At 33.5% G+C, this 60,948-nt stretch overlaps 3 protein-coding genes, 1 long non-coding RNA gene and 1 pseudogene across 5 annotated transcripts; 4 read left to right on the top strand and 1 right to left on the bottom strand.

The window, feature by feature from the left end:
• The first annotated feature begins 15,845 nt into the window (after positions 1 to 15,845).
• On the top strand, positions 15,846 to 22,606 carry LOC144564393 (double-strand break repair protein MRE11-like). Its single transcript, XM_078313991.1, has 20 exons — positions 15,846 to 15,902; positions 16,193 to 16,328; positions 16,453 to 16,610; positions 17,018 to 17,108; positions 17,393 to 17,512; positions 17,590 to 17,658; positions 18,047 to 18,138; positions 18,601 to 18,703; positions 18,869 to 18,976; positions 19,444 to 19,506; positions 19,632 to 19,703; positions 20,000 to 20,077; positions 20,175 to 20,237; positions 20,328 to 20,391; positions 20,480 to 20,562; positions 20,944 to 21,057; positions 21,909 to 21,986; positions 22,112 to 22,183; positions 22,473 to 22,542; positions 22,590 to 22,606. Coding segments are annotated over exons 1-20 (1,653 nt in total). The 5' UTR covers positions 15,846 to 15,900.
• Positions 22,607 to 23,423: 817 nt separating this feature from the next.
• LOC144564392 (uncharacterized) lies at positions 23,424 to 24,254 on the top strand (the record flags this gene model as incomplete). Its single annotated transcript, XM_078313990.1, has 3 exons — positions 23,424 to 23,543; positions 23,644 to 23,856; positions 24,042 to 24,254. Coding segments are annotated over 3 exons (369 nt in total), but the record flags the coding sequence as incomplete, so codon positions are not given.
• Positions 24,255 to 29,266: 5,012 nt separating this feature from the next.
• On the top strand, positions 29,267 to 32,696 carry LOC144564389 (uncharacterized; annotated as a pseudogene). The gene is made up of 2 exons (XR_013514619.1): positions 29,267 to 31,860; positions 32,233 to 32,696. The product of XR_013514619.1 is annotated as an uncharacterized LOC144564389 (transcript).
• Positions 32,697 to 39,892: 7,196 nt separating this feature from the next.
• Positions 39,893 to 40,831, bottom strand: LOC144564388 (ethylene-responsive transcription factor ESR2-like). Its single transcript, XM_078313989.1, has one exon. The coding sequence runs from the start codon at positions 40,829 to 40,831 to the stop codon at positions 39,893 to 39,895; it is 939 nt and encodes a 312-aa protein (XP_078170115.1).
• An 11,587-nt stretch (positions 40,832 to 52,418) lies between these two features.
• On the top strand, positions 52,419 to 53,267 carry LOC144564858 (uncharacterized). Its single transcript, XR_013514761.1, has 2 exons — positions 52,419 to 52,616; positions 52,855 to 53,267. It is a non-coding gene; the product is annotated as an uncharacterized LOC144564858 (long non-coding RNA).
• Positions 53,268 to 60,948: the final 7,681 nt, after the last annotated feature.

Below are 60,948 nucleotides of genomic sequence, written 5' to 3'. Positions count from 1 at the left end.
AATTTTTCCAAATTATCCGGATTATTCACGAATTTTTTCCATAACTTTTTTTTTTTTTTGCTTCCTTGTAGGACTAAGATCTCTAATTTTGATAATTCTGAATCATTTCTGAATTACACCCGAATTATTTTCGAATCACGAATTTTTGACCTCGCCGAACTGAACCCAAATAATTCATTTGTCACTATGCTCTAAATCTATTAAACCAATAGCTTCATATTAAGCTCCAAAGACTCTTTGGCAAAGAGAAAGGAACACAAAACTAAAATGCATTACTGTTTGGTACTCCCATCAAGAAGTATAGAAATATAGGTAGTATAATTGCATCCATTTAAAAAAAAAAAAGATTATATAGACAGAAATTTACATAATAATATTAACAATTAAAAAAACACTTATTAACATTCTTTTTTTCAAAAACTATAACCTTGATGTGCACTCATTTTATTGAGATCATAAATTTAGGTTCATACATAAAATTAGTTGATAGATTTCCAACCGAGCACAATCACACATTCATTAAACATGCTATATAATAACCCTCTTCCAAATTGAAACGGATGGCCCAGATTAACTCAAAAACAGTGCCTCGGGATAGCGCAGGCCAGTATTATTTGTGCGAAAAATCATAAATCCAATTCCCAAAAGAAAAAAAAACAAAATATAATAAGAGAATTATGCTTGGCCAAAAAATCCGGCCTAAAAAATATTGATCCAGATTATTTGTTGCAGTCTTTCTAATAAATCAAATTGTATTGTATTTCATCTATTTTCAAATAAATATATTCAATATTTCTAATATTTCAATACCAAAAAAAAAATTAGATTTGCAAAAAAAAAATTAGATTTGCAAAAAAAAAAAAAAAAAAAGCCAAAACCGATTATGATCTCAGATTAGAGTAGCGTGGGTTTGAGTTTAGAAAAAACACCAAGTATACCAGAGAACGGATAAAACTCTCTGTATCATGTTGAGCGGCTTGAGCCAGAGACACCGACTAACGAATTCACCGTTTTTTTTTAAGTACCATATCAATAAATCGGAATTAAATAAATACCACCGAATTTCATAAATTTAAGATTCCGCCACGTTCGCGAAATGAATTTGCGCACCGACCCGTTCCCTGACATGTTCACAAAACTATTCTGCGAACCGATCCGTTCCTGACTGACCCGCTTCAGAGACCCGTTCTCAAAATGAATTTGCGGACGGATCCGTTCACAAAATGGTTATGCGCACCGACCCGTTCGCACGATGGATATGCGGACTGACCCGTTCCCGATAATTTTTGTTTTTTTTTAATTCTGTTTTTTAATTTATGTTTTTAATTTATGTTTTTAAAATTTTGTTTTTTAATTCCTGTTTTTCAAATTCTGTTTTTTAATTTCTGTTTTTTAGTTTCTGTTTTTTAAATTCTGTTTTTTAGTTTCTATTTTTATTTCTATTTTTTAAATTTTGTTTTTTAATTTCTGTTTTTTAAATATATAAGAGGATACAAATTTATGAAATCCGGTGGTATTTATTTAATTATCTCAAATACTGACTTAATTATCATATAAAAAAATTAGAACTAACAAAAACCCACTCTCACGTTATTTGAAATACTAGATATAAAAAAGTATTTTATTTTTCACGTGTGGACCTTTTTTAAAAGTTTGACTTGACAACTTGAAGTATTATTATTTTTTAAATTTATTTTTTACCTGCAACTGAAAAACTATACACATATAGTAACGAATTAACGATTATTCTTATGCCAAGGCAATAATGGTCGCTTAAAGTGCACTTTTCTCATAACCCCTATAATTTAAAAATATTATCCAACTTATACAATATTCTTTTCATTGGCAATCATAAGTAAGATGTTAGTCCTGGTTAATAACATATTTTGGTCGGAGTAGCATTTGTTGATATTTAATAAAAATAATAAAATATTCAAAATATTCAAAATTTATCCTTCTTCAAGAATGAAATGAACAAAAAATTATGAAAAATAGTAGAAGAAGAGGACAACTTATTTAAAAATACCCAGGAAATTTGAGTACATTTGATATTTTTTATTTTATGTTGGATATTAATAAAAATGTCGGCTATATATTTTGCTGAGTACGTGTATTGTAAATACTGTTCTCTCTAGAGTCTAGATTCAGTTGACTGACTAATAACGTTGCTTCAAATTTTTGCTTGACAGGCCCCGAGGAATTATGGTTCTATTAAAAGGAGATAATTTTGTGCATAGCCTCATTTCACATCAATACCATTTTTGAGAAGAAATTGGAGATGTGCACTTGTGGTCAGATTAATTTTAATCTGGCCAGTTTTGTCAAGTTTATAACTTGGTAATAGCTAGCTAGCAAATTTTGTGGCTTCTGTTCCTGGAATGAAAATGAATTCTACATGTAGTTTCGTGAGATGTGCTTCCTTGCAATTGATCAAAGCCTCTCCTCTCCTCTCCTGTCAACTAATTTTGAAATGCGGTGGTTCACTAATCTGTGTTTTCATTATACCAAAATCTATCTTTAGCTTTTATATTAGCTTTTGCTTTATATATATTGATGCTCTAGGGTTTTTCTAGGAATGTAAGTTTGATCTATGTACTTTTGGCCTACGGGCATGAACTACGCAAAAAAAAACAAAAAAACAAAAAATGAAATGCGGTGGTTGATATGCAATTTGATTCTGTGATATAATTAATAATTATATGTGGAGTTTAGGTTCGAACATGATTCAGTTTGCTTCCACAAAACCGGTCTGGCTGGTATAATTATAATTAAAGGGCGTTAAATTATGGTTCGTGCGTGCGTTGTAATATATACGATCAGTTGCAGATGCAAAAATTTAAAAATAAACCTCACATAATCAAACATGAAATAAGGATACACATGGTCAGATATGCTTCATAAAATCTAACAGAGAAATCCATACAATTTGAGTATTTATTCTACCAGGTATACAATAAAATCCATAAAATTGAAGAGTAACCAAGGTCCAAATCACAGAGCACTTGCATGAAGCAAATCACAGAGCACTTGCATGAAGCAAATCACTGGCAGTGGCATTCTAATCGGTCTCCAACAGGAAATATATTTTTTCAGATCTCCATTCTTATGCTGGCAAAAATGAATCGAACTTGTAACATTAATTTTAAGAAAGTTTCAAACGTGATACGGGTGATATGTTCGGTACAAATTATTCTGGCCAGTGCCGATTCATACCGATATCTTTATTTTCTTTTTGCCACTGGTTTAACAAATTATTTTTAGCTATTTATTTAAGCGATGCAATAATGAAGGAAAAAGTAATCCTAGAAGATCACAAAAAACAAAAAGAAATTCGAAGGTGTCTATTTTTTTTTTTCTAAAGATGGTAAAAAAAAATGGTGATGTAGCTGGTACGAAGTGCTCAGATCGATTTATACCGATTGTGTCCCGTTTCAAAAAAATTCACAAATGATATTACGAGTTAACTCGTTTTTTGGAAGTTAATATTTCATTGCTGGAAGCTAAAGGAAGTTCAAAATCATCTCATTTCATAAAGTTACTGGATGACATCAGCCCATCATCTCAATCTTTGCGATTCTGTAATTTATGAGCTTAAAGATTGCAATCTGCTTACGTCTTTCTTATTCAGAGTGGAAAATGATACATCACTACTTCGTGCACACACCTTCTACTAGATTGCAAGTAGTGAGAAGAAATAAAGGGATGTATAGAGAAGAGAGAGAGAGAATTGTGAAAATGTATTTCATCATCAGAACTTAGTACAGAGTATGCTGTGTATATACAACCTGTACAATTATCTAACTAATTCTGTTGCAATTGTCTAACCTATACATTGTAACTATCTGCTTATATACAATAGTCTTGTTCCTGCCTGTTATAACTTCGCTATTAAGAAACCTTGTAATCACATGAGACGTATAAAATAGTGCAAGAAAAAAAATCTTGTAATCACATGAGATGTATAAAATAATGACAAAGAAAAATGTTCAGATTTTATGAACTTCCATAAACGGCACACACTTCATTAATGAATTTAAATGGTTTATAAAGTGCAATCACGTGAGGTTTATAACTGTTCAAGTCAAAACATGTTTTACAGAAGAAGCCGAGTCATGATTTTGATTCAGTGAAATAATATGCATGGAATGTCAAAATTTTTTAAAAATAACATATCCAAAATACTATCAAAAAATACTTATGCATGCTAATAAGTTCGCAATAAATATATTTATCTTTTTAATTGTTCAACACTATTTCTTTATATCATATACTCTATTACATTAATCTTTCGTCATTTTTTTAGAAACTTCTTCATTAACCAACATATATAAGAGTCAGTTTATAAGTAGTTTCTTTTTCTTTTTTTTGAAAAAGTGGGTTTTTCCCACCGATTTCATTAGAAATCAAATTGTCTTACTATAACCAGTTCCAAAAAACTGGAACTAGCACAGCTACAAAAACGAAAACAAACCAGGACACAAACTGAAAGCAGTATCACAAAGCCTCAGTTGAACCAAACCATACCGTACTGGTACACATAACAAACCAGCCAAAAATCAATCACTAAAAGACCAAACAGATACTAAGCATGCAAAACCAAAACTCCAACAGATAATAAGCAAGCTAAACAACCATCAGCTACCATTAGCTCAATCGCCTAATTGGGATCTCTGACCCAAGCATAGGGGTTATATCTTCTATCGAATCCATCTCGATGGTATCCACCTCGATGGTATCCTCCTCTAATGAAACCACCTCTTCCACTAATGGGAATATGTCCTGACAGGGATTGTCATTAGTATTTAATGGCAAAATTAAAGATAGAAGTAATAAAGAATCATCTTACAATGTTTTACACCAAAAGGTAGCTAAAGAGATAATTTTAGAACCCACCACATGCAAAGATGGAGTAGAACCATTTTGAAAACAGATTTTATTTCGCTCAATCCATATACACCATTATAAGTAGTTTCTTGATTAATCCACAATAAATTTGGTTTGGTCTTCTTCCGACTTTTACTGGACAATTCATTCAGGCTGTGCTCCAGGGAGGGATAGAAACTCCTTCATTAAAAGGAAAGGAACGGGAACGAAAGACAAAAGGAGAGGAACGCATACTGCCCATGTCGTTCACCTGTTCTTGAAAAAATAAAATCAAAAAGGAAAATGACGGAAGACGCTACTAAAAAAAAAAAAAAGTTTCTAAACTGAGCTTTACACTAAATAAAAGTTTCTAACCAAAATAAAAATCAATCAGATTTATCTGATCAATTTAAAACTAATCTAAAAAAATTTCGAAATATAAATTATGAAACTACGTATATTAAAAATGTAGGAATTTAGAAAATAAAATAATTGAGTTCGTATGGATAAATAAATAATTGAATTCTAATTAAGAGTATGATTATACGAAATTATTTGTACAAATAAATTATAGGATTTATAAGACTCGTTCATTTAGGAATTTTAGAATGTATATAATTATATAAATCGATATTCAAATTATTCGGATTCTAAATTGAATTTAACTGCAAAATTTTACGAAACTTGGATCCTAATTTACAAAAGAAACTTAATAATTAAAAGAAAATGAATTAATATTATGTACATATGCATCAAAAATTAAAGAGAATGATTTATAAAATATCATTTTTGATTCCCGTCGGAACAAACTCATATCATATACATCCATGTTTGAACATTTGTTTCTTTTGGAAAATCTCAACCGTTCAAGCCTTGCAAACACATATCTCAAAGCCATTATACTACGTTAAATATTGGAGGGGATTTAGCATTCAACTAAATTGGAATTTTAGTTCGGGTCCGCCATGCCTTCCTCATTTCTTTTTCTCTTCTCCTGTCCGCACGAAAAGAGACAGTGCCTCCATTTCTCCCTCTCTCGCTACTGCCTAGCCCCACTTTCCCACTCCTTTCGCTGACAGACCGACCCTACATATGACATTGATTCTCCTTAATGGAGAAGATAGCGCCATAGCGGCCAGAAATCCCGCCTATTTTGAGTTGGTCGCTGTATCCCTATGCACCGGACCCACGTACTCCGAACCTAGCTAGTCACTTCAGGATGATAGCTTGTAATGACCTGAGGTGAGAGACGTTGAGACAGAGTGAGAGACACTGGTCAACCACCCCACGTTCCCACCTCAGGTGACCTCGTGCTTTCAGTTCACATTTCCTTCCAAATTTGTACAACCCAAAAGAAAATCCAGTCTGATCCAAAATGTATACTGACCCTAGAAAAACACATGCATAACCCAATGTAGTTGTCAGGATGATAGCTTGTAATGACCTGAAGGTCATGAACTATGCACATAATTGACTAGATACCACAAGCTGATAGCTGGACTTAATTTAAATGAGTAAACCAAGATTCTAAATTGATTGGATCGGAATTTGACTGAAACACAAAATGATCCATTCAAATAGGTGAAATCCATAATTGACCTGAGCCCAGAAAAATGAGCTGGCAAACCCTCTTGAGCAAATGGCTATACATTGCCTCATACTTTGGATTGATGTATCTTCTGTATTTAACTGTTCTCTCTAGAGTCTAGATTCAGTTGACTGACTAATAACGTTGCTTCAAATTTTTGCTTGACAGGCCCCGAGGAATTATGGTTCTATTAAAAGGAGATAATTTTGTGCATAGCCTCATTTCACATCAATACCATTTTTGAGAAGAAATTGGAGATGTGCACTTGTGGTCAGATTAATTTTAATCTGGCCAGTTTTGTCAAGTTTATAACTTGGTAATAGCTAGCTAGCAAATTTTGTGGCTTCTGTTCCTGGAATGAAAATGAATTCTACATGTAGTTTCGTGAGATGTGCTTCCTTGCAATTGAAAGCCTCTCCTCTCCTCTCCTGTCAACTAATTTTAAAATGCGGTGGTTCACTAATCTGTGTTTTCATTATACCAAAATCTTTAGCTTTTATATTAGCTTTTGATTTATATATATTGATGCTCTAGGTTTTTCTAGGAATGTAAGTTTGATCTATGTACTTTTGGCCTACGGGCATGAACTACGCAAAAAAAAAAAAAAAATGAAATGCGCTGGTTGATATGCAATTTGATTCTGTGATATAATTAATAATTATATGTGGAGTTTAGGTTCGAACATGATTCAGTTCGTCTGGCTGGTATAATTATAATTAAAGGGCGTTAAATTATGGTTCGTGCGTGCGTCAACGAACTCTTGAGGGGTTTAACGATTGATTGGCTGGTACTCTGGTAGCAATTCACTGTGTCAATTTTCAAGTAAATATCATATCATAATTAAGGTGAAGATAGCTATTTTGAATGAAAATATCATACTCATTAACCCAAAATAATAATAGGAGGTTATATTTTATTATTTCTTTTGAATGAAAAAAAAGTTAAAGAGTGACTTGATATAACAAATAAATTAAGACAAATTAGTGGATGAAATTTACCCTTATTTCTTGATGAAATATGCTTATTCTTGATGAAATAAGTATATTAGTATTTTTTTGCGAGAATATTGAATATTATAGTGATTTTATGGATAAATTAGTTATTTTGAAAGTTTACATGGATATATCTTTTTCCAAAATTAAATTATATGTGTGAATGTGGGTTGAATTTGTATCCTCTGAGATAATCTCAACTTTTGCGTGACCAACGTGTCCGGTGCCTATTCGGGGGTCATGTAGGAGTCAGTATTATGTGTGCTTTGAGATTGGTGCAGAACGTATTTAAACAGTTGGGATTTTCCATAAAGTCACGCAAAGTTTGAGATATCTCAGAGGATACGAACTCGTAAGAACTAAGAAGTACGTTTGAAGGAGTCTGCATCGTCTGCATTAACTCAAAAGAGCATCTTTTGAGTTAATAGATATAGACCGTCCGATTGTAAACGAAGTTCATCCGGCTCCGGCCTAAAATATAGGGGTCTTTAATATTAGTGCGGAATTAATACACACTAATCTTAAAGCTAATCGGACGGTCCAGATGAATTAACTCAAAAGATTCATTTTTTAGTTAATGCAAGGATACGAATTCCTTTTGGGTGTTCATTTTCATTTTTAGACCGAACCAAACTAGTTTGGGTTAAACGGTTAGGTTTGATTTGATTGATTTTTCAAAACCGAATTATAACTTCAGTTCGGTTTGTTTTGAAAATTTTAAAAATCGAAATAATCAAACCGACTAAACTTTTATATATATTTTTTTTTGAAAAATAGTGATATGATCACTGATTCCGAACTTTTATATATTATAATATATATATATAGTTTAAGACACAATTAGACGAGGACAATTCCAATATTATAAAATGGTCCCAAAGTCTCTCTTCTTAATTAATACTTTAAAAATTTAATATTCAAAAGACGAATCGGAATACTCCAATCTCATATCTCACTAACAATGCTTCCGTGATGCGTTGGTTTATATTTTATATTGTTTAAGTTTGTTAATTTCAGAATGAAATTAAGTTCATTGCAATATATTAATTTTTGGTGCGTTCATCTTTTTATGTTTTTATTTTGTAAAAACAAACTCCAAAATTTGTGAAATTTTAAATGGACACGTTGCTTGTGAAAACAAGACAATAAAATATTCAGAATTGTCATCTGATTTTTTTTATTTCGAGATATTAATGCACTATTACAGATTATGTCACTTTATGAAGTAAAAAAATGACTATAAATCCTACTATTTTTTTACCACGGAGCTCAAGTCACTAACATAATATGTAACACAAAAAAAAAAAAAAAACCCCAAATCAGTTACAATATATCTCGGTCTTTTATATTGCCATGTACATATACCTTTGGCTCTTTAAACTGCATAAAAAATAAAATAAAAAATTATTCACGATAGTACCTCTCTGATAGAATATTAGAAAACTAAGAAAGCTCGAGAAATATATATGAAAGAATGACGCCTAAACATCAAGGACAAATACAAGTTAACTTCCATACCAAAAAAAACAAGTGGAAATTTTAGTTTCAAGCGGATGCCAGAAAAACCCGAAACAGCAAACAGGCATTGGTACCCATCAATTACTGAGTGCTCACTGTTAGAAGCGTCAAAAAAATAGAAAATATCAAGCAGCATTAAACACATTAAGGGTAGCGAAAAAATTAAAAAGGTCACTGAGAAAAAGAGGGAGGAAGTACTTCAATAGGTAATTAAGTGAAATTTCTGCTTTTATATTCTTTCTTCACAATTCCTTCAAACAACGAATCCAAACCGTTCAAACCGATATCATGTATGAGTAAGCTTGTCCAGAATTTGCTCTAATCATGTTCAGTGGTACTTTATTCTAATCATGTCTGATATTATTCTAATCATGTTCAGTGATACTTTACATATTCAATAATATTATTATTGATATTTGATAATAACTTGTGCGTACGTAGCAAAATAAATGAATAATATATACACGAAAATAGAAAATTGAAATTGACTGAAATTGAGGTTGTATATTTGGAACTTTGGAATCAGCTGCATGTTTCGATCATTTTCAAAATTAATTTCTATGGTTTTCAAAATTGACTGACTAAAAAAAGGAAGTACGTAATATCATTTTAGAGTTTTCTAAATTATTCTAGACTATTTTGGATATTCCTAAATTATTCTACCCCATTTTGGAATTTTATAAATTAATCGGGCAATATTCTAAACTATTTTGGAATTTTATAAATTATTCTAAACCATTTTAGAATATTCTAAAAAATTCTAAATTATTTGGATAATATTCTAAACTCGGACTAAAATGAACTAATTAATTATATTATAAATTTAAAAAAAAAAAAAAAAAAACCTGAATTGAAGAGTTGATCGATCAGACAGTCAGAGCTCCGTAAGGGATCCGAAAAGGAAAGAGGTTCCTAAAATAATTCTAAATCATTTTATAAATTTCTAAATTATTATAGACCATTTTGAAAATTTGTAAATTATTCTACACCATTTTGATTTTTTTTTAATTAATAGGACAATATTCTAAACTATTTTGAAAATTTCTAAATTAATCAGACAATATCTAAACCATTTCCTAAATTATTCTAAACTATTTTTTAATTTTGTAAATTAATAAGGCAATATTCTAAACCATTTTGGATTTTTCTAAATTAATCGGATCCATTTTGAAAATTTAGAAATCATTCTAGATTTATAAACTATTTTTAGTCTAAACAATATATACTTAACCTATTTTTAGTTTTGATTGGTACAATTTAACAAATAACAACATATAAATAATTACAAATTTAAATAATTTAAAATGAAATAAAATTATAAAACTTACTGTTTGTGAGACTGAGTGAAAGCGAGTGAGAGACTGAGTGAAAGCAACACTGAGATCCATAGTTTCTATAAATGAAATCAGTACGAGTTCGGAAAAAAAATTTCCGGTTTCTAATCAAAATACTGGAAAAAAAATTCTGGAATAAAACCAGAAAACTTTATTTCGATTTTTTGATTAGAAACCGGAAATATTTTTTCCGGACTAAGGCTTAAAACACGAATTTTTTTTTTTATTCCGATTTATTATTCAATTTCAATTTTTTTTTTTTGCTCACGCCGTATAGATGTAATGGAGCCTAGTGATGTTGGGATTGATGCATTGAGTGATGACGAGGGATTAGCAGATGCCGAGTCAAGACTCAAGACCGATCGACCAGTCGGAATGGGCTCATTTTATAGGAAGAACTGTCAAGCAGATAACATACATACATACATATACATAAATGCGAAGATTTCTCGGTAGGTCATATCACTTTTGCCTTCCAAGTAAGAGAGTGCAATATTTTGAATTTGTAAGTGGTGATATGTACCCTCTTAATTAACTTGCTCGATTCCTTTGATGATAATATTTTGGTCCTAATGTTTGTTTCATGTTTTTGGTTTCTTCCTGGTTTGTTTTATTCTTAGTTTTTTAACTATAGTATTTCTTATTATGAGATTAATTACAATTGCTTTTATCATTTCCTCTTTTCTCAATTTGAGCTCTTAAGTATGCAATTGGCAGCAGTAGAAAAAATCACCTTACCTTTTTGTGTCCGATATTTTTTTTTTTGATGGTTAGCGACAAACAGTCGCCAACGATATATTAATTAAGAAAAAGTTTTATTTACACAATTTTGGGCTAAGTTAAAGCAACCTAGCCTGATAAAAGAGAAAGGAAAAGAAAGATGTAAAATTAGTTCGAAAATGTGGTCGCCAGAAGGATGCAGTATGTCCCTGCTGGCTCCATGACCGCAAATGAACTAAGCAAAGCGCGACCAAGAAATGACATCCAGAGTTGTATCATTTATCAATTGTCTCACGTGGCGCCTCTTGTTTGTGAAGTACCGCCTATTCCTTTCTCTCCACAGGGCCCAAGCACCCGCCGCCCAGGCCACACTCCACATTCGTCTTTCTCTCGGGGGTTGGTTAATTTGTCCTTTTTTCCAGGCATCTGCTATGTCCTGACCTCCTCTATGTGGTAAGTTGAAGTACGCACATAGCCCTCTCCAAAAATTCACCGCATAAACACATTCCCATAACATGTGATTCCTAGTTTCCACCAACGTATTTCCGCAAAGATGACATCCTGGCTGGATGGTGCATCCTCTGACAAGAAGGATTTCTTGTGTAAGGATCTTTTCCTGTAACATTAACCATATGAAAATCTTAACCTTCATTGGAATTCGCAGTTTCCATAGCTGGTTATGATTTTCATCCACTATACCCGTGTCCGATATTTTTAGTGTTAGATTTTTAGGAAATGAGAAATTATACTAGTACAGTATCTAGTCAGATCCGTGACTCGGTATTTAATTGGTGTGTGTTGTTAACATGCATCTTTATTAATACTTACGTAGTGTTCATTTTGTGCAAGTTCTACCAGATCCTCTTTGCATAATTTTGTTGTTGTTGTTGTTTTTTTTTTTTTTTTTTTTTTTCGCACATAGAATGGAGGAAATCTGGCCATGCTAGTAGACAGGTTTCTACATGAGGTGGCGTTCAAACTATGGTGGGCACCCAAATATGGCGCTCAACGATTGACCTAACAATATTGTAGAGAGAATGAGAGATTTGGTTTTACATATTTCATGTACTTTGACTAGGTTGAAAATAAATGTGTAGTTTAGCCTTGAATGACGAGTCTATTCTCTCTTGGAAACTGCATTTGCAGAGCTGATTTCGTTTCGTCTTTTCTTTGTACTGTTTTAATTTGTTTTGGTTTCCTTTTTTTATTCTTATATACTCTGGTTTGAAGCCAAAAATAATATAGATCACATCTCAGGCTCATTTTCATATATAAGCTTTACTTTTTGTTATTAAGAAGTTAAAAATGATAAATACATACAAAATGAATATATACAATTCATCTTCTTATATTTATTTAATTCAGTCAAAGTTCGGTCAACCGAATAATTTGGCGTTCGGTTCGACATCACCCCAAAAAAAAATTATTCAGGTATATTGTCACTAGTAGAAAGTAGAAAGAAAGTAATGAGAAAACCCATTACAGAGTTTTATACACATATGTAATAGACAATAGAGATTCTTTTGTTACCGTACTAAGAGTGTTCCTAAGTTTATTAAATTTATTTGTGAACTCAACTCTCAAATCTATTAGATTGATTTCAAATAACGAATTTAAAAGACCGTTAAAATCCTTGTACCTTATGACTGATGCATTTATATATAAAAATTTTAAAATTTGAAACTAAAATTCAAATTAATTTATAAATCTTATAATTTTAACTATTTAATTTTATAATAAATTAATTAAAATTTTAAAATTTTCATATGTTGACGCACCACTTGTAGAGTAGAAGAATTTGAATTATTTAAATTTATCATTTAAAGTTAATTTAAATAAATTTTAAATTTAAGTTCAAAAAAATAAAAATAAACTTAGAAAGACTCCTAATTTTTCAGATAGACCAGATCTATCAGGAAAATTTTTTTTTGGAAAAACTCACACATTGAGTGACACTAAAGAAACCTCCCTGTATCCCATTCCCACCAACTTTGTGGCTTTTACGATTCTCAACTTCATCTTTTCAATATTACCCCTATTAAAATTACTTATTGCATCCAAAATTCTAGACTGGAGAGAAAAAATAATATACTAGGAGAATGATTTTTTTTATCAAACGGATAAATATTTTCATATAACAAATTTGTATAATAGATACAGAAGTTTTTGGATATTAACCTTAATTGATTATATATATCTGAGATAATGCACTTGAATTTTAAAGCAGAATAAAGAATTTGATTTTTTGAACATATTAAGTGTTTCTAGATCTATAAAATAATATGGTTGATATAAGGATGATGCTATCTATTTTATAAAGAATATATAAAAACAAAAATGAGGAGGGATCGGATTACACCCTTTTTTTGGTGACACCGGTTACACCCTATATTTACAAAGTCCAAACAGTCGATCCAAACCGTTCAACTTGTTGGATATGTTAAAATGTGCATGCAGATCAAATTTTACATTTTTTTGAATTTTTTTACTATTTATTAAGATGGGTACAAAAATTCAACGGTCTGAATATAGCGATTTTGTTAAATACTTAATAAATAGTAAAAAAAATAAAAAAAATGTAAAATTTGATCTGCAAACACATTTTAACATATCTAACTAGTTGAACGGTTTGGATCGACTGTTTGGACTTTGAAAACTTTAAAAATGAAAAGTGTAATTCGGTGTCACAAAAAAAAGATGTAATCGGATCCCTCCTCATTATTAATATACTTAGTATTATTTTAACTGTTAATTTCTATAGCAATTATCGAAATATGTTTAAAGTGACCAAAATTATAGTAATTGATTATAAAATTATTATACCAACACGAAATACAAATTTTAATTTATTGGCCTAAAACCGCAATCCTTTCCGGTCAAATACAAAGTTTATTTTACCTGAAATTATTATAAAAAAATAAATTAGAAGATATAGTCTAGAGGTGCTATCGGGTCGGGTCGGGTCCGGGTACTATTATATTTGGACCCGTACCCTAAAAGTGTTCGGGTCCAAATTTCGATCCATATACTTATTTATTTCAAATCGGGTTGGGTCCGGATCCGGATACCTATCTACCCATAGATATTTCGGGTCCAGTCTTTCGGTTCCGGGTATATAGATACCCGTAACTTGTTTGTGGATTACCGGGTCCGGTTCGGATACGGGGCGGTTCCGAATCCAGAGCGGGTATAGGTCACAACTCCAAAGCATTCAAGAAATTATTTACATTTAAATATAATTATAATTTCTTAAACATCTCATATAATAAATCATTACAATATAAATTAAAAACTACTGCAAAATAAAAATTATACTATTGATCATGTTCATAAATAATAAAATATATCATGCTACATAACAAAATAAATTTGACATTCATGTGTCATGTGTCACATGTGTATAATATAGCACAAAAATTAAATGACGTAATTAAAGGGCTAGTTAAGGCTGTAATTAAAGGGTAGTGCAAAACAGTAGCATAAATTTTGTTAAGTTTAATCAAACTATAGCTCAGCTGAAATATATTATCTAACACAAAAACTTGATGCAAACTTATTAATATATATTTTATCGGATATTTATACGGGTATCAGGTTGGGTTCGGTTATGGGTCGGATAATTAAATGATACCCATATTCTACCCATTACAGTATCGGTTCCACTTCGGATCCGGGTCGGATATTAAATTATTAATTTTGTACTCATACCCATAATTTAATCGGTTATATTTTTTAAACCATACCCTATCCAAATTAATCGGATCCGGGTCGGATCCGGTTCAGTTCCGGATCGGATCCGGATAATCGGGTAAAATTTTATAAGTTTTTGAGTTTATTTGATATCAAGTCAAGCGGTCAAATGTTTGAGTTTTTAAGCTAATTTTAATACATTTATTTTTTAATTTTTTTCGCCGCTTAATTTGAAACTAAAATAACTTGAAAATATAAAAAGTTTGCATGTAAATGCATCACTCATAAAATAAATTAATTTAAACGGTTTAAATATTAGTCATACTCTAAAATTACTGGGCAACATATCACGAGATTGACCCCAAACCTTGAGCTACATATAAAATTATTGGGTAACATATCACGAGACCTTAAGCTACTTGCTTAATGGTCTGCAAGTCTTATCTCGTTGATCGGAAAAAAATATAAAGGAAACAACGGAAAAGACTGATTTGAAGGATAGACCTCGGAAATAATTAATAGGGGTCAATGGGCTGACATCAATCAGGCAGTTCAAGGGGATGTGACATGTCAGCTGCGTAAACATCCCTTAGGTCCGTAGGCGTGGATGGATCCGGTTCAACAACCTTTTTATAAACTGTGTCAGGCGTGAATGAAATGGGCATTTGCCGCACGACTGTAAGGTCCTATAAAAAAATTATAAAAAAATGAACTCTGTTTTCTACTTTATTTAAATTCTTAGAGCTGCTGTTTTGTTCCTGTTTACTTTTCTTCAGCGGAATTGAAGCTTTGAACTGAAGAAATCCATGTTTTCCTTGGTGTAAAGATATATTCACCTGAACAAAAAAAATCTGAAAAAAAGGAACTTATAAAATCTGTGTTGAAAGTTTTATGTTTGCACATTTGACTAGGCAGCCTAGACCTTTGATCAGAGACTCAGACTAAGGCGGTGAAGGAAGAATCAGCGCAACTCAGACGGACGGACGGACGGACGGTGAGTCTCTTTCTTCCGCTCAAAACGCGGCCAGTCGGGGATTACAGAGACAAAATATTGAAACAATGGTGACATTAGCTTGCTTGATATGGTAGATGTTCCAAATTTCAAGCAAGATACATTGCAAACAATTTTGACACGGCCGGCTGGGTTCCTCGCTCCTCGCTCCAAGTGTAAATTGTTACATATCTGAATTCATTCATGTAAGTTTTACCTTCTCCGATGAGATGACTAAATTGTGACTCACAAGTCACAAGTATTTAAGAGTGTATAATACATTTTCATTTGAAAACTAATCAGCAGTGGGTGTATAATATTGTTCCCAAATGCTTAATCAATCGTCTTCTTCATCCAATTTTACTTTACTTTATGTGGTTGCATTGTGACACCCAGCCACACAAGTATTCAGGCTTTCTGACAGTTGCTTTGCTTGCGTCTATTTTTCTCACTTCATACAATTTTTTCACTTTCTATTTCTTCTTGACTTGTAAAGGGAAGAAGACAATGACACATTAAGAGTATTGGTTGCAACTGATTGTCATCTCGGTTACATGGAGAAGGATGAAATCCGAAGGTTCGACTCCTTTCTTGCTTTCGAGGAGATTTGCTCAATAGCTGAGCGCAAGCAGGTTTCAATCTCTCTCTTCTTTCACATGTCTACCATTAGATTCTTCAGTGGAGAATAAGAGAAAAAAAGCCCCAAATATGCACTATTTCATGCCCACTTATTGAGATGTGCTGAGCTAATGGCAGGTTGATTTATTACTTCTTGGGGGAGATCTCTTCCATGAGAATAAACCATCAAGGTCGACACTAGTGAAATGCATAGAGATATTGAGGCGCTACTGCTTGAATGACCGCCCCATACAGTTCCAGGTCGTCAGTGACCAGACCGTCAGTTTTCAAAACACGTACGTCTAATCAAAGTTTTATTTCTTCAATGAAATGCCACTAATTTTGGGAGCTACCCAGGGGTCTTTGGAAACTGTTATGCAGGTTTTGAAGGGGGTAAATAAAAAGGAGTTTCCTTGTTTTTTTTATTTTTTTATTGTGCGTGTCGCGGTTCCTTGTTTTATATTTCTTTACCTGTCCCTAAGCTTACTCAGGGTTAAACACCTAGTACTAGCCAAATAAATAATTTTATTATACTTGCCTAAATTTCATTGCTTTTATACTTGGTAAAAACTATGCTCCAAGAAAGAGCCAAGAAAAACTGGCCACAACAGCTCCCCAAGCTGATATTAGATGGTTGATGCAAGCAAGTCTGAATTCCTTGGTTATTTTATATATCTAGCTCATGCCATTGCAATTTTGTCAGGTTTGGTCATGTTAACTATGAAGATCCCCACTTCAATGTTGGCTTGCCGGTTTTCACTATCCATGGGAATCATGATGATCCTGCTGGAGTGGTACCTTTTTTCTTTTAATTTTGTGGTGATAACCCTGTACCATTCCTGTGTGTAACTGAAGGTATCAGATCATGATCTGGTCAAACTCTGACCTAATATCAATTTCACTTTTTTGAACTTCTTTGTATTTTGTTATTGTTTGCCTTTTTTGTCTAATACTGTAATGACTACTGCATGAGTAATAAATATCTTTTTTCTTTTTGTTTAATAAGGCCTGAATATTGGCATTTTTAATTGTAACTATGCCTAACATTAATAAATAATTTTTATATGGATTTTTGTAGGATAACCTTTCAGCAATAGATATTTTATCAGCATGCAATCTGGTGAATTACTTTGGCAAGATGGTTCTTGGTGGCTCTGGAGTAGGCCAAATAACAGTTTATCCTATACTAATTAAAAAGGTTGGATTTTTTGGTCGAATAACAGGGCACAAGGTTACCATTTAGCTTCTGTTTAACATATGCGTTCGCCTTTTCAGGGAATGACTTCAGTAGCATTATATGGCCTCGGAAATATTAGAGATGAGCGCTTGAATAGAATGTTTCAGGTTTGGTTGCATGTGCCAGATAGTAAACTTTGAATTTTTCCTTAGGAGAAAGCTTAGAATTTCTCAATTAGAAAAGAGATTGCATAAAGCATATTTATCCTTATAATTTTTGGAAGTAGGATAGTACAACAACAACAACAACCAAGCCTTTGATCCCAAACAAGTTGGGGTAAGCTAGAAATGAGACCCAATTGTAGTCTCGGATTGGGTTCATATCCATAAAGAGGTTGTTTTTTGACCGCTGGCTCGCCACGCCTTATTGCCACCTTCCTCCTTTATTCTGGCTTGGGACAGGCTGTGCAGAAACTACATAGTAGTAGTTGAAATTATTTTCTTATGCATGATATATTATAACATAAATCTTGTGTTTGCATTTTATGTATTTCAGACACCACATTCAGTGCAATGGATGCGACCCGAAAACCAAGATGGAGTTTCCATTTCTGACTGGTTCAACATTTTGGTTCTTCATCAGAACAGGTTATCTCTTAGCTTTAATCATTACAAAAAATACCTTGGTGTTTCTGGAAATTACCTCGAAACCTGGGCAAATTCACTTCTGAACTGAAAAGATTCCAATGGTTTAATTTCCAGTAGTTATGTTTGGATGCTTTTGGAATAAATTATATCGTCGAGAATAAATCAACTGAATAGTGACAGAAGTGCGCCTTGTATTTACTGCTTATGGAGGAATTCCTGTTCAGTTCGATCTTGGGCTATACTTCTTATTTCATTTTATCCATTGATCAGAAAACCCGCTATTATTAAATTCTTTTTGTATTCGCTGTCTTGTTTTGCGTAGAATCGTTGAACTTAAAAAAACTGGCTAAGGGGTACGTCGTATTTTGCATTGAAGGCAATTTTTGTCATTATTAAATTAAACAGAATGTTATTTTATTTAAAAGCACCTTGTAATGTCACTTACATTACAGTCCTTTACAGGATAAAGGCGAACCCGAAGAATGCAATCGATGAGCATTTCTTACCACGTTTCCTGGACTTTATAGTTTGGGGGCATGAGCATGAATGCCTTGTTGATCCACAAGTAAGAAATTTTTTTGTTATCTTTGTGCCATTTTTTTTTGAGAGAGATTGAGGTCTAGCCGTCCAAATTCCAATGTCAATAAGGCCCCGTCATCCGGGTTTACTTTTATGCCTTTCAAATTTAAATTTTAATTCATTGCATTTACACTGGGATTCTACCTTGCAGGAAGTAACTGGCATGGCATTTCACATTACTCAACCAGGCTCTTCAGTGGCAACATCATTGATTGATGGAGAAGCAAAACCCAAGCATGTTCTACTTTTAGAAATCAAGGTTTATGCTGTACAAGTTATTTGTTTATTCCTTACAAATAAAACACAAGTTTTCTCAAATTTACAAGTAACACCCAGCATTTTTTTATTTTGCAAATAAGAACTGGCTGGTTATTGGAAAGCTGAACCACGGATAAGTCAAGAAAAAAAAGGTGACTGAACCGTCCCTTCATATAAATGGGATGAATTGCTGCGAAGCTCATTTAGACAATATTTTTACAAAAATCTAGATTCTTTGTAACCGATTAGGATTTAGGAAATGAGAGGAGATTGTCGATGTTTAGAGTATAGCTTTTTGGCGATGTGAATCTAGAACCCAGGTGCGATCCAAGATAGAACAGCTGCATATATAATAAATGTTGGGTGTTATTTGCACAAATCAATAAAATGTTTATATTAAAAATTTGAAAGAGATGTTCTTATCTTTCACTAGATTTAATTTTGTCCATTCCTTGTTAAAATAAATAGGGTACTAAGTACAGGCCGACAAAGATACCACTCAAATATGTCAGACCTTTTGAGTATGCCAAGGTATGGAACATGCTGGATTTTTTCTGACATTTACTTGAAGCCTTTTCACTATACCCTTTTAATTTTTTCTTAAATTTCATTTATTTATTTACCTATTTGTATGTTAAACTTATACTTACCTTTAGGTTGTGCTGAAAGATGAAGCTGATGTTGATTTCAATGATCAGGCCTCTGTGCTTGAATATTTGGATAAAATTGTAAGTTCATTCCCATATATTTCTCCTAAAATGAAACTAAGAATGACATGTGTCAATATTCTAATTTATTGTATGTGTAGTAGTGTAGCACCGATCAATGGCTCAGATTTGAATTTTGTGTTCAGAATCAGTCATACTCTGTCACGTCCTCATACTTTACAGCCATCAGTACCAAACAGAAATTTGGCCATTTTGTCACTTTTTTTATAGTCTAGTTCTTGTATTAGATCTTTGGACTTCAGATACCAGAAGTGATAAACTTTCTCACATTTGGTTGATTGATGAACATTAAATAGGTGAGAGATCTAATTGAAAAGGGTAGCAGGTCTATACCGAGTAGATCGGAGCTCAAACTCCCTTTAGTTAGAATAAAGGTAATATTTTTTTCTTAAATAATTTCTTAGTAAATATTTTAAAGAAATTAAATCAGTTTATACTTAATAGTAACTATTTTCCGTGTTATAATTTGAGGTTGACTACTCAGGATTTTCAACAATAAACCCTCAGAGGTTTGGCCAGAAGTATGTAGGGAAGGTAGTTTGTCTATAATTTATCAATCAACTAGGCTTATTTTTGCAGTGTGCTTATTAGACAGTGCGTACCCACTTACCATTTGACATATAGGTTGCCAATCCACAAGACATTCTCATCTTTTCTAAGGCTGCAAAGAAGCGCCAATCTGTTCAAGGTACTTGGTTCATTGTACTGTACCACAGGGCACGGTTGCATACCAGTTATTGTTTTGATTGTTAAAAGACTCATTGATTCATATGCAGACCCCATGGATGAATCAGAGAGATTTCAGCCAGAGGAATTAAATCAGCAAAATATTGAGGCTCTTATTGCAGAGAGCAATTTGGTATTCTAACTCAATCTCTTCTATTCAACTTTCAGTGAACTTTATAAACCTTATCTTACTTTAGAACTTCTACGAAATAAAATTCATGGCTTAGCGATCTTTACATCTTCAAATTGATAATGCCAATATTTGTACTAAAGTGGTCCAGTGATTATCGTTTGGTCATATAGGATTTTGGTTTGGTTATGGTTTAGCACTTAATGAAGAACCAAAAATTAAGTTATGATTAACTTCTTAAGCAACTGTCGAATCCCATTCACTGGCGTGCTGTACTGATATGAACAGAAAGTATAGTTATCCTAAGTACTTGTTAATGAGATACGTTATCAGGTCCTCCTTTAGCAAAAGAGCCTTAACAATATTATGCAATAAATTTGACAGAAAATGGAGATACTGCCAGTTAATGACTTGGATATTGCACTGCAAGATTTTGTGAACAAGGATGACATGACTGCATTTTCTGCTTGTCTTAAACGAAACCTTGAGGAAACAAGAGTGAGTTGTGTTTTGTCTTTTTAGAATCTCGTGGATCATAATTATGTCCTGTGCTCTCATTTGCTGTCCCGGGCGCACCTTGGAGGGGGGGAGGAGGAATTGTTAGTTCAGTGATATGGTAGCAATGTTCAGGGGACCTCCTGAGCTGACCTGACTAATCAATTTGTTGTTTTGCCCCAGTCTTTTTTAAATGTTATTTAATATTAAATATAAAAGGTCAACCTCCCAAGTAATCCAATTTTTGCCATTCAAAAATATGGAAGGACCATGAATATATAAAACCCACAAGTCAAGCACTAATATTTGCAACATTTTACATTTGAAGGAGGCTGATTTCCTTTTCTTTTCTTTTTTTCTCGAGGGTTGGAGAGGGGTGTTGGTTGCTGGGGTTAAGATTAGTTTTTAAGATTGAACCTGTGTTGCTTTCTTATTGAGCTGGTTCCCTGAGGGTAATTCCCCTGCAGACCATAATTTTAATTTTACTTATTTGTGTTTACAATAAGAGTTCAACCTCTTCAGAACATCATTATTTTTTTGTCCAAATATAGGACCATTAATACATAAAATCTATGAGGCAAGCACCATTATGACAGCTTTGCAAATTCGTAGTGCAATCTATGAGGTTGTCGATTGGTTCCAGTTCTGGCTAACATTTGTCTTTCCATAATAAATAACAACCGTTACAGCTCTAACTTAACCAGGCCAGATTAATTACCAGCTGGTGGATACTAACATCTGCTAGTTCACCATTAAACTGTGTTCTCTGGTTCCTCACCGCTGGATTTGTCTTGAGCTTTAAACATGGGGGTTTAGTATGATCTTTATAATTCATTTATGTGTCTTATATGCAGAAAAAGCTAAATTCTGAAGCTAATACTTCAAGCATTGAAGAAGAAGAAATCATTGTCAAAGTGAGCGAATGGATGCAGGTACTAAGCCCTTATCTTGTCAAGTTGTCATGCTGTCTAGCTTTTAATTTGCGGGCATGTTTACATCAAAGTTTTGTTCATTTCCATTTTTATTTTGTTGCTTTGTTTTTCTAATCGTGTTTCAGGAACGAGCAAAGGAAAGGGCACTAAGACCCAAGGATAGTATAGGAATCTCTTCGAGTTCACAGATTATACCTGTTAGTAATTTTATTACTTCCCTCTTCCATTCTGTCATAATTACCTCTTAAGATTTGCTTTATATTATTTAAAACCAATTAAGTCAATAAAAAAAATTATATAACTCTCACGTGAAATTCATCACTATATGATGATTAGATTGTCAAATCTACTTGTTGGTGCTGTATAAGTTAGGAAAGTCCCCTGTTCTGTCTTTGACTGCAGCTTTACCCCTACCTGTTCAACCAAAATCTGCTCGATTCTTGCTATAAGTTCCCTATAATAAGGAGCTAAAATGTCCTTTTATAGGGTAATGACAAAGGCAAAACAGGGGTGGCTGCAAGTACCACCAATGCATTTAGCGATGATGAATTTGGTGGTGAGAGCTTTCCAATGCCGGCCTCCAATTTTGGCAGAGGAAGGGAGAGATCTGGAACCCGTAGGGGTTCAATGGATGGTGCAGACTCGGTTCCTTCAAGAAGAGGGAGAGGAAGAGGGCGTGGAGGGAAAGTGGGATCGAGCGGCTACAAGCAGTTGACTCTTGATTCTCTCATACCATACCAATCTGCAAGGTTCTTTATCTGTTTTTTTTTTGTTTATTCTTTTTTTAATTATTTAAAAGCTTTCTATACCTATCTGGCAGAATCCAAAATACCATGGGGACTTGTGCAAGCGTTAGAGCCTGACTAGGTCCATTTTTTCTCCTTAAAATGTCAAAAATCAAAGGCAACCTCACATGGAACACCAATCGACCAGTTTAACAGGACTAGCAGTAAATGATCCAAATTTGTACAACCCAAAAGAAAATCCAGTCTGATCCAAAACCCAAACCAAAATGTATACTGACCCTAGAAAAACACATGCATAGCCCAATGTAGTTGTCAGGATGATAGCTTGTAATGACCTGAAGGTCATGAACTATGCACATAATTGACTAGATACCACAAGCTGATAGCTGGACTTAATTTAAATGAGTAAACCAAGATTCTAAATTGACTGGATCGGAATTTGACTGAAACACAAAATGATCCATTCAAATAGGTGAAATCCATAATTGACCTGAGCCCAGAAAATGAGCTGGCAAACCCTCATCGGAATTCGGAACCCCCACCACACCATCACCCACTTGCTTCATCTTGTGAAAAAAATGTGATATACTATTTCAGAAGGTTCATTAAAAATGTTTCCCAAAAAGAAAAGAGAAGAGTAAGAAATTTTAGAGATTGGATACAAATAAGGTGCAAATGCTGTTATTGTAATTTAAGCAGGGCAGTATCAGTCTCAGCCACAGCAGCAGTGAGAACCATAGTAAAAGAAGAGGTGAACTCTTCCTTGAGTGAAGAAGAGACTTATGAAGCTACTCAAATTGTCGAAAATTCCGTATGCTCTCCCTTACTTTGATTCAAATTTATACCTAGTCATTTACCAGTCTCTGTACCTGTTGTACACCTAGCCAACCGTTTTATTCCCCTCATTCTAGGAGCCCGAAGAAAGTGTACAAGGGAAAGGTCGCAAAAGAGGTGCAACTAGTGGTACGGGCAGAGGCTCTACACCTGCAAAGATGGGTAGAAAGGCAGAAAGCTCTTTCGCCCATAATTGGCTCATGCACCCAGACCAAGATGAAGATGATGATGATGATGATGTCAGTGCATCAAATCGGATGAAGAAGGCTCCACCTCAACCTCAACCTCGTGTAAGTCCATTCTTTTTTCCTATTTTTTGTTTAGTTTATATTGGGTCTTAGAAAATAATCTTGAGCAAATGGCTATACATTGCCTCATACTTTGGGTTGATGTATCTTCTGTATTTAACTGTTCTCTCTAGAGTCTAGATTCAGTTGACTGACTAATAACGTTGCTTCAAATTTTTGCTTGACAGGCCCCGAGGAATTATGGTTCTATTAAAAGGAGATAATTTTGTGCATAGCCTCATTTCACATCAATACCATTTTTGAGAAGAAATTGGAGATGTGCACTTGTGGTCAGATTAATTTTAATCTGGCCAGTTTTGTCAAGTTTATAACTTGGTAATAGCTAGCTAGCAAATTTTGTGGCTTCTGTTCCTGGAATGAAAATGAATTCTACATGTAGTTTCGTGAGATGTGCTTCCTTGCAATTGAAAGCCTCTCCTCTCCTCTCCTGTCAACTAATTTTAAAATGCGGTGGTTCACTAATCTGTGTTTTCATTATACCAAAATCTTTAGCTTTTATATTAGCTTTTGATTTATATATATTGATGCTCTAGGTTTTTCTAGGAATGTAAGTTTGATCTATGTACTTTTGGCCTACGGGCATGAACTACGCAAAAAAAAAAGAAAAATGAAATGCGCTGGTTGATATGCAATTTGATTCTGTGATATAATTAATAATTATATGTGGAGTTTAGGTTCGAACATGATTCAGTTCGTCTGGCTGGTATAATTATAATTAAAGGGCGTTAAATTATGGTTCGTGCGTGCGTCAACGAACTCTTGAGGGGTTTAACGATTGATTGGCTGGTACTCTGGTAGCAATTCACTGTGTCAATTTTCAAGTAAATATCATATCATAATTAAGGTGAAGATAGCTATTTTGAATGAAAATATCATACTCATTAACCCAAAATAATAATAGGAGGTTATATTTTATTATTTCTTTTGAATGAAAAAAAAGTTAAAGAGTGACTTGATATAACAAATAAATTAAGACAAATTAGTGGATGAAATTTACCCTTATTTCTTGATGAAATATGCTTATTCTTGATGAAATAAGTATATTAGTATTTTTTTGCGAGAATATTGAATATTATAGTGATTTTATGGATAAATTAGTTATTTTGAAAGTTTACATGGATATATCTTTTTCCAAAATTAAATTATATGTGTGAATGTGGGTTGAATTTGTATCCTCTGAGATAATCTCAACTTTTGCGTGACCAACGTGTCCGGTGCCTATTCGGGGGTCATGTAGGAGTCAGTATTATGTGTGCTTTGAGATTGGTGCAGAACGTATTTAAACAGTTGGGATTTTCCATAAAGTCACGCAAAGTTTGAGATATCTCAGAGGATACGAACTCGTAAGAACTAAGAAGTACGTTTGAAGGAGTCTGCATCGTCTGCATTAACTCAAAAGAGCATCTTTTGAGTTAATAGATATAGACCGTCCGATTGTAAACGAAGTTCATCCGGCTCCGGCCTAAAATATAGGGGTCTTTAATATTAGTGCGGAATTAATACACACTAATCTTAAAGCTAATCGGACGGTCCAGATGAATTAACTCAAAAGATTCATTTTTTAGTTAATGCAAGGATACGAATTCCTTTTGGGTGTTCATTTTCATTTTTAGACCGAACCAAACTAGTTTGGGTTAAACGGTTAGGTTTGATTTGATTGATTTTTCAAAACCGAATTATAACTTCAGTTCGGTTTGTTTTGAAAATTTTAAAAATCGAAATAATCAAACCGACTAAACTTTTATATATATTTTTTTTTGAAAAATAGTGATATGATCACTGATTCCGAACTTTTATATATTATAATATATATATATAGTTTAAGACACAATTAGACGAGGACAATTCCAATATTATAAAATGGTCCCAAAGTCTCTCTTCTTAATTAATACTTTAAAAATTTAATATTCAAAAGACGAATCGGAATACTCCAATCTCATATCTCACTAACAATGCTTCCGTGATGCGTTGGTTTATATTTTATATTGTTTAAGTTTGTTAATTTCAGAATGAAATTAAGTTCATTGCAATATATTAATTTTTGGTGCGTTCATCTTTTTATGTTTTTATTTTGTAAAAACAAACTCCAAAATTTGTGAAATTTTAAATGGACACGTTGCTTGTGAAAACAAGACAATAAAATATTCAGAATTGTCATCTGATTTTTTTTATTTCGAGATATTAATGCACTATTACAGATTATGTCACTTTATGAAGTAAAAAAATGACTATAAATCCTACTATTTTTTTACCACGGAGCTCAAGTCACTAACATAATATGTAACACAAAAAAAAAAAAAAAACCCCAAATCAGTTACAATATATCTCGGTCTTTTATATTGCCATGTACATATACCTTTGGCTCTTTAAACTGCATAAAAAATAAAATAAAAAATTATTCACGATAGTACCTCTCTGATAGAATATTAGAAAACTAAGAAAGCTCGAGAAATATATATGAAAGAATGACGCCTAAACATCAAGGACAAATACAAGTTAACTTCCATACCAAAAAAAACAAGTGGAAATTTTAGTTTCAAGCGGATGCCAGAAAAACCCGAAACAGCAAACAGGCATTGGTACCCATCAATTACTGAGTGCTCACTGTTAGAAGCGTCAAAAAAATAGAAAATATCAAGCAGCATTAAACACATTAAGGGTAGCGAAAAAATTAAAAAGGTCACTGAGAAAAAGAGGGAGGAAGTACTTCAATAGGTAATTAAGTGAAATTTCTGCTTTTATATTCTTTCTTCACAATTCCTTCAAACAACGAATCCAAACCGTTCAAACCGATATCATGTATGAGTAAGCTTGTCCAGAATTTGCTCTAATCATGTTCAGTGGTACTTTATTCTAATCATGTCTGATATTATTCTAATCATGTTCAGTGATACTTTACATATTCAATAATATTATTATTGATATTTGATAATAACTTGTGCGTACGTAGCAAAATAAATGAATAATATATACACGAAAATAGAAAATTGAAATTGACTGAAATTGAGGTATCTCAAAGGATTTTCCATAAAGTCACGCAAAGTTTGAGATATCTCAAAGGATACGAACTCGTAAGAACTAAGAAGTACGTTTGAAGGAGTCTGCATCTTCTGCATTAATTCAAAAGAGCATCTCTTGAGTTAATAGATATAGACCGTCCGATTGTAAACAGAGTTTGTACCTATCTAAAAAACGGTGATTTTGTATCTATCTAAAAATAGTAAAAAAATTCCAAAAAATATAAAATTTGGTCTCTAAGCACATTTTAATATGTAGAACAAGATGAACGGTTCAGATCGACTGTTTGAACTTTGTAAACGGAGATATAAACATGGGGCATGGTTGGGGCACAAACCAATGGTGAATTTTAACCCTACTCTCTCTCTCTCTCTCTCTCTCTCTATATATATATATATATATAATATGAGGAGGGTTCAAATGCACCCAAATGCACCCAAATGCACCCAAATGCACCCTATCTTTCAAATCCATTTTCTCCGTTTTCAAAGTCCAAATAGTCAATCCGAACTAGGGCTGTAAACGAGCTGGGCTTTAGCTCAGCTCGTTTATTTTGGCCCGAGCCTGGACCGAGCGAGCTGGACCTAGGTCACCCGAGCCAAAACCTCTGGCTCAGCTTGTGACAAGCCAGCCCGAGCTAGCTCGCGAGCTGACGAGCTGGCTCGTTGGGCTTTATTGGACTGTTATTATACAAATTCAAAAATAAAAAAAAATAAGAAATCACATTCAAAAAATTTAAGAAATTGTCCAGCAGGCACATCTTTAAGCAACTAAAGCCATATCCTTTCTTCCCAAACCGAAAATACATCAATTTTGCATAATTGCGCCTTTAAAAATGGGACTGGACTTGAAATTATACGGGACTAAACCCTCAATTCACTGTAGCTTAACGAGCCGAGCTGGCCCGGTCCGAGCTGACCCCTGGCTCAGCTCGTTTATTTTGGCCCGAGCCTGAGCCGAGCTGGCTCGTTAACAGCTCGGTCCACTACCGAGCGAGCTAGAGGTGAGCCACGAGCCGCGAGCTTTTTTGACAGCCCTAATCCGAACCGTTAGATGCGATCTATATATTAAGATGTGCTTGGAGACCAAATTTTATATTTTTTTGAATTTTTTTACTAGTTATTAAACCACTTTGAAAATCGCTGATCCAATGGTCCAGAAAATGTAAAATCAGCGATTTTCAATGTGGCTTAATAAATAGTAAAAAAAATTCCAAAAAATGTAAAATTTGGTCTCCAAGCACATCTTAATATATAGATCGCATCTAACGGTTCAGATTGACTATTCAGAGTTTGAAAACAGAGAAAAAAAATTTGAAAGATAGGGTGCATTTGAGTGCACAAAAATTTGGGTGCATTTGAACCCTCCTCTCTCTGTATATATATATATATATATATATATATATATATATTTTAATTTAAAAAAATGGGAGTTGTTATTATGAGAAGCACAATTGCATAATTTTTTTTGTTCTTTGTACCACATTACCACCTTTACCTTATAAAAGCTTTTTATATATTTGCCTATATTTTTGTGATTCGTGCAATGTTAAGTAAGAAATCTAAGGATAGCAAATATTTTATCTTTTAATATTAAATGGAATATTTTATTCATTTTTATTTTCTTCTTTGATTTTGGAAAGATCAATTTCTAAGATATGCGACTAAGATTTATGTTGATGACTTAATACATTTGATGAATTGTTTTCAAAAAAAGAAAAAGAAAAAAGAAGAAGAGTAAACAAAGATTTGAAAAAAATGGATCTTGTTTTTTCAATAGCAAGCTTTAACAAAGTTTTTATTTTCTTATATCAGCTTCTTAACGTCTAAATTTTAGAAGGTTATAATATTTTTTTTCTTGTTGATTTGACTGTTAAAATCGATCGATTCGATTCAATTTCAATGGTTTGCGTGTGTTTGCTGTATTTATTTTGTAGATTTTATTATTATTTATTATTTTGTTTTATTTTGGTATGTGTTTTTATTTTTATTTTTTCATTCTGATTTTTCCACCTCTCATATATAGCATAACGTGTGAACCAAATCGAAATTAAAATGAACTTTATTTAATTTTGTTTTTCTTTTAATGCTCATAAATAAAATATGACATATGTATATGCTCATAAAATATAACACGAGAAGACTAACTTTAATAATAGTATGCCTCATTGAGAATTGGTGTGTCTCCTCGTGTCTTATCAGATGAGAGACGTTGAGACAGAGTGAGAGACACTGGTAAACCACCCCACGTTCCCACCTCAGGTGACCTCGTGCTTTCACTTCATATTCCCTTCCCTCATACTCAAACAAAATAATTACTACCAGACTATTCCAGTATCACCAGAAACAATAAAGAAATCCCTTTCGAGCTCTCGCCATGAAAAATTGGCTCATCTCATTCTTCCTCTTTTCTCATGTCTATCTCTCCTCCTGTGTCAACCAAGAAGGTTTATCTCTGTTGGAGGCTAAGCGTGGCCTTGTCGACACAACAAACTCTCTCGTAGACTGGAAAGAAGGAGACCCGACACCGTGCAATTGGACCGGTGTCTCCTGCACTGGTCCCACCGTCACCTCTGTCGACCTGACATTCCTCAACCAATGGGGACCCTTCCCTTCGTCTCTGTGCAACCTCCCCAACCTCACCTTCTCTCTCTATCTTTAAACTACATAAACTCCTCTCTCAATGGGTCGTCTCTTCAGCTCTGCCAATCCCTCACGCACCTGGACCTCTCGCAAAATTTGCTCGTCGGGCCGTTGTCGGATGCTCTCGACGAGTTGCCATCCCTAGTCCATTTAGATCTTTCGTTGAATAATTTCTCCGGCTTGATACCTCCTTCCTTTGGCAAATTCCCGAAAATTGAACGGCTCTCTTTAGTTGCCAATCTTCTTAACGGTACCGTGCCAGAATTTCTTGGTGACCTCCTGACACTCCGGCACTTGAATCTTTCGTACAACCCATTTGCACCAGGCCCTGTCCCGTCTTCTTTATCCAAGCTCTCTTCTTTGGAAGTGCTATGGTTAGCAGGTTGCAACTTGAATGGTCCTATACCTCCTTCTCTCGGTCTTTTGAATAAACTTACCGATTTCGACCTCTCATTGAATCATCTAACCGGTACAATTCCTGCTACTCTCATTGGACTCTCAAGTGTGGTTCAAATTGAGCTTTATAACAATTCACTTACCGGTTCGATCCCCTTGGGTCTCTCGAAGCTCCCCTCTCTTTGTCAGATGGATCTCTCCATGAACCAGCTTGAAGGGCCTCTACCTGCTGACATTTTTGACATACCTCTTCTTGAAAGCCTCCACATTTACTCGAACAGGTTAACCGGTCCGATACCGTCAGGTGTTGCTAAATCCACTTCCCTTGTCGATCTCAGACTCTTTTCAAATCAACTAAATGGGACCCTCCCGGCAGACTTTGGCAAGAATGCACCTCTGATGTTGCTGGACTTGTCTGACAATTTTCTTACTGGTGAAATCCCAGCAAGCATCTGTGACCGTGGCATGTTAGAGGAACTGCTCTTGATCGATAACATGTTCACTGGACCGTTGCCACAAGGCCTTGCCAAGTGTAGCAGATTGACACGTGTCAGGCTGAAAAACAATCAGTTAACCGGTGAAGTACCTGCGGGGCTGTGGGGCCTGCCCCATCTCTATCTCCTTGAGTTAACCAACAACTCTCTAACCGGCAAGATTTCACCGGTCATTTCCAGTGCTGCCAACCTCTCTATGCTAGTGATCTCTGACAATGAATTCACCGGAACCATCCCTTCTGAAATTGGTATGTTGTCAAAACTTTATGAAATTTCAGCTGGTAATAATAGGCTAAGGGGGGCCCTACCATCGACACTTGGCAACCTGGCTGAGCTCGGTCAATTAAACCTGGATAACAATTCCCTTTCGGGTGAATTGCTTCGAGGTATTAAATCGTGGGTTAAACTAAGTGAACTCAATTTGGCAAACAATGATTTCACCGGAGAGATTCCACCTGAGCTCGGTGCTTTACCTGTACTCAACTACCTCGATCTATCAGGTAATCTCTTAACAGGCCAGGTACCAACTGAATTGCCAAACCTCAAACTGAACCAGTTGAATTTGTCAAATAACAAGTTAACGGGTTCTCTGCCTCGTTTATTTGCGACTGAGGAATACAGAGATAGCTTTTTGGGCAATCCCGGGCTTTGTGGGGACATAACTGGTCTGTGCCCGGATTCTGATGACGGGTCCCGAGCCCGACCGGGGTATGTCTGGATGCTCCGATCAATTTTCTTATTTGCAGCAATTGTGCTTATTGTTGGTGTGTCGTGGTTTTATTGGAGGTATAAAAATTTCTCAAAGGCGAAAAAGGGTTTTGACATGTCTAAATGGACTTCAACCTCATTCCACATATTGGGATTCAGTGAATATGAAATTTTAGATTCTCTTGATGAAGATAGTGTGATTGGTAGTGGTGCTTCTGGCAAGGTTTACAAGGCCGTGTTGAGCAATGGAGAGGCCGTTGCCGTTAAAAAGCTCTGGGGCGTGGTAAAAAAATATGGTGATGGATTAAACCAAGCTTCACTAATAGATGATGCTTTTGAAGCTGAGGTGAAAACTCTAGGTAAAATTCGGCACAAGAACATAGTCAAACTATGGTGCTGTTGCATCCACAATGAATGCAAGCTTTTGGTTTATGAGTACATGCCCAATGGTAGCCTCGGTGACTTATTGCATAGTAGCAACGGTGGCATGTTGGATTGGCAAACTCGGTACAAGATAGCTTTAGATTCGGCTGAAGGGTTATCCTACCTACACCATGATTGTGTACCCGCCATTGTGCCCAGAGACGTGAAGTCCAATAATATTTTGTTGGATGCTGAGTTTGGAGCGAGAGTTGCTGATTTTGGGGTTGCTAAAGTTGTGGAGACAATTGGAAACAGGACCAATTCTATGTTGGTCATTGCCGGTTCATGCGGTTATACTGCTCCAGGTCTGCGCTTTTTTATTTGAATTATAAACATGCAAAGTAAACAAATACTGTTGCAATTTTGTAATTTAGCAGTGCCCTCGGATATACTTGGTTTTGAGATTTATACCAACAAAAATAATTACCAGTAAGCCACACTACATCATGGTGCCTGATCTGCATATAGGTACTAAAAATGTTGAAAACATATAGCTGATGTTTACTAGTACAAGCTGGTCTGCTGGTGGTATTAAATTACATAAGCATTCCCTCATGTGTACAGTTATTTGTACTGTTTGACAAAAGAGAGGCAGTTTTTTTTTAAAAAAAAAAAACTATTTAAGTCATTTGTTTGTAAAACTTATGCCTCTTTTGAAAACTTATTTATCCGATCAGAGTATGCATATACGCTTCGTGTGAATGAGAAAAGTGACACGTACAGCTTTGGTGTGGTTCTTCTAGAACTTGTTACCGGCAAGCCGCCAGTAGATCCTGAGTTTGGAGAAAAGGATTTGGTGAACTGGGTTTCTGCCACAATCGATCAAAAAGGAATTGACCACGTCATAGACCCGAAACTTGATCTGGGGTCCAAAGAGGATATCTTGAAGGTGCTAAACATAGGCCTCTTGTGCGCAAGTTCGCTTCTGATAAACCGGCCTTCGATGCGCCGTGTGGTGAAAATGCTACAAGAGACACGGGCCGAGTGCAAGGCCAGGTCAGAGAAGAAAGATGGGCAGCTTTCACCTTATTTCCTAGAAGAAGCCTCTGATCTAGGGTCTCAAAGACAAGTGGCAAAACATGACCAGAAGCTAGATTGGATCTCCTCTCTCTTTTTTTGTTCCTTTTTTACATGTGTATAGTTTGACGGTTGCAAGACTGCGTTTGCTGTTCATCTCTAAATACATGTTGAAAGTGGGCCTCTGAAGGCCTGAACTATATTTGGAAGTCAAAAGGTAACAATTCTGACTTCCCATATTATATTCATGTGTGTATGGCTTGTTTCTTTAAAGTCGTTTTTCAGCCCATGGGCTTTTCCATAAGAAATGAGTAAAAGCATAATACAAAAGAAAAAAGTAAAATGCAATTTAACTTCGCGTATTGTACCATGCCTTTCTCAAAGCAAAAACTATACATGAATAATAGCGGAACAAAAATAAGAGAAATACTTAAATGCGTCAGGCATTGGTTGGGTATGCACCTTGCTATCTAGACTCTTTGATTCCCTCAAGAGCTTTCAATGGTTTAACACACAAAATCCCTATCATCTAATTAATAGCAAGGAGGGAGAAACACATTATCTGCTGGCTTGTCAGTTGCCACTGAAAATATGAGAGAGAGAGAGATATCAGGCCATGGAAATATCCTCATGGCTTTATTGTCGGGCTTCTGTAAAGGTCAAAAAAGGACCGACAGAGGTGACAGGCTTTTGTCTTAAATTAACGGATTGGAAAGAAAAACAAACCAACCAGGCAAATGTCCCGGGATGTGGATTCTCCGTACTCGTGTTTTGGTTTCTTTACTTTTTTTTTTCTTCTTCTGATAATTCCCCAGATCCGGACCCAGACCCAGACGAATTCAGATTCAGTGAAGTAACTCAATTTTTGGGTTTGTCAGATTTGAATCCGTGACCATCTACTTTGAATTGGAGCGCACATATTCTGAGCGACGAATTCGAATCTCGAGGCGATTCCGAATGACAGATTTAAATCAGACGGTCCATATCCAAAACCCAAAAATTGAGTTACACTGTGATCGAAAACAAAATAAGTAAGAATTCAATAGAATACAAAATAAAATAATAGAATAGACATGATTTTAAATTGAGAACAAATTCATTCTCAACAATCTTATATTTACTCTCAAATTTCTTTCAATTTACAAATAATGTCATCAAAACCTAGCTTCTAGGGCTTGAGTTTGTAAGAAAAAAGAAACAGAAAAAAAGGTATTGACAGTGGATAGGAAGAAGAATGGAGGAGAAGAACTAAAAACACACCTAGTCGGCGCAAAATGGCAAATGAAAAAGAAAGAAGAAGCGAACAGGAGAAGAAGGCAGGCTTTTTGTGTCTCTTCACCCGGTTCTGTACAATTCTCGCCAAATTCCTTTGTTTTGGCGTGGATTTCCCAGCGGGATTTTGAAAGAAAAAAATCGCACGAACTCCTCTCTTTTCCTTCGTTGCCTTCACTTCCGATCAGAAACGCGACACGAAATCTGATTCTATTTCTCGTTTATGCGGGGTTACCCCTTTCCGATCACAGGGTTACTTTATAATTATGAAATCCGGACCCGACCCAGACACAGAGACCAGAAATCACAATTTCTGTTACTACTTTCACATTTTTTTTCTATTGAGATATATTCATATATGTTGAAATTTCGTGTGTTTGGGCTAGAGTGGGATAAATGGTACGAAGGAGTCGGCTCTGTTACGGAACGACACAATACTCATGACGGTTACGTGCCGTGACTCGTGTGTCCTATGTTGTGACTATTCATGTGTCGTGACCATCTTTTGAAAATTCTGCATGACATAGCACCTCGCACGAAAGATCTAATTATAAATGGTGAATCTTGAATAAACTAATCTCAAACATAATCAAATGGTCATGCGAGTCATTTTTGGCCACAGCGTGACTCACGTGTGGCGTGATCATTCGTGTGCCGTGACCACCCCTTAACATTTTGGTCACAACATATTATGTGAAAAATTAACTTGGTCATAGCTCACGGTACAAAACCAAAATTATGACATGTTAGTCACAGCACGATAGGTTTTGCCCAATTAGTACTTTTTTCCACTCTAATTGGGGCCAGGTTAAGTGACCTTTCTTATTTACGTTGTTATTTAGCTTATGAAAGAACTGCCGGGAAAATAAAAATCAAATAGTACTAATGATTGGTTAAGTTGGTTCGTTAGGCTTATGAAATAATATTTGATTCAATGGACATTAATCCGAAACTTTTTGCTTTGAACCACGTCTGTTTAGTGTTTAATATAATTTTGAAAATTTTAACTGCCCGATCATGACAACGGAAATAATTCAACAACCAATATCAGATCGTTCTTCAAATACGTAACAATTGACTCTATGTTATCTTGCAAATATACTAGAGCAATATCAATAACATAGAAATGAACCTGGGCACAAAATCTACCTTCTAGAACGTATATGTACTTCCAAAATTTTGGTTATATATTGTAGAATACTAAAATTAGAATGTATCAAGCTTAATAAATTAGTTATATAATAAAATTGTAGAATATTAATTTTTACTGTTTTTTATGATTTATGATTGATGATAAAAAATAATTTAAAATATCGACAATTTCATGAATCATAAAAAATAGTAAAAAAAAAAATTTCAAAAATAGTAAAAATTGCTATTCTAAAAGTTCATTATATAACTAATTTATTGAGCTACTTAAATCGAAGTTTGAAATTTATATGATAGATTTTTGAGACCGTAGCACGGATGACCTTATATTATCCATAACACCCAAGCCTTACTCTTTTTAAAATAAAATAAAAATATTTCTTTCTAAACATCACGATGCGACATGCACGCACCCTTCTAAATCATAATTTTTTTAGAAACCATAAATGAAAAAAAAAAATTTACCAAACCAAGTTAGATTATTATTATTATTATTTTTTTACAAAATCATAAGAACCGAGATGCCAATTCGGTCCCAGCTGTTTTCACAGATTTCGAGAAAAAAATACGTTAAAGTTTTGTAGAAACACATTGGACCGAATTATCATTTCGAAATAATAATATTTGAAACCAAAATGACATTTTAGTCTTTATGGTTTTTGTAAAAAAAAAAATGTAATTATGTTGGCTTCATTAAAATCTTTTTTCTATTTATGGTTTATAAAAAAAATTCTCTAAATCACAGGTACTTTCACATTTACCTTTTTGAATTTTTTTTAAAACTCTTTTCAAACTTTCAAATGGCATGTTGATCTGATCAGGGGCGGAGCCACACTTTAGAACAATAAGGGTCAAATATGTATGGGATCAATTATATAAAAAATTTCGAATTATGAGCGTCAATTATATACAAACTTTATGCAGAGAATGGGGGTCAATTTTACCGTAATGATATCTACGCTAAATTATATAGAAAATTAAATATAAATATAAAATTTTAAAAATTAAATAAGAGTCAATTGAACCCATTAGATTTTCTTAGATCCGCCTCTTGGATCTGATGTATAATTGTATTGCAAATTAACTATCTTTTTACTCTCTCGAGTTGCACGTAGAATATTACATAGATAACAAATATGGACCAATCAAAAATCGTATCTGACTTGACTAGAATCCAAACTCGACCCGACTCGGTAGATTCAAAAAATCATATGACTAGATTTCAACCTACTTATATAACTTAAGAGTTAAGACGACCTAACCCTGTGTGATTGGAAATCGAACAATATATTCGAATTATGATCCGACCTGAATCACCTGATCCGAACCTGAACCACTTTTGATCCATAATAAAACAATCATAAAAAACGATGAAGCCGAGTGTTCCCATTCCCACTTAAACCGCCGCTTTATTTGATGTAAATAATTTTGAGACTGGAGAAAGTTAATTTTTTTTTTTCTGCCGATGAAAGTCGTATTCATTATTATGATTTTTTTAAAAATAGAATTAAATTTAAAGATTTCAAAGAAATAAGTACACTGAATTTGATTTTTATGAAACAACTCCATTGATCCTGTGAATTAGTGAAGGCAGTTTACAATACAAACAATAAGTATGGTGTAACAAATGCATTCTTGTCAGGATCGGTAGAGCTATTTTTCATAAATATCAAATTCAGCATACTTGTTTCGTTAAAATATTTAAATTTAATGCTATTTAAAAAAAAAATCCCATTTTTACTATATAAGTTAGGCTCATGTACCTTTATCCTCCTTATAGTCTAATATAATTAAGCTAGCTAGAAGCATTAGGTAAAAGCAGTATTAATTTCTTATGTACCCGGTAGTGACAGCCAGATTAAATTTTAGTCAGATATATATCTGGTATAAGAACTGCTCTAGCTATTGTCTCCTCATATATTTAAAATATGCTTAAATAAGGAAATTAGTTTATAAGAGATTATAATGTCTCAAATTTCAACAATGCAGTTTAGCAGAAACCTATCTGGTAGATATATAATTCATGAGTGGCATGAGTTGCTGAAGATAATAGGAACAATATCATTACGCGTCATAGTGATAATTGAATAATTCAGGTTTGGTTCGGCGTGGTCAAAAGTTCGTGATTCGAGAATAATTCGGAAATGATTCAGAATTATCTAAATCAAAGATCTCAGTCCCACAAGGAAGCAAAAATAAAAATAAAAAATAGAAAAATATTATGGAAAAAATTCGGGAAAAGTTCGGAAATAATTTGTGTAATTCGGAAAAATTTCTTAAAATTCGCGAATAATTCGATCAAAGTTCGATCAATCAAATAATTCGGCATTCGGTTCTCCATCACCAACAAAACAAATTATTTGTGAATCTTGTGACTATGTTACGCATTAGAATATCTTGGAGATGGGACAATCATGACAAAACCAAAGATAACCTAATTAATGAAAAAAGGGTTGTCATGGCATTCTTGTACGTTGTTATTGTGGAGAACTTGAAAGTATATCTCATCTATTTTTCAAGAATAAATTTGTGAGATGGGTGTGGTTTTGAATGGAAGCTTGTAAGAATCAATTCCTGAATTGGTCTTCTCTTGAGGGGATATGAATCTGCTGTTATTCCGAATCTAACCGTTCAAAATTTTATATTCACGTATCTCTATAAAGAAACTTTTTAATGCACAAATCTCAACAAATTTGAACGGTTAGATTCGGAAAAGCAGCAGAGTTGATTCCCTCTTGAGGATGTGGTCCAATTTGCTTATACACTCCCTAAATTTAGTAAAATTGCATTCTTAATTACCAACACTACAACAATGTAGATACTTTTTGCGAGAGAAAAAACAAATTTATGACGGTACTCCCTCGCGAAAAGTACCGTCGCAAAAAGAAAAAACTGAATAATAAGAGCAGTCCGTCACAAAAAGTCACTTTTTTATCCTCGCGAAAGGTGTCTCGTTCTTGTTGTGCAACTGTATGTGCAATACTGTAGTATGTGTGATAGCAATACAAATTTACCCAACTGTATGTGCAATACAGAAATTAAATAAATTAGAATATTTTATGTTTAATTAAAAATATTAGAAAATCCTAAAACTGCAAAATAATTTTGCGGAAATAGGAACTCCAAATTCGCAAAATTATTTTGTGGAAAATCGCTGAATTTTTGCAAAATTATTTTGTGGTTTTAGCATAATCCAAAAAAAATCAGAATCGATGTAGATTTTGAAATTTGATATTTTTTTAATATTAATAAAAATTTCAGTACGATCCATTAAGTCAAATTATATGACTACCCGAGCTAGCAAAATTAAACTTCTTTATTTAGAAAAAGTAAACCAGAGAATTTGTTCTTGAAAAACATAAAAATTGATCTACTAATTATGCAATTGGTGCTATATATCTACGGCCACAGTGAGAATATACAAAGATATATTCGTTGCTAATAATATAGCAGCAACAAATCTATACTATCAAAAAATGTATATACTGGTAAAAAAAATAAAACTGCTAAAATATACCAATCAAAATTGCATAGATTTTTTTTTTCTAAATGAATATGTTATTTACATTAATAAAAACCGATAAGTCATTGAATAGGCTTTTGATTATTTTTTGAATATTTTTTACAAACCATAAATAAAAAATAGATTTTACGAAACTAACTTGATTGCTTTCTTTTTTACAAAATTCATAAGAACAATGCCATTTCGGTCCCTTTTTTTTGACCGAATTGTCTGTTTTCACATATTTCGAGTAAAAAATACGTTGAAAAATTGTGAAATTACATCAGACCGAATTGCCATTTTGGTCCCAAAAAAAAAATCGAACCAAAATATCATTTCAGTTCTTATGATTTTTGTAAAAAAAATAATCATAATGGTTTCACAAAAATCTTTTTTTTTTAATTATGGTTCATAAAAATTCTGTGGCCAATGGGTTGGAATTCCAACTGAATTTTTTTTCTTTCTATATCATCTAAGAAGATTTCAGAAATTCTATAAGTCAAAAACAAAACAGTGTCTTGGATCTAAGAAGATTTCAGAAATTTTTTTCTTTCCATTCCGTACCTTCACATCACTGCGCTGCCGCCGCGACAACTTTAGAAAACGACCTGCGTTTTTTCTTTTCATCTCATCTCTATACTTTTTTCTCATTTTATTAATATTTTTTGTTCTTGAATTTGAACTATATGTAACTATTCCATTTCGTCTTCATTAAATATTGTCGCCTTCTTTAAATCTACATCCAGTCCTCTGTCGACAAAAATCCCATCGACAAGTACCAGCTGAGATACTGATGCTGGTTCGCTTATAGCAAAATGCCCTTCTTGGAAACTAACGTAGTTAAATGCGTGTGCCTAGTTAGCTAGTTAACTAAAACTGGAAGAGTCCTCCTCCCGCTGAGCAAACTGGAGATGTTTTATCCATTTATATAATAACTGTGAGCTACAGTGAATTTTCATGGACAAATCCCTTTTTATGAAAATACATTACAGCGCGCGACGTGTTACAATTTTATTTTATTTTATTTCAAGCACATTCTTCGTTAAAATAAAATAAACATATTACGTTAGAGAGAAAATGGTAAGGAAAAAAGATATAAGGTAATATAATTTCATGAAACAAGACATATTCGAGATAGATGGATATATATATATATGAACTAGATGCTAAAACACAATGTAACTACCTTTTTTGATATAGCTGCAAGTCAATACATATTTCCACATAATTACCAACTTTCTTTAATCTTAAAACAAACTAATATATATAAATATATCATAAAGTTGATATGATGACAAGCAGCTATATAGGGTAAAACAAAAGACCTAGCTAGGGGAACCATGCGCCGCAATTCTAATCATATGGTTACAATAATTTGAACAATGGTGATATCAAAATCAAGCATTGTGCAAGTTAGAAGAAATGAACTCAAAGAAGCCAGGATATTGCATGATATCTTCCAGTAATCCGTGTGGGTCCATCGGGAAATCGGTACCAGCATCATCGCAGAAGCAATCTGACGAGTAGAAACCTTGCACCTCTTGCTTCATCACCATTTCCTGACCAACTGTATACTCTGCTGCACCATTACAAATGTCAACACCGTTGTTGCACTGGTTATGCCTCGGGTAGAAACCTTTTATGATATCTTGTAGTAACCCTGCCTCGGCTGGTTCACTGTGAAGGAGATCCATGTTGTTGCTTGGCTCAGAAAGCTGAGCTGTAACTGCAATTGAAGGGTTCTGTAACTCCTGTTGCTGCACTTGCTGTGGCTGTGTTCGTGGGAAGAGGAGAGAAGGTTCAGTAGGTGTGCAACTCGCATAGGAACACTCAAGCGTACCACCAGCTAGAATAGGAATAGCAGTAGGAATATTACTTGCTCCTCCTCCATGGTTTAACCATGGAATAGCAGCGTAAGAAGCACAGTTACCAGCATTGCATGTTTGCGAAGAGGGATTCAACAGGCCACGCAAGATAAGTGGGTTCAATGGAGGTGGTGCGGTTGGCATAGTTGGCCATGTCCAATCACCTGTTGCCACGTGACCATGCTGCATGGCTGAAGGAAACGGGAAGTTGGTGCGTGCTTTATGGCCTCTCATGGCACGAGCAGCCATGTCATATGCACATGCTGCTTGCTCGGCTGTGTCGAAGGTGCCGAGCCACCGCCTTTCCTTAGATTGCGGGTCTCTGATCTCAGCTGCATAACGACCCCATGGACGGCGTCTAACCCCACGGTAGCGTATGGTACCATCTTTGTTTGCGGTACCAGGTGCTGTAGCCATGGCCCTCTTGCCATTGCTGTTAGTACCCATGTTGCTTTGTGATCTCTTCTCCATGTATACGGAGATAATGATGATGTATTTTTTACAATTTTTTTCTGGAATGATGTAGAAGCAGAGAAGTTTGAAGAGTGCAAGGTGGCTTACAAGTTATATATAGAAAGAAGAGGAGAGGTTGGAGGCTTAAAGCTAGCTAGTTGGGTGCTTTTTAATTAAAGCTTTAAATTGTGTGTAGATGAGGAGCTAGCTTTGATGGATACACTCATGCGCCATATGTGGGAAACGGAAGAGGGGAATGTTTCTGTTTCTCCAAGCTTTAACTATTTATGATCAGTAGATATAAATATATAATATATTAATATAACGTGCGCGCGCGCAAGTGATATGTGCTCTAAGTTAAAAAGGCACCTAGCAAATTGATAGTAGACTGCACCTCTATACAGGGGAGTGCTATTTTAAGATGTTATTGGTCAGCACTTGTCTTCTTCGTGAGAAATCCCAAGTTTTTGATTGATGGCGCAGCAGCAAAATGTCAATAATTTTTTTCTAACTCTCTACAACATTTCATTTGTAAGAGAATTCTATATATCATAACATGCTTAATAATAAAAATATGAAAGACTTAACACATCAGGAAAACTCTCTGTTTACTAATCTTCAAAGAATCAGTACATAGACTATTCAAATCTCAAGATGTGATAGAAGTAGGAGTGCAAACGAATAAAATATTATCCATTAATATCCATGTCTGTATTATAATTTTTGCAGATTCAAATATTTGGATGCAGATAATTTGCGGATATGGATACATATATGAATATATTTTTTACGGATACATATATGGATACAGTTTCAGTTTTGAAAGCAGATACGGATATGTATAACTATCTGTATCCGTATTTTATTTTAGTTTTTTTTTATATCCATTTGTGTGGATTCAGATACGGATACAGAAACGGATAATCATCGTATTCGCATTTTTTTATCCGCATGTTTTAGAAATGATTAGAAACGGATATTTTTTTTTGTTGGTATTTATTTATTTAATTATTAAAATATAGTTATGGTTATAAATGATATCATGTTATGATTTTGTTTCCTAACCATAACCATAATAAATCAAGAAATATCAAAACCTTGGACTTCCTCTTGAAGATGACATCAAACAATAGGACCAATAACATCTTAAATTTTCTCAAAGAATCATGGTAACGTTAAAATTTTCCATAAAAACTAAATAAGGGAGCTCTTCCATATAAAATGCATTAAAAACATTCTTTTTATACAGTTGAAAATATAAGAAGCATGTATTAAATAAGGGTAAAAATGGTATAATGAAATAAAAATTTATCTTTGCGCTTATTAATACAATTTGAGCGCTTAAAATAGCACTCCCCTGTACAAAACCATTATTATAATGATATGCATCCATTAATGAAAAGCCAGTTTTTGTTACACTTGTGTCTCTCGTTTAATTAAGACTATTAATTAATTTTCCCATTTTTTTATGTAAAACCAAAAGGAATTTTTCGTTTTTGGCAATAATAAGTAATTGAGTTATATTGGGTAGTTGGTGAGTGATTACTAATTAATTAGTGGCCGGTTCATTTGTGAAATGGAATCATTACGCATTAATTAGAGGTGATCATTTCTACTGTTTCATTTTTCATCGAGAGTTCAGTTTATTTCATCTCTCGCACCTAAATTAATTAACGGCACCGTTATAATTAAAATGAGAGACCTGTGAGTCTTAATTAACGGCGCCATGTAGAAAATTAGTTATTTTATATATTCAATTTTTATTATTTCCTTTACCACTTAATTTTGTAGCAAATAAATTTAAAATTTTTAAAAAATTTGCATTTACATACATTACTCATAAAATTTGCATTTACATACATTACTAATATTAGACATTTGAAGTCGATCAGATATATAAATTTTTGAAGTTGTGCTCACCGAATTCTCTCGGTGAGCATATCGCACCCTAACTTTGCTCATTTTAAAATATAAAAATTAGCAATCTCATTATTACGTCCATGACTTACTAATTAATGCTTTATATAATTAACAATGTTTGTCTTTCGACAAGTGTTTGATCTGTCGATATTTGGAAACAACTGCAACTAATTTCATGACTAATGTCAGATTCATTAAAAAGCTTCTTGATATTATTGACTTCAGTTCAATTTGAAAGAATAAAATCTTGCTTTTTCCGGTTTAATGATTCGGTTCGGTTTATTTTTTAAAACAAAATTATAATTTCGGTTTGGTTCGGTTCGAAAATTTTCAAAATCAAAATAACCGAACCAACCGAACTTTTATATATTATTAATTGAGTGAGTCTATGGTACTATGCATATTACGATTACCGTGCTACGGCTCTATATTCGAGTTTTCAAATCCTAACGGTCGATCCGAACCGTTCATCTTGTTCTCCATATTAATATGTGTTTGGAGACCAAAATTTACATTTTTTGAAATTTTTTTACTATTTTTTTAGATTTATTGAAAATCACTGTTTTTGGATGGTCCAGAATTTTCAGATCAAGTGATTTTCTAAATATCTAAAAAAAATAGTAAATTTTTTTCAAAAAATGTAAAATTTGGTCTCCAAACACATATTAATATGGAGAACAAGATGAATCGTTCGGATCGACCGTTAGGATTTGAAAACTCGAATATAGAGCCGTAGCACGGTAACAACCCGTGATATGCATAGTACCATAGACTCACTCTTATTAATTTGATCCGGATCGTGCCAGTTTATTTCTTAATCAATTGCTTTAAATACTTCGGTTTATTTCTTAATATCTCAGTTTCTTACTATTTATTTCTTAATATAATTTGGTTTATTATAAATCAATGGCTTTAAATAAAAACATTAATATATTTCGGTTTGAATCGAAAAAACTGAAATAAAACTTTGGTTCGGTTCTATTTTTAAAACCGAATTATAGCTTTAGTTTGCCTAATTCAGTTCGGTTTCAACCGAACCGAACCAATGAACACCCCTGCTCTTGGAGACGAGCCTAGCTAACTAATTTTCTAACAGCTTAGTCTTTATAATTTCCACAACGTCAATTATCATATTTGTTATAATGTGCTGAGACGAGATATATAGTTTCTAATCCTAACATATCAATGGTTCTAATTAATCAATCAATATATAAATATTAAATATAATCAATGATCCAAATTAATTATGAGCTAGTTAACAAACTGAATCGGGAACGAGCCAGCACAATCAAAATCGTATCTGGTTCTATCAGCGAGATATTCAAAAGTTTAAAAAAGGAAAAAAAATCAAGCCGATTCAAGCGAATACAAGCTATTAATTTTTTGTCGGTCCTTTTTGGGGACGTAAAAACAAAAGTAAACGGATCTATTTTTGAGTTCAACAGGTTCTATGATTGTCTGATAGAGTGGAAAAAATATACCGTAACTTGTTGTGCTGTGATTAACACGTCGTTATTTTAGTCTCGTATCGTGCTCTGATAAAATTAATTTTTTACATACCATGTTGTACCGTGACTCAAATATATATCAAGTTGTCATGACACATGAATAATCATACCATGTGAGTCACGCTGTACCCAAACGTGCCATGAGCAAACATGACTTGCGTGACTTGCATGACTATTTGACTATAATTTAGGTTAAATTATTAAAGATTTACTATTTGAACATGATATAACAGTTCTAATTACATGTAACTCGTGTTACCATGCACGTGTTGTGCTGTACCGTGACTGCATCTTTTGCATGACGTGCCGTGTCAAATTTTATAAAGATGCTTACAGCATGCGAATAGTCACAGTACGAGACACATGAGTCACGACACATAACCGACATATGCGCCGTGCCGTACTGTACCATAATTGTGCGGTTCCGTGAGGGAACTAGCTTCGCCATACAATCTTTCGCACTATACCGTCCGATCCGCCTTAGATCTGTTGACACAAAAATCGAAGCAGATACACTACACAAAGTTTAAAATATTGCCCACGAATCTTAAATTAGATTGGACGATCATTAAATCTATCAAATCATAGTAATAAATCAGATAGACATCGGACCTATATCCTCAAGTCCATGTTGAATTAATCATCTCTGTACGTATCAATGTCCAGACTAATTTTATGCGCACAATGATCGGGTACGATGGATACTAATTTATGAGCATAGTGTAAATTTTAAATTAAAAATTGATTTGGTGAATACTATATATACGGTTTATTTATGAACTCTTGAATATATGATAATGATTAATTATTTAGCATCAATACTTTGCCGTTGTGACAGTAATATACTACTCTCTGTTAATTTGCAATTACTAATAAGTCCAGTCGGTACGTTGATTTTACAAGACTCCTGCATGCTGTTATAACCATTATTGTAAAAAGGCGATTAATCGGTCAATTAGTCGTTAGCGGTAACCAAATTCTTACGAATTTTTCTAAATAATCGTTTGACGGTAACCTATCTAGTTAATAACCGCATAACGTTATATATTTACAACAGTACTGGTTATAACATTAGTTTGATTAACAAATAAAAATCACTACAGAACCAGTGCATGCAGTAACAGTCTTTCACAATATAGAATTTCATCTTAAGTTCCGATTTGAATATAATTTATTTTTGTTTGGATTTGTTTGAATTTATTTTAGAATTTAGTTTAAATAAGCATTGTAAAAAAAAATCCCTCCTCTTGATTAATTCACTCTTACATCATCTGATACTAGCCGTAGAAATGTAGAGGATCCAACCACGTTAGGTTGTCTGATTGAAAGCCCTGCCTTTAAAAGTACCTAATAAACACTTTTAAAAAGTGGCATGTGTGTAACTATTAATCGAAGCGTTTCCACTCAAAAAAAAAAAAAAAAAGACTTAACCTAACCTAGCCCTCTTGTCACTACAGAACTTTCCTATGTTTCGTATTCTATTTACGTCACTGTTGAATCAAACTAATGATACTAGCCGTATAATACAAGTACAGTGGAAAAAATGTGCCGTATTATGTCATGTGCTGTGACTAACACGTCGTGACTCTGGTCTTTTATCATACCGTGATCAAATTAATTTTTCACGTGCCGTACCATTACTAAAATATTAAGGGGTGGTGACGGCAGGCGAATGGTCACGCCACGAGAGTCACACTATGCCCAAACATGCCGTGACCAAACGTGTCTCACGTGACTCGTGTGACAATTTAATCATAATTCAAGTTATGTTAGTTTATTCAAGATTCACTATTTAATCAATACCTAATGGTCCTAATTACACGTGACTCGCATTACTATGTTCCATGCCGTGACTAGATTTTTCATGTGCCGTGCCAAAGTTTCAAAAGATGGCCACGGCACACGACACGCGAGTCACGGCACGTAACTGACACGCATGCTGTACCATTCCGTACTATAACCGTGTCATTCTGTGACGAAGCCGTCTCCACCGTGCAATTTTTCTCACTCTACACAGGTTATCTGATTGAAAGCCCTGCCTTTGAAAGAACTTAATAAACACTTAAAAAGTGGCATGTATGTAACTATTAATCGAAGCGACTTAATCTAACCTACCCCTCTCTTGTCATTAGAGAAAAGTTTCCTATGTTTTATATTCTTCTATATATTTACGTCACTGTTGAATCCCTTCATTCCCTCAAACAAAGACACAGTGCAAGTGTAGGTGGCACGCTGGGATGATCTCCTTGTCTCCTCTTTGAGTTTCCCAATGGCGCTCTCTCTTGTCATTCCATGTAACAACAAGGAGAAGCCTCCAAATTTAGCCTCATTTATTAGCAGCGACAGGAACTGGAGGAAGAGGAGACCCTCTCAAAACCCCTTGCACGCTTGTGTACCTACCATCTCTCCCATGTAGCGTACTAGCGTTAGCGTATAGTATTCTACTCTAATGTAACAAGATTTGACCTTTATAAAAACCCCTCCCAAAACCCCTATATATCTATGATCTCCGTGCAAAGTTGAGGATTTTAGCTGTGCATGCTTGTACGTGGAGAGAAAACACTACGTGGCTGGTTGGCTGGAGGCCTGCTACGCGTGTAACGGTGTAAGTTAATGATAACCATGCCATTGCCATGCCATGATCAGACACAAGTCACAACAACCGTAGTCGCAGTTGTTTCTGCATGTATATATTATGGCGATGAAAAGAAAGAAACTTTTGGCTCAGTTATATATCGCTTTTCTTTACAAAGAAATTATTCCAAAGACCTAGCTAGTATATTAATTCCTGTCTTTCTTTTAAAATATTAACTAGACACCAAGCTTTGAATTATTGCATCGTATATTCAAAAATAAGAAGAAAATGAGGGATGCCAGCAAGGAAAATAATTGATATCCATATATGTAGTAAAGATGTTGTGCTCTGTACCATATAAATATTTTATATATATATAGATGTCAACAGATAAATAGTTAGTTATATATTAGATCAAATTTGATGGTGAGTTTTAATTAATTTCTCAATAAACATTGCTCGTTTGACGGAGAGGTTCGCACTCAAACATTGCTCGTTTGAGATTTTGTGCAAAAAACTTACTTCGTTTAAATTCACACATAAAAAAACTTGAAAAGTTGGAATCGGAATTACATGTTCATGTTATTCTCAATAATAACAGCAAATTTATTTTCCTCAAATTAATACACCGAAGTGTTTAAAACGATTTTTAGTTCAAATATCAGTGATATAGCATCCTTAATGACGATGCATCTACTATTTAATATATTTTTATCATTTCTACTTCAATTACTATAATATAATTTTTTGTAAGCCTCTAGAAATAATCTAGAATATTTTCGTACTGATTAGCTAGCTATATATCCTCCAACATCAATATCTAGCAAATATGCTGAGTCCGGGTCATTTGCATTACCTCGCAATTTAAGTTTGAATTCGGACCGTCTGATCAGAATCCATTCTAATTCCGCCAAAACCTGCAAGGCTTTAAGATTCGTGTCTATGTAAAACGAATGGACCAGGTTCCAAATCACCGTTTGAGGTAACTTCTTAGTTGATATGATCGAATTCCAGTAATTAATGTTATTAATTGTTTGGTTTGCGCAGTTGCGCTTAATTTACCGACCAGAACAATATTTTACAACAAATATGTTTCTTTTTTTTCTATTGTAGAAATAACCAAGCCCTCATATAATGCTAATATCTTTGATATGAAGACAAAGACCAACATCCTCTGTACAAAGTCATAACTTAATTTGAAATTCGAATGAAGATTTTTTATGGAAATTACATAGATGTTACAACCAGTGTAGTAAATAACGGTATGCGGTCCTCGGACAAACTCTAAGCGACTAAAATAATAAATAATAATCGGCCATAATCAGAAATAATCGATCGATTAGTCGAAAAAAATTCACAATAATTTAGTCACCATCAATAACTAATCGACCGATTAATCAATTTAAACAAATATTTTTTTGTCATCTTTCATAAATTATAAATATATACATATATATATATATATATATATATATATATATATATATATATTAAGAATTAATATTTTACATGTTCATTATATAACTAATTTATATTTATAAACTATTTAGATCGAAATTTAAAATTTATATGATAAATTTTTCAAACCGTATTACGAAAACCTTATATTATACATGTACATATCCTCTCTCTCTCTCGCATGTCACATTTTGTTTCTTGGCAGCTTTGGAAAGAGGCGTCGTCGTAACACGAGGCGGCTGATAGCAGACAAACAGGCGAATTTTTTTGTGGGCCGTAGCAAGTGAGATCTCTTGCCAACAGATAAGAGATTCTGCTGTTTTAAAGGACAAATTTAATAAAATAGAAAACAAAAATCAGACAAAGTTTCTGTACTTTATTTCTTTTCAACCACTGGGATCGGGAGCTTTGTCAAGAACACTGTGAACCTTTTGCCTTTTGAATTAAACAAAAGATTTTTATTTATTTATTTCTTTAAACATTACTACAGCAGTCACTTGAATGACTTGATTGAGGACTTCTACGAAATTTATTTTATATGATTTAGTTGTAGAAACAAGGTGTCCAGAAGTGCATTTATACGGAATTTTCTATATAAAACAAGTGCATTTTCGGAAAGTAATTATCACAATTCTCAATGTGTAAAAAAAAATCAGAATTTTCTTCGGTTGTATGATTAATATTATTATATTGCAATCTAGAGATCCATCGAAAATTTAAGATAACATTTTTCTAATTCAAGTATTGCATTGGATCTGAATTTCCAAAATTTTAACAGTAATTATTATTTTTTTGATTAAAGGTTGAAGTTTAAGCTATTTAATTATTAATATAATAATATCTACAAAAGAGTTTTCTATTTGAATTTCAAATTTGTGATTTCTGAGTAATAATATTGAATTTGTCTTTTGATCATAAGATCAAGCGGTGGTTCGCAACTTGAATCCGCATCACCCTAGGTACCTGAGGTGCAAGTGTTGAATGTAGACCATTCATTTCACTTGGCACGAATCTCAAAGCAGACCCTATAGCCTCACAGCTACCGAATTGAGTTTAGTCGGAATGGAATTAATCTGGACCGTCCATTTTTATAAATTGTCAGGTACCTGGGCGGATACGGACTCTCGCAACTTCGCATAGTTATCATACTATTAGAGAGGCAACTTGCATTTGGGTCTGATTCAAACTTTAGGTGCAAATTGCTGTGCTTGCGAATTTTCATGTGAAAAAAGGTTGAGAAAATATTAAATAAAATGTCAAATCAAGACAAGTTGGGACGTGGGTTTTGCCTATCAGAGGACAGAGGCGATACGGCACAAGGATCTCTTAGCTTCATTTGTAATCCATTCAGACTTGTCGCTCATGTTTCTCGTGCCTCTTAACACACACACACACGTTATGCTACGCGTAACCCAGTAGCTAACTCATATATATATTATGGGTAAAGCTAGGGTGCTATGAGTTGCATGGAGGGTTATCATGCTACGGTTCTATATTCGAGTTTTTAAAATTCTAACGGTCAATTCGAACCGTTCATCTTGTTCTTCATATTAATATGTGTTTGGAGACCTAATTTTACATTTTTTGAAATTTTTTTACTATCTATTAAGATGGTTTGAAAGTCGTTGTTTTTCAATGGTTCAGAAATTTAATAAAGACAACAATTTTCAAACCATCTTAATAAATAGTAAAAATAAATTTCAAAAAATTTTAAATTTGGTCTTTAAGCACATTTTAATATGTATTGAACATCTAACAGTTTGGATCAACTGTTTGAACTTTGAAAATCGAAAAACCGAGTCGTTTGTTCCTGGGGCTAGGAAAAAACGTTTTGAGCTTAGCCAATCTCTCTCTCTCTCTATGTATATATATATATATATATATATAGAGAGAGAGAGAGAGAGAGAGAGAGAGATGGGCTATGGTGCATTGCAATGCATGGAAGGGTTTGTGCATTGGACCATAAATTTAAAATTCAAAATTCAAATGACCGATCCAAACCGTTCATCTTGTTCTCCATATTAATATGTGCTTGGAGACCAAATTTTACATTTTTCTGAATTTTTTACTATTTATTAAGTATTTTACAAAATTGTTGATCCAACAGCGGCTGCTGATTTTACTGTTTTGTTAAGCCACCGTTGGATCAACAATTTTGTAAAATACTTAATAAATAGTAAAAAATTTAGAAAAATGTAAAATTTGGTCTCCAAGCACATATTAATATGGAGAACAAGATGAACGGTTTGGATCGGTCATTTGGATTTTGAATTTTAAATTTATGGTCCAATGCACAAACCCCTCCATGCATTGCAATGCATAGGGCTGCAAACGAACCGAAGCGAATCGAATCTGATCTAGTTCGAATTCGAATTTATTTCGAATCGAATTCAGTTCGAAATTGAAATAGATTTCGAACATAAAAGACCAATTCGAATTTGGTTCGATATAATTCGAACTAGTTCGTTTTGATTCGAAATTAGTTCGAAATTGAGAGCAAAAAATTCGAGATTCGTGAACTTTTAAGTCAAAAGGCCAAAAAATTCGAGATCTATTCACGAACCGTAAAAGCTTAAAGGAAAAGCTAATTTTGCGATGAAAGCCTGTTCTAGAGAAGAAGGGAACAAAATTCAATATGCTTCTAATTTACTAAATTGCCCTTGTCGTTGAGGCTGCCAATCATCGACCGGATTCTAATCCAGGTCTCGCTGAAACTCTAACCCTAGCTCGAAGCTCCATTCATGGCCATCGCGAGAACAGTAGTTGTTTGTCTGTTGTTTAGTAATTTTGGGATGAAAGCGTACGTAAACGAAGAGACAGCCTGTTCTCTCTCCTTGACAGCAAGAGACAGCTGTTCTGCACCTTCTCTCTCCTTGACAGCAAGAGACAGCTGTTCCGCATTGGGCCTGTTTCGAACCAAAAAATATTCGCGAACTAACGAATCGAATTGGGCTGGGTTCGAATTCGAAATTGAATTAATTTCGAATTGAACTGGTTTGAATTAATTTCGAACCGAATTACTTTCGAATCGATTTTTTTTCTAACTTTTTCGAATCGAACTCGAATCGAACTCGAATCGAATCACGAATCTCGAATTTTTTGTGCACCCCTAGCAATGCACCATAGCCCATCTCTATATATATATTATATATGAGGAGAGATCGGCTGACACCCTTTTTTGGTGACATCGGATGACACCGTGCATTTTCAAAGTCCAAACAGTTGATCTAAACCGTTCAACTTGATGGATATGTTAAAATATGCTTGCAGATCAAAATTTTCATTTTTCTGAATTTGTTTACTATTTATTAAGATGGGTACAAAATTCAACGGTCTGAATATAGCGATTTTGTTAAATACTTAATAAATAGTAAACAAATTCCAAAAAATATAAAATTTGATCTGCAAGCACATTTTAACATATTCATTATGTTGAACGGTTTGGATTGACTATTTGGACTTTGAAAACTTAAAAAATACACGATGTTATCCGATGTCACGAAAAAAGGGTGTCATCCCATCCCTCCTCATTATATATATATATATATAGAGTACGGCTAACGCGCTTCCTCTAGCATATGGGCCGAAATGCTTCTGGTGGAAATTTGAAATTTGAAAATCCAAAAAGTCGATCTGAACCGTTCATCTCCTTCTCCATATTAATATCTGCTTGGAGACCAAATTTTACATTTTTCTGAAATTTTTTACTATTTATTAAGCCACTTTGAAAATCGCTGATCCAACGGTGGCTTAACAAAACAGTAAAACCATTGGATCAGCGATTTTCAAAGTGGCTTAATAAATAGTAAAAAATTTCAGAAAAATGTAAAATTTGGTCTCCAAGCATATATTAATATGGAGAAGAAGATGAACGGTTCAGATCGACTTTTTGGATTTTGAAATTTCAAATTTCCACCGGAAGCATTTCGGCCCATATGCTAGAGGAAGCGCGTTAGCCGTACTCTATATATATATATATATATATATATATATATATATATATATGAGGAGGGTTCCACTGCCTCAATTTTTCATGCCTCCATGGAACCTCCAAATCTGGACCGCTCATTCATCATTCTCATCAACGGTCAAGATTAGAAATCTCTTCAGCGAATTTTTTTTTCAAATCGTCTCCAATACTAACTCTTCGTCTCTCTCATTCGCCCGACCCCTCTATGCCTCCCAACCTCAAATTCGCTAGGTTGCCTCTCCCCCACGCGCCTCCCTCACCTCTCTCTCGTGTCTTCTTCCCCGGCCCCCTTCCCCCAACCCCTCCGTGCAACCTCCGATGCTTCTCTGAGCCTCCTCCGACGCCCCCATGGATCCTTTTGCTTAATTGCTTGTAAGTTAGATAATTTTTTTTCTTTTCATTTCGATGCTCATGGATTTTCCTTTCAAATTAGAGGGAACGTCCAAGAATTGATTGGAAATTAATATTTTGGATTTCTTGGTTAGAGGAGATTAAGAAAAGCAAATTACAGAAGTTTTGATTTACATGGATTAAATGAAAATTACCATTTATATACTTATGTTTTCATAGTCACATTCTAATTCAAGAAAATTTTTATCTTTTGATGCAGTGCAAGGTACTCTGTAGTTCTAACCCTCGATGGATCCACCACCGATTTTGCTGATTTCAAACCGCCCCCATCCTCCTCTTATCTCCCCTGATTCGCAACAATGGATTCTTCACTTTCGATCCCATATAACAACCTATCCCTTTCATTCTACCGCATCAGGTTATTGTGGCACTGATTGCCCTGATTTTGCTTTGTGTTGTTACTGTTATTGTGATGTCACTGCTACTGCTACTGTTTTTGTATTGTGTTGTTATTGTGTTGTTATTGTTATTGTTATTTTGTGGTTTTCAAATTCAACGTGCGAGTCACACGTGGTTTAGCCAGTGTTGTAAATAATGGTCGTTGGACGGATATTGTACTGTCAAACAATTAATAAAAAATAATCGAAAATAATTAGTCATATTCAGAAATAATTGTCTGATTAGTTGAAAAAATTCATAACAATTTGGTCACCGCCAGTGACTAATCAGCTGATTAATCGATCTAAATAGACGTTTTTTTACAACACTGGACTCAGCACTTGAAATTAACAATTATGTACGAATTCGTGCTTGCATCGTTGGACAATTGAGAGTAAATTATTTGCTATATTTGTGTGACATTTGCTCAATTTCACTAAAAAAAAAAAGAAGACATTTGCTCAGTTTCTTTGTATTTTTTTTTTTTGAGAAAAAGTTTCTCTGTACCAGAATGGCTAATGAGATGACCCCTTGAGATATTTTTACTATTCATATGGTACAAATTTTCTGAATATCTTATACTTGTCTTGCATTTTATTTCTTTTGGGTCCCACGTTGAATATGGTCCTTTGTCAACATTTGTACCGACACAAGTCTGTATCCCGTTAGATATCTAGTTATAATGGGCATAAAAGATCAACTAACAAATAATGAATAGTCCCCAGTTGAGCTACTGTACTCGGTACGCAAGTGATGTGATCGAAAAAAGGAAAACAAAAAAGGCGAATAGGAGAAAAGATTTGAAAAAAGATTTGAAAAAAGGCAAATAGGTTGGTTTTATACAATGTATATTAATGAACGAACTTTTATTGTTTGCCTCTTTGGGTTACGTGATTCATCTGAATTTGTTAAACAGATGGGGGCTTCGATCTAGGGAAACGATTAGTCACGTTAGGCTCTATATATTGGTACTAGCTAGAATTAAACCGCTCCTATGTCAGTTCATATGCCAGCTATTAGTTCAATCTGAATTGCACAAACATTCTATCATTAAATTAAAATCATCTTCTCAGAACTCATGGAAAATTCCGCATCAGTAAACTACATCAAAGACTCCCACTCCCACCATTATCTGCTACCTGAGCAATTTGTTTCCACCCCTGTATTTTATGCATTAGGTGATGAATGGGTCATTGACTGTTACCCACGGGGTACACGTCGATGGTCATTTGATGAAGGTACTTCTTTCTTTGTTAGGCTTCATGGTAAATACAGAAAAGCAAAACCAAAAGCTATAAAGTAAAATAAAGAAACTGTTGGAATATATATACAGCTAGTATTTATTCCTTCTAAGGGCATTATTCCATCCCTGTAATTGAAAAACTGAAAAGCAAAATTTTCCTGATGCACATGAACCTTTGCAGTGATGTCGTACCTATATTATGTCTAGCACATTTAGCATCACTTGCCTCGTATTGCATTTAGTCAAAACAATAGTTTAATTTAAAAAATCACATGAGATAGAACGATGACGTGGCAGCTTGTTTAGTGAATATGATGAAAAAGAGAGAGGAGGCGGAAAGGAACGACACAAGGCCCTTGACAAAACACAGAAAGACAGAACTGGGCGAAGAAGAGAGAGGAAGAAAGATAACAGAAGGGGAGAAGGGAATTAATTGTGCTTTCATTCAGCGTAGGTTGAGGAATTGTGTTTCTATGAATCAATTATCAGGTAGCGATTACCAGTATATCGAACAAAGTAAATGCTCACTGTTTTATTATCGGTATATTGAATCGAGTTTAAATAGTTAATCGGATTTAAAAAAGTTATTTTGATTAAAAAAAAACAATGCTTTGACTTATACTTTCTAATGTTCTGACTTGTAATTTGTGATACTCTAACTTATAATTTCAATTACCATCATAATTTAAAAAAGTTATTTTGATTTTAACACTAAATTTAATCCGAATTACAAATCTAACATCTAGAGGGGGACAAAAAATATTTCAAAGAGAAGGCAAAGTTGATCGGAACCGATGAATAACCACTAAAACTCAAGATTCCTGGAACCACCAATGTAAATAAGTAATATCTCTGTATATGCATAAATTTATTTATGCTAAATCAAATAAATACATGAAATATTACGTATAAAGTTATGCTAAAATATATTCATAATGTCTTTTGTGTGATGATTGATATTTTAATCAATTAAGGTCACGTTTATGATTATTAAATTATCAAAACTAATAGATAAGCACTTAAACTTATATCTAGCCCAAGTGTTTAAATTTAATCCTGCAAAATAAAAAATATACAAAAACTGTCAAACATATAATTAATTAATGTAGCTTGTGTATATCGGTTTATATTTCTAATCAATTTAGATTACATTTATAATCATAAAATCACCAAGTTGACAAGTAGACTATAACAAATGTATTTCACATGTTTATAAATATATCCATACTAAATCAAAAATAAGACAACAAATATAGTGCATTTACGGTGCATTTTGTGTGTCTGTTGATATTTATTTTTCACCGAAAACTCTGGAAGTTTAATCGCCAATAACCCTTAATTAATTTTTATTACAAAGATTCTTTTAAGGAGGATCTCGTGTCAGAGTTGTTCGAGTTTTGCTTGAACCTTCGGATAACAATAATTTTTTTTGTAATCGGCCATGTTATAATGTACTTGTCTTTGTCATCTTTTGATTATAACAATTAATGGAGAATCCAGTGCCTTTGTTTTCTAAGAAACCCGGATGGAGGATCTTCTCTTTTCAACTCGATCAAGTTGTAGGAATCTATGTACTTCGGATGACAATAATTTTTTTTTCTTTGTCCGCGTAGCTCTCTACTGCTGGTCAGTACTCTTTAACAAATGTACACCTGAGGAAGATGTGCTCGGCGTCTTTTGAGAATCGGACCTGTTTTTGCCTTTTTACTCTTTGAATTGGACTTCCCTTTGTGGGCATACAAAATGTATAGTCCTTGTCGGTTCAGTTAAAACTAAAAATTGAATGAAAATATATAGTCAAATTAGTTTATCTGTTTTTTTTTTTTTAATTTAATAATTTATCGATCTAATTAAATTAAACTTGTTAATCGAATAACATCTGAGCCATAAGAGATAATAAATTTTAAAATGTCAAAATTCAATACATACAAAAATATATTTAATAATCATAGAAAATAAATATCAAAATATATATAGTCATGAACTAAAAAAGAGAGATGAAGTTGACTATAAAATATAAAAGAATTCAAAATAATAATTAAAGTAAATATAAAATACATTTCTGTTTGTTTGATTAAATCGAAATAACTATAAAAAATAAAAAAAAAATTTAACCGAATTTAACTATTTAAACTGAAAAATCAAATCGTTTAATCTAAAATTCATCAGTTCCGTTGAAAATTAAATAACACTCCTGCTCTTCTGCGCGTAAAGAGGCCCAACCCAATAACGATATCAAACAAAGCCCAATTACAGAGAAAAAGAACAATTCCTGCTCGCCTGTAAGCTGTAACCACAACCACCAGGTCCACCACCACCTTTCCTCCGCCTCCACTGCTGATGTCGGATCCCTCGTTTTCTTCTCCGACCAACTTACTATTATGATAAATCGAATTATCACCCTTCCATTTTCAGGTCTGCTCTCTCTCTGTCACTGGCACAATATGCACACCAGCAGGGGTTGTTGTTCAGTTAGTTTTAAAATATGAACTTCAAATAGTTTGGAAAACTGTTAACTTTTCTTAAACAAATAAGCCAATTGAAACTTGTATTATTCATTTTGATGGCAAGCAGTTTTGAATGCTAAATTAACTACAGTAAGATATCATTACCTAGACTTTTGCTAAACCCGGAACGGGTAGAACCCGTTTTGCCCGGCCCGTACCCGTTACCCGTGGTATCCGTACCCGTTGCCCGGGTACAAACGGGTAGACGGGTACGGGTAATAAACGGACTGGAGAACGTGATTTAAAAAATAACCCGTTGTACCCGTACCCGTCTACCCGCCAACCCGTACCCGCCTACCCGTACCCCTATACCCGCCTACCCGTACCCCTATACCCGCCTACCCGTACCCGTACCCGTACCCGTTACCCGTACCCTTTACCCAGTTGCCCGTACCCGTTACCCGTTACCCGTTACCCGTTACCCGTTACCCGTACCTGCCAACTTTACCCGTACCCACTTTTGAAATTCAAATTTTGAATTGTACCGCCGGTTCAAGAGGGGCCCGGTCCGGGTCAAATCAAACCCGGCCGGACCCACCCGGGTCACGTCGGTTTTTTTTTTTTTTTTTTTTCAAATTTTATTCCCTCTCCAATTTTTTCTTTAAATACACCCCTCTAATCCTCTTCCTCTCCACATTCTAACTCAAATTCTCAAATTCTCAAATTCTCAATCCCTCAAACTCAATCTCAAATTCTCATTTTTCATTATTCTCAATTTTTAAATTTATTTTTAAAAAAATATATGGTTGTAATTTAATTCATTTTACCAATACGCAAACGGAATTAGAGGTTCGCTAAACCCGTTACGGAATTACGAAGGTATCAAAATTACAAAGTTCGGCACCTCCCGCAAGATTTTTCCGCGAAATTTAAAGGTTAGATTTATTTTATGTTAGATTAATTTATTTTTGTAGAGTAATTTAAAATTTGATATTAGATTTATTGTTGTAGATAAATGTATAATTTAAATTGAATGTTAGATTTAGTTTATGATAGATTTGTTAGATTTATTTAATTTATGTTAGATTTGTTAGATTTATTGAATGTTACAATTATTTAATTTATGTTAGATTTGTTAGATGTGATTATGTGAACTTGTGAAATAATTAGATTTATTTTGAATATGTTAGATTTTATTTTTGAAATTCGGATTTATTTTTAATAGGTTAAAAAAATATGTTAGATTCATTTTTGTTAGATTCATTTATTTTTGTAGAGTAATTTAAAATTTGATATTAGATTTATTGTTGTAGATAAATGTATAATTTAAATTGAATGTTAGATTTAGTTTATGATAGATTTGTTAGATTTATTTAATTTATGTTAGATTTGTTAGATTTATTGAATGTTACATTTATTTAATTTATGTTAGATTTGTTAGATGTGATTATGTGAACTTGTGAAATAATTAGATTTATTTTGAATATGTTAGATTTTATTTTTGAAATTCGGATTTATTTTTAATAGGTTAAAAAAATATGTTAGATTCATTTTTGTGAATATGTGAAATATTTTGAATATGTTAGATTTATTTTTGAAAATGATAAATTTATTTTGAATAAGTTATATTTATTTCGAATATGATAGATTTATTATGTGAACTTGTGAAATAATTAGATTTATTTTGAATATGTTAGATTTATTTTTGAATAGGTTAGATTTTATCTTTGTTTTTTCAAATTCTTTTTTTTTTCTTCTGTTTTTCCTATTTTTTCTGTTTTTTTCCAGATTTTTTTAATTTTATTTTTTTCTGTTTTTTTTAAATAAAGTTGTATTTGAAATTCATTATATAATTAGGTTAGATATATTTGTTGAATATGTTAAGTAATTGTATTTATTTTTGAATATGTTAGATTTATTTTTCAATAGGTTAGATTTTATCTTTGTTTTTTCAAATTCTTTTTTTTTTTTCTGTTTTTCCTATTTTTTCTGTTTTTTTCCAGATTTTTTTAATTTTATTTTTTTCTGTTTTTTTTAAATAAAGTTGTATTTGAAATTCTTTATATAATTAGGATAGATATATTTGTTGAATATGTTAAGTAATTGTATTTATTTTTGAATATGTTAGATTTATTTTTCAATAGGTTAGATTTTATCTTTGTTTTTTCAAATTCTTTTTTTTTTCTGTTTTTCCTATTTTTTCTGTTTTTTTCCAGATTTTTTTAATTTTATTTTTTTCTGTTTTTTTTAAATAAAGTTGTATTTGAAATTCATTATATAATTAGGTTAGATATATTTGTTGAATATGTTAAGTAATTGTATTTATTTTTGAATATGTTAGATTTATTTTTCAATAGGTTAGATTTTATCATTGTTTTTTCAAATTCTTTTTTTTTCTGTTTTTCCTATTTTTTCTGTTTTTTCCAGATTTTTTTAATTTTATTTTTTTCTGTTTTTTTTAAATAAAGTTGTATTTGAAATTCTCTTTTAATATTTATGGTTATTTTAAAAATTATAATTTCTAAACATTTCAATTAGTTTTTAAATTATTCATTTTAAAGAACAATTACTAACAAAAAAAAAGTTAGAACTCCGCCTATGTTATTTTACATAGCCGGTCCCAAGCCCGGAATAAAGGAGGAGGGTAACTTTTATTTTTTAATCTATTGTTTTCAAATTATTCATAATTATTTTTAATGTAATAAATTAATTTAAGATATTATTATTTATAATTTATTGTTTTAATTATAATGAGAATTTGAAAATAAAATAAAATGACTTCCTTAAAGAAATAAATAAATAGATTTGTACTTAGCCGTATAAATATACAAATTTTCGTACGAATAATTTTTATATATAAGGTACAAATTTTATTCATTTATAAATTATAAAGACGCGACTTGATAATTTCATGTATATATATACTCTATTTGATATCGAACTATTCATATTATAAAAATCGAATTATAAACACGTAATAATATTTATACGACACTGTAAAAAAAACAGAAAAAAAATATTAAACAAAACAGGAAAAAAAAACAGAAACAAAGACAGAAAAAATAAAAAAACGGAAATACAAAACTGAAAAAAAAAACTGAAAAAAAACAGAACGAAAAACAAAAAAAAAAAACAAAAAAAAAACGGAAAGAAAAACAGAAAAAAAAACAAGGAAAAAACAGAAAAAAAAAAAAAAAAAAATGGGCGGACCGGACCCATACCCGGATACCCGGACCCGTACCCGCGGTACCCGTACCCGTCAACCCGCAACGGGTACGGGTAATAAACGGACCGGATATACATTTTTGGAAATTTACCCGTCTACCCGTTACGGGTTTTACCCGTACCCGACCTACCCCTTTACCCGTCCTACCCGTTACCCGTAACGGGCAACCCAGAACGGGTCACGGGTTACCCGTTAGCAAATGTCTATCATTACCTAGCCTAGCTACAATAAGACATATTATGTGAATTTTTTCAAGGATAATGTAGTATTTGCTAGTTTTCTCTGGTTATTATTCTCTGTTTACTTTGTCTTTGGTTATTATAATAGAACCGATAACTGGATTAATTTTTATTTTCAAACTGCAAACTAAATAAAAAGGGACAAAAGGATAAAAGGTTTTCAAAAATGAACTGAAGACAACAACTATCTGGGTAACAGTACAAGTTTTAAGCCATTTTTCATGGCCATTGTTTGCATGAACAGGAAAGCATGGGAACAAAATTGAGCTGGATACTGACACCCGACTTATCTTGTACCAGATGGTCGGGATCGGTACATGGGGTCAACTTTTGTTTCCTAAACCGTGGAAGGAGTTCAGGTAATGGTACAATGATCACAAGGCAAAGGACATTAAACCTAAACCACTTCTCCTAGGCATGGTAATCACTTCTTTTCAAAATGCATTACTAACCCTGTTTTCACAATGCCCTTTTTTGGGCTCAAAATGAGGGCATCAATTGATTAAATTTGTTGTGGTAGCTCCACAGTTGAGGCACCCTAATTAAATATATCATACCTTATTTACCCTAATTAAATATATATATATATATATATATATATTTGTTACAAAGGCCGAAACCTTACTTTCAACTGGCATCCAATTTGTGATCATTGCATAAGCACTTGACAATTCTTTAATTTGACAATCCAACATTATAGGCATAATTTATGTTATATCCATATATCATGTCTATTAAATATGATGAAATTTGATGTGTG

The sequence above is a fragment of the Carex rostrata genome, chromosome 13 (assembly GCF_964058835.1).
Source record: "Carex rostrata chromosome 13, lpCarRost1.2, whole genome shotgun sequence".
Taxonomy (NCBI): domain Eukaryota; kingdom Viridiplantae; phylum Streptophyta; class Magnoliopsida; order Poales; family Cyperaceae; genus Carex; species Carex rostrata.
Note: the sequence above shows the minus strand (reverse complement) of the source record. Positions and strands in the feature narration are given on the sequence as shown.

Bases quoted from the DNA above. Each gene is read 5' to 3' on its own strand.
- LOC144564393 (XM_078313991.1), top strand. The intron at 16,611-17,017 runs GTACGTCTAATC...CAATTTTGTCAG, and splicing joins ACCGTCAGTTTTCAAAACAC to GTTTGGTCATGTTAACTATG. The intron at 20,392-20,479 runs GTACTTGGTTCA...ATTCATATGCAG, and splicing joins GAAGCGCCAATCTGTTCAAG to ACCCCATGGATGAATCAGAG.
- LOC144564388 (XM_078313989.1), bottom strand. From the start codon at position 40,831: ATGGAGAAGAGATCACAAAGCAACATGGGTACTAACAGCAATGGCAAG.